Below are 60948 nucleotides of genomic sequence, written 5' to 3'. Positions count from 1 at the left end.
GCTGATTGACTGGTCACTTTATACCTCAGAGTGGCACATGTTGAATTAGCAGGGCATGTTATAAAAGCATTGGATTTCAGGCTCCCAGTTGTCTGACTAAGAAGTGATAATAGATCTGGTCTCTGTCTCTCCTGCTTCTTTCACTCTGGAACCAGAGCTCCAGGAAAGGGAATATGTAATAATTAGACTTTACTTTCTAGAGCAGTTTTAGGTTCACAGCAAAACTAAGCAGAAAGTACAGAGAATTCCCACATACTCCTTCACACACAGGATCTCCCACTACCAACCTCACCCACCAGAATGGAACTATTGATATACCATCATCAACACATCATTATTAGCAAAAGACCACAGCATACTTTAGGGGTCACTTTTTGTGTTCTACACACTATGGGTCTTGAAAAATGTGCACTGACATGTATCCACCCTTATAGTATGATATAGAATAATTTCAATGCCTTAAAAATCATATCCCCTGTGCTCCACCTGTTCATTGACCCCTCCCTCAAATACTTGGCAACTGATGATCCTTTTACTATCTCCATAGTTTTGCCTTTAGATGAATGTCATATAGTTGGAATTATATAATATATACTCTTCTCAGATTAACTTCTTTCACTTAGTAACATGCATTAAAAGTTCCTCCATGTCTTTTCATGACTTGATAGTTCATTTCCTTTAAGCATTGTATAATATGCCATTGTATAGTTGTACCATGGTTTACTTATTCATTCACCTACTGAAGGATACCTTGGTTGCTTCCAAGCTTTGTCCATTATGGATGAAGCTGCAATAAAAATTCATGTGCAGATTTTTGTGTTTTTAACTCATTTTGGTAATACCGAGAAGTGTGATTGCTGGATCATATGGTAAGACTACATTTAATTTTTTAAGAAACTGCCAAACTGTTTTTCAAGCTGGCTGTACCATCTTGCATTCCCCCCAGCAATTCATGAGAGTTCTTGTTCCACATCTTGTCAACATTTGATGCTGTCAGTGTTTTAAATATTAGCAATTCTTGAGTTGTCTGTCAATATTTCACTGTTGATTAATTTTGAATTCTCTAATGATATATGAGGAATATCTGTTCACATGCATATTTTTCATCTGCATATCTTCTTTGATAAAGTGTCAGATTTTCTGCCCATTTTTCAATTGGGTTGTTCATTTTCTTACTGTTGAGTTTTAAAGTTTCTTTGTATAATTTTTATAACAGTCCTTTACCTAATATGATTTTCCAAATATTTTCTCCCAGTTTGTGGCTTGTCTTCTCATTTCTATTGACAGTTTCTTTCACAAAGCAGAAAATATTTAATTTTAATGACTTCCAATTTCTCAACTCTCTTTTTTTCATGGACTCTGATTTTTGTGTTGTATCTAAAAAGTTATCACCAGCCACCAGCAAGATGGTAGAATACAAGATTTCCCATTCATATTCCTGCAAAGAAGCAATAATTTGTCAGTAATCCATGGACAAAACTGCCTTTGTAGGAGCTTTGGATCCAGGAAGGAGGTTGCAAAACCCCAGTGTAACTGAAGACCAAAGAGGGCTATTTTGAGAAGGGACCTTGCAACCAGGAGGCAGGCTTGTTAACCATGGTCCTGACAACAGATCTTAAAATAACACCATTCCCCTGTGGACTCAGCTATAGCCCATTAGCATTGATCCTACCACCAGCATCATCCACCAAGGGACACAGAAGGAACCCTGCCGCCCCTCCTTTGGGTAACAGACCATCCAACATGGGTCTCAGCAGGTTATTATGCACCTCCAGCCCCTTTAAGTCATGGTCTGGAGCAGTCCTGCCTACCTAAGGTTCTAGCAAGACACACATGTGTATGTTACCCCAGAGGTTGGCCCACCAACCTCAGTCCAATGCCAGATCCTGAAGTGGCCCTGTAACTCGGTTCTAGTCCCTTTAAGCTACAGTTTGGGGAACAGTCCTGCCTGCTGAAGGATCCACCCAATAATTCAACAATACTCCGTCTAACAAACCAACAGGAGCCACACCTGTCCATGAATGTGGTAACAGACACAACATCTGCTAATGCAACTGTGAACCCTGAAGCTGAGCTTTGTCCCACCATCAGCCCTACTGACCAAGCTCTTGGAGGCAGTTTCATATGCTCAGGGATCAAGCAGGATGCATGTCCTCCTAAGTACCTGGTAACAAGCTTGACAACCACAGACCTTAGTGCAGACCCAGCAGTAACCATGACAAGTGGCTCCAACCCCACTCACCTGAGGCCATAGAAGCAATCCCATCAGCCTGAGACCAAATAGGAGAAGCTCTTTACCTGTTGAAACCAGTCTATGAAGACTAGAATAGATGTTTGTTACTTCAAATGCAAAGACACAAACACAAGGCTACACAGTTCCTAAAGAATCAGTCAAATTTAACACCATCAAAGGAAACTAATAAAGCCCCAATAACCATCAAACTAGAGATCTATGAATTGTCTGAAAAGGATTCAAAATAATCACCTTAATTGATCTAAATGAAATTCAATAGAACACAGACAACTAAACAAATCAAGAAAAGAATACATGAACAAAATGAGAAGTTTAATAAAGATATAGAATTCGTAAAGGAAAAAACCAAACAGAAGTCCTGGAACTGTAGAGTACAATGACTGAGCTGAAAATTTCAACAGATAATTTCAAGGCAGACTCTATCATGCAGAAAAGAGAATCAGCAAACTTGAAATGAGACACTTGAAATTAACTAGTTAGAAGAACAAAAACAAAAAAAGAATGATACACCCAACATAGGAGCACCTGAATATTTAAAGCAAATGTTAACATTTCTAAAGGGAGAAATAGACAGGATTACAATAATAGGAGAAGGCTTCAATACCTCATTTTCTTCAAAGGATATATTATCCAGACAAAAAAAAAACCAATAAAGAAACTTTGCACTTAAATGATGCATTAGACCAGAAGGACTTAAAACACATTTACAAAACGTTCCATCTAAAGCAGCAGAATACATATTCTTTTCAAGCACATATAGAACATTCTCCAGACTAGATCATATTTTAGGGCACAAAATAAGTCTTAATATATTTTAAAAGATTGAAGTAAAAGCAAGACAAATAGTATGAAACTAGAAATAACTTATTAGAAGAAAATTGGAAAATTCAAAAGTATGTGGAGATTAAAAAAACATGCTGCTCATACAGCATGGTGACTACAGTTAATAATACCATATTGCATACTGAAATGCTACGAGAGTAGATCTTAAAAATTCTCATCACAAGAAAAAGAATTTTTATGACTATGTATGGTGACAGTTGTTAACTAGACTTATTGTGATAATTTTGCAATATATACAAATATCAAATCACCATTTTTGTACATCTGAAACTAATATAATGTTATATGCCAACTATATCTCAATAAAAAATAAAAATTAAAAACTATAGTAAGGGAGCTCACTGAAGTAGTTGGTACTGAATTTTTATAAGAATTTTATAAAAGTAGGTACAACATAACATATCTATTGAGAAGACTCATTTTTCTTTTCTTTCTTTCTGCTCTGGGATCAATGCTTTCTGTGTATTGTTCAAGCAAAGTGGAACTTAAATTCATTTTTTACAGCAAATTTTCTTAGATTTCATCCAAAGATTAAAGCTAACCTACACAGATGTATACATCTGTAAAACAAAAATAAATGTAAAGAATCAATATTGAAATATTTCTATGTGGAATTTTTCTATGACTTTAACCAAACATGCAAATAGTTTCTTGACTTTTCTTTAATGTGAACAGAGACTTTTTGATGATTCTTCATTAACAAAGAATTCTCAGTTCTGCATGCTAGTACATTCTACTATTTTTATTTTCATTGAGGTACAAACAAAATGAAGGGAGCAAAATGTATAATTCAATGTTATGTAAAATCACTTCCTTCATTATTCCCAACATACTAGAAGGATCCATTGTGCCCCTTCCCTGTCACAGGTTGCAGAGAAAACCACTATTTTGGACTTCTCTCACTATAGATTAGCTTAATCTCTTCTTTAATTTCTTATAAATGGAATTGTACAGATGCAGTCTTTGTGTTGGCTTCATTTGTTCATCATTATGACTATGGGTTTCATCCATATATGCATGTAGCAACAATTGCAATTTTTTGTTGGTGCATAATCAATTGTACAAATGTACCACGATTTATGTATCCTTTCTCCTGTTCATGGGCAACTGGGTTGTTTTCAATCTGGACAATGAAGGAAAATGCTGCTATAAGCATTCTTGGACATATCTATTAGTAGAAACATACATTCAATTCTCTTGAGTGTTTAACTAGCAGTGGAATTGCCAAGCCACTGGATAGAAACATATTTTTAGTAGACAATGTTAAAAAATTATCCAAACTGGTTGCAATTTCTTGCTATTTTTAAAATTAAGTAGTTTCCCAGGATGATTGTCTCTAAGACAGGGGAACAAAAACACAATTCCCAACATACAAAAATCTTCGACCAAATGGCTTCACTAGTAAATTCTACCAAATATTTAATGAAGAATTAATACCAATCCTTCTCAAACACTTCCAAAAAATAGAAGAGGCGGGAACACTTCCAAACTCATTTTGCAAGCCCAGCATTATTTTGATACCAAAACCAGACAAGGACATTACAAGAAAAGAAAGTCACAGGCCAATATCCTTGATAAACAAAGATGCAAAAACCCTCAACAAAATATTATCCAACTGAGTTCAACAATAACTGAAAAGGATCATACACCATGATCAAGTCAGATTTACTCCAGGGATGCAAGGGTGGTTCAACATCTGCAAATCAATCAAAATATGATACTTTCAAAAGACACAGGAAAATCATTTGACAAGATTAAAATTTGCATTCATAATAAAATTCTCAACAAAGTGGCTGCAGAAGGAATGTATCTGAACATAACAAAGGCTGTATAAAACAAGCCCACCTCTAACATTGTGTTCAACAGTGAAACACTGAAAACATTTCCCCTAAGATCAAGAATAAGACAAGGTTGCCACCCTCATCACTTTTATTCAATATGGTACTGAAAGTTCTAGTGAGAATAATTTGGCAAGAAAAACAAATGAAAGGCATCCAAACAGGAAAGGAAGAAGCCAAACTCTCTCTCTTTGCAAATGACATGACATTATATCGAGAACATCCTAAAAACTCCCCCCAAAAATTGTCAGAACAAATAAATGATTCAGTAAAGATGCAGGATAAAAAATGAGTATTAAAAAAATTAATTGTGTTTCTACACACCACTAATGAGTTAATGGTAAAAGAAATTAAGAAAACAATTCCATTTGCAATTTCACCAAAAAGAATAAAAAACTAGGAATAAATTTAACCAAGTTGGTGAAAGACGTATATCCTGAAAACTATGAGACAAACTGAAGAAGACAAAAATAAATGGAATGACTTTTCTGGTTCATGGATTGGAAGAATTATTATTGTTAAAATGTCCATTCTACCCAAAGCAATCCACAAATTCAATGTAATTCCTATGAGAATTCTAATGGCATTTTTCACAGAAATAGAACAAACAATCCTAAAACTTGTAGGGAACCGCTATGACCCCAAATCGCCAAAGCAATTGAGAAAGAAGAACAAAGATGGAGGCATAATAATTCCTAATTTCAAACTGTATTACAAAGCTATTTAATCAAAACAGCATGCTATTGACATAAAAACAGATATAAATCAATGGAACAGAATAGAGAGCCCAGCAATATACCTACACATATATAGTCAATAATTCACTATGAGGGAGCCAAGAATATGAAATGTGAAAAAATAGTCTCTTCAATAAATGGTGTTTGGAAAACTGGACAGCCACATGCAAAAGAGTGAAACTGGATCACTATCTTACACAACACACAAAAATCAACTCAAAATTGATTAAATACTGGAAGGTAGGAACCAGGAGATAGGGGATAAGCTCATTGACATTGGTGTTGGAAATTATTTTTTTGGATTTGACACCAAAATAAAAGGCAACTGAAGGCAATACAAATAAATGGGACTACATTGAACTAAAAAGCTTCTCTTCAACAAAAGAAACCATTATCAAAATGAAAACGCAATCTACAGAATAGGAGAAAATATTTGCAATCATATATCTGATAAAAGGTTAAATCTCAAATATATAAAAAAACTTGTACAACTAATAGGAAAAAAAGCAATCCAATTTTAAAATGGGCAGATAATCTGAATAAACGTTTTTCCAAAGAAGACATTCAAATGGCCAACAGGTGTATGAAAAGATGTTCAACATCACTAATCATCAGGAAAATGCAAATCAAAACCATAATCAGATCTCACACACCTGTTATGATGACTGTTATCAAAAGGTCAAAAGATAAGTGCTGACAAGACAGTGGAGAAAAGGAAACATGTACAGTTGGTGGGAATGCAAGTTGTTACAATTATGAGGAAATATAGTATGAAGGCTACTCAAAAAATTAAAAACATTAACAATAAAAGACCCTGAATAGCCAAAGGAATCCTGAGGAAAAAGAACAAAGCAGAAGGTCTCACACTCCCTGATTTCAAACTATACTACAAAGCTATAGTAACCAAAACAGCATGACACTGGCACAAAAACAGACACACAGATTAATGGAAGAGAATCGAGATCCCAGAAATAAACCCACACGTATATATGGAGAATTAATTTTCAACAAGGGAACCAAGAGCATACAATGGAGAAAGGAGAGTGTCTTCAATAAATGGTGTTGGGAAAACTGGACAGCTCCATGCAAAAGAATGAAAGTAGACCATTATCTTATACCATGCACAAAAATCAACTCAAAATAGATTAAAGATTTGAATGTAAGACCTGAAACCGTGAAACTTCTAGAAAAAAACACGGAACACGGACAGTATGCTCTTTGACATCGGTCTTAGCAGCATATTTTCAAGTACCATGTCTGACTGGGCAAGGGAAACAAAAGAAAAAATGAACAAATGGGACTACATCAAACTAAAAAGCTTCTGCACAGAAAAGGAAACCATCAACAAAATGAAAAGACAACCCAACAATTGGGAGAAGATATTTGCAAAAGATATACCACATAAGGGCTTAACATCCAAAATATACGAAGAACTCATATGTCTCAACAACAAAAAAAAACAATAACCCAATTAAAAAATGGGCAGATGATCTGAACAGAGATTTCTCCAAAGAAGATAATGGATGGACAACAGGCACATGAAAAGATATTTAACGTCATTAGCTATCAGGGAAATTCAAATCAAAACTACAATGAGATATCACTTCACTCCAGTCAGAATGGCTATAATTAACAAGACAGGAAACAGCAAGTGTTGGAGAGGATATGGAGAGAAGGGAACACTTGTACACTGCTGATGGGAGTGCAAACTGGTGCAGCCACTATAGAAAGCAGTATGCAGTTTCCTCAGAAAATTAAGAATCGATCTGCCATATGATCCAGCCATTCCACTGGTGGATATTTATGCAAAGAACTTGAAAACATAAATGCATAAAGATACATGCACCCCTATGTTCATCGCAGTCTTACTCACAATAGCCAAGACTTGGAAGCAACCTAGGTGCCCATCAAGGGACAAATGGATAAATAAGATGTGGTATATGTACACAATGGAATACTACTCAGCCATAGGAAATGATGAAATCCGGCCATTTATGACCACATGGATGGACCTTGAGGGTATTATGCTAAGTGAAATAAGTCAGAGGGAGAAAGTCAAATATCATATGATTTTACTCATAAGTAGAGGATAAAAACAATGACAAACTAACACATAGCAACAGAGATTGGATTGGTGGTTACCAGAGGGGAAGTGGGGGGGAGGAGGGCAAAAGAAGTGATTAGGCACACTTGTGTGGAGATGGATTATAATTAGCCTTTTGGGTGGTGAACATGATGTAGTCTACACAGAATTCAAAATATATTACAATGTACATGAAAAAATTAATTAATGAGTTAATTAAAATAATAATAAAATTAAAAATAGAACTACCATATAGTCCATCAATCCCACCTCTGAGTATATATCCAAAGAAAATGAAATCAATGTCTCAAACAGATATTTACATTCCCATATTCATTGAAGCATTATTCACACTAGCCAAGATATGGAAGCAACCTAAATCTACTGATGAATGAAAGGATAAAGAAAATATAATATAATATATAGTGTAATATTATTTAGCCATAAGGAAGGAAATCCTGCCATTTGTGATGATGTGGATGAAACTGGAGGGATTATACTGAATTAAATAACCCAGAAAGGGAAATAGCAATACAATGTGATATCATTTCTATGTGGAATATTAAAAGAAAAAGTTGAAATCACAGACTCACAAAATAGAATGTTGGCTGCCAGGGGTTGGGGGTGGGGGAAATGAGGAGATATTAGTCAAAGGGTACAAACTTTGCATTATAACGTAAATGACTGCTAGAGATCTAGATGTACAGAATGGTGACTATAGTTAATAATACTTTATTGTATACTTGAAATTTCCTGAGAGTAGATCTTAAGTGTTCTTTCCAGGACCAAAAAAAAAAAGGTAACTATGAGATGATGGATGTGTTAATTAACTTGATTGTGGTAATCGTTCACAATGTATATCAATCCATCACATTGTACCTTACATGTATTTTTTACATACATATTACATACAATTTTTATTGGTCAATTATACCTCAATAAAGCCAGAATAACAATATGAAACTTCTATTTAATATTTTTTAACATTTTCTGTTTTTTATGCTGGAATTCTTCATCTTTCCATTTATATTTCTATAAAAATTTTCACCATACTTGCTATATTGCCACTTTCAGATAATTCTAAGACTTAGACTTAACAGATTTTTCTTTCTATGGTCTACTCTTTATTCTCATACCTTTGTAAGTATCTTGTTTTCTGTAGGTTTGTTTATTTGATTTATCTTTTGCTCTGTTGAAATATAAAATCCATCCAGTAAACTGCACTGATTTTATGTATACATTTTGGTATTTTTTACGTATGTATACACCTTCATAATGTATACGTATGTATACACCTTGTAGACATACGCCATCTATGTCCAGATCTAGAACATTTTCCACCACCCCAGGAGGCTCTCTCATGGCCTTTTCCAGTCCATTCACCCTAAGGAATAAACCATTATTCTGAATTCTGTCAACCATAGTTAGTTCTGCCTATTCTAGAAATGTACAAAAATAGAATCTTACAGAACATATTTTTTGATGTCTGCTCTCTCATTCAATCTTATATCTACGAGATTCATCCGTGTTTCCACTGGTAGCAGTGGTGTGTTCTTTTTTACTGATAGTAGTATTCCATTGTATGAATATGACATGATACGTTTATCTGCTGTAGTGTTAATAAACATTAGATTGGTTCCAGTTTGGGGCTACTATGAAGAAAGCTATTGTGAACACTCTTGTTCGGGTATTTTCTTTGATGTATGCACAAATTTCTCCAGGGTATGCAACTAATAGTAAAGTCCCTGGACTTTAGGGGTAGGCACATGTCTAGATTTAGAACATACGGTCAAAGGTTTCAGAGTTTTGAAACAAGTTATGCCCCCACCAGCAATATACAAGAGTTCTAGTGGTAGCACATTCTCACAAACACTTGGGATTTTCAGGATTTTTTTTTCCATTTTAGTAGGTATGCATTAGTAATTCATTTGTGGTTTTAATTTTTATTTCCCATATAACTAATAAAGTTGAGTACCTTTTCTCATGACCATATGGATAGCCCCTTCTGTGAAGTGATTGTTCAAACATTTTGCCCAATAAAAAATATTTGGGGCCAGCCCCATGGCCAAGTGTTTGAGTTCGCATCTTCCGCTGTGGTGGCCCAGGTTTTCACCGGTTCAGATCCTGGGCGCCGACATGGTACCACTCCATCAGACCATGCTGAGGGAGCATCCCACATGCCACAACTAGAAGGACCCACAACTAAAAATGTACAACTATGTACCAAGGGGCTTTGGGGAAAAAAAGGAAAAAAAATAAAATCTTTTAAAAAAATATTGGGGGTGTTATTTTTTTTTCAGTCTTTATGTAATCTAGATATAGGTCCTTTCCTGGATATATCTATTGCACATATTTCTCCCAGCCTGTAGCTTGCCTTTTGAGTACCTTAAATGATACATTTTGATGAAAAGGAGTTTAAATATTAATTTAAATAAAGACCTATTTATTCATCTCCTACAATTAGTTATTTTTGTGGCATATTTTAAAAAATTGTTTGCAGAGTTCAAGGTCATAAAGACTTGCTCTTATGTTTTACACTAGAGGCTTTATAGTTTTATTTTTCACACTTCTGTCTATGATCCATCTCAAATTACTGTTTGTAAACAACTTGTAGGGAACAAATTGAGTTTTCTTCTGACTGAATACCCATTTTGTCTAGCATCAATTATTGAGAGTATCCTTTTCCTACTAAATTAAGTGGTACTCTCATTTGATTATATATGTGTTAGTCTGTTTCTAAATTCTACTCTATTCCATTCCAATTTGCTATCCATGTGCCAATACTACATGGTCCTAAATAGCATAGCTTTAAAATAAGTCTTTACACCTGATGTGTGAGTCCTCTGCCCTTCTTCTTCAATATTGTCTTGAGCATAATCACTTCTTTGCATTCCACACAGATTTTAGAATCAATTGACCAATTCCCACAGAAATTCTGGTAAGACTTTAATTGAGAATTCGTGAACTTTATAGTATGCATTGAGAACTGACACCTTAACAATATTAATTTTAATTTCTTTCAATTTACGAACATGGTATAACTCTCCATGTATTTGAGTATTCTTAAATTTCTCCCAGAAGTATTATGTAGTTTGCAGTGTTGAGGTGTTACACATTATACAATAGACATATTTGCAGGAATTTGAGAGGGTTTTAGGTTATTTTAGATGGTTATTTTAATAATATCATCATCTAATTATTTGTTGTTAATATAAAGAAATTTATTTTTGTATTAATCTTGTATCCAGGTCCTATAGCAACACTTCTTTACCACCAGCTGTTTATTTCTTCTATTCAGCTACACATTTACACCCTCAAGACCTATAACATTCTTTGCAGTTTACTTTGTTTATTTTTCTTTCATGACTACTCTGAATTAATTTTGTAAAGTTTCTATTCTTTGTCATGTGCACCCACTAAAGCTGCTGCTCAGTTAGCTTAGTGGTCATCTAATACCTGGACAGATATTTCCTTAGTAGTCTAGACCAATAAATCTCTTTGTCTTTACAAGATGCTCAGTGTGTTTGTCGGAACATGCCTTCAACACTCATCCAGGCAGTTTAGAATTCTGCCTTAGCCTTCACTCCCTCCTTGCACAGAGCCTCAAAGTTAACCAGAGATGAGAGCTTAGAGTCTTCTCAGGTCTTTCTGAGAATGTATGGACTTGTAACGTCTCAGTAATATGTCAGAGTTTTTCAAAGCCTCTTATCAACATCTCATTTCCCAGCTTTTCCTTGTAAGTTTTTTGGTTAATCTATTGATTTCCCCAACTGCTATCCACAGCTTCAGGCACCCACCCTCTTCAAAAATTGCCTCAAGTTGTTTTCAACAAAGTCCTCTGCGGAAAAGGCTGTTTGTAATGGGCAAGCTCATAGTCAGATAAAATAAAGACAACCCTGCATGTGGGGTGTTCCAAGGAACCATACGATAGGTCAAATAATGACAATTCTCTCGTTAGAGGGCTTTGAAATAGCTCTAACCCCATTCTGCCACCTCCAGCGGCTGTTAGGCTGCTTCTTTTCACCATGATTATGGGCTATAGCTTTTCAAGTTACCTCAAGGCAGGAGACGTAATGGAAGGGAACGAGGCAAGTTAAAAGACCACAAAGGTCACTGTTCTTACTGAGATTTATTCATTTCATTTCAATAAACATTCTGCAGATTGTTGTAGGCCTTTGGCTAATTTTCAGAGTTCTGAAAAAGTTGATCTGTGCTTTCATTGTTTTTTACTGGAGAGAATTTTCAGAAGTCATTACTTCACAGCATTTTGCTGACATCTTTCAGTCTAATATTGAGTAGAAGAAATGAGAGTGGACATCCTTACTATTTTCAAACTTATGGGGACAGGATTGAATATTTCACTATTATGTAAACATTGTCTAGGATTTTGGAGATATCCTTTTTGAGATTTAGGAAATTTCATATTTTTCTCAATTTTCTAGAGTGTTTATCATAAACAAATGTTGAACTTTATCAAATTTTGGACATTTATTGAGAAGATTACATGTTTTGTCAGCTAGGTTTTCCTTTTTATTGTGCACTACACATTGTATATCAGATAATGCAATGACAATTTGAGACTCTGGGTGACCTTACCTTTCTCCAGCCAAAAATATGCTCTCAGCAAGCAGAAAACATTTAGGGGTGGAACAATGTAATGCAATCAGTGATTGAAATTATTTAAAGCAGGGCTCTAGTCTTATGAGGAGTCTTCAGCTTCAGGCTGATTCTTAATCTTTGGTTGCAAACCTTCATTCTCACCTTCAGGCTTCAACTGAAGGCAAAATGTTTACTTGGTCTTTCCTACTGGGCTACCTCTGGGCTCCATTTTTTTTCCTACTATCCCTGGGGATGTGCCAAAAACTCTTTTCAGGTTCTAAAGCTCCTAAGTGACATTTTATAATCAGCCTTTCAGCCTCTCAGCTCTTGATTTCAAATGAGCCATCACCTTAAGGGTAAAATCACATCAAAAATCATTCTTCCCAATGTGGATTTTGCAAATGCTATATTACCTTGTCCCCACAAATCCTCACAACTTTCATCACTTTCCCATACTTACAAATATTTATATAAATATATGTGTGCATATGCATGTGAGATGTCAGACAGAAGGAGATACAGACAAAGGTATAGATGTTATTTACAAAAATTTCTGGTCATTGCAATGAAATATTATTTGCAGATAGTAGGATTTCCTACTTGAAAAATCCATGATGGTAATGAAAGTTACTAAATTTAACAAAAAATTCAATTGTCAGTATAAGAGTTTGGTCAAATAGTGTCTCTATTACATTTATGATAGAAAAGTAAACATATATAATTTTTAGTGCATTATGGTTCAGTATCTATGAAAAATAAATGTGCACCTATATGTGCAGCCACATCACATCTAGGAAACTATCATGAAGAAATAGTACAGGAATAGTACTATTCATACTAATACTAGTAGGAATAGTTAGTAATAATAATTAGTAGTAATACTAGTACTACTAATAGTACTAATAGTACTTAAAAGATAAATGCACATAGTAGCACATAACAAAAGTTTGAAAGTTGCAAAAAGTCCAAAATAATCTAAATAACCTAGAATAATGGGCTAATTTTAAAATTATTATATATTATAAAATTATTATAGGCACTCAAAAGGGTTTTATGAGATAGTTATTTATACTGCTTGTAAAACTATCCATATGTTACTATATAAATGTCACCATCAAATCACAGATATATATAAATATATATGTATATATACATATTTATATTACATATATACGTGTGTATATATGTATATATGCACAAACATAGACATAAAAACACACATGTATTTCAGTATGTGTGTGTTCAAATATAAGCATTCATACATATTATATTCTGCTCTTTGCCTTAATATGGCTGTGTGCATGTGTCTTTAACTGCTAGGGAAGAAGAGGAGAGATACCTTGGACAGATCAACAAATTCATGCTATTTCCTCTGGACGGAATGATCTTCCCTTGTTTTCTCCCCACATGTGTGTACGTATACATACATACACCTATACAAACATACATATGCAAATATACAAAGCACATGCATAATTATATTTTTAAAACCATAGGGAAAATATAGAAATTGTACACGCCAAACTGTCAAGAAATCGTTCCCCTGGAGAGCTAGGTAGGAATAAGAAATGAGTGAATTTCATATTTTATTGTTTTTAAAATATTTTACCTCATGGAATAATTTTCCATTTTTAATTTTTAATAAAACAAAATGTGCTATTTATACAGAGCCTTCCATTTTGTGTATACTGCAGATGAGATATAGCTTGAGATCTCAAAATTGTATTACAACAAGAAGTTTATTGGAGACAAAACAGTGAGCTTTACTTCATGCAGAGAAATTTGAACTGAATCTTAACGGATGGGGAAAATTAGAAGAGACAGGGCTCAGGAACGTCATTTCTGCTGTTAAGGGAGAGTGGATAATGGCTAACAAACAGGACAGAAGGCATCTGGCTTGTTTAAATAAGGCTAGAGAGGCTGGCTCTGTGATCCGGCAGCCTGCCCTTTCTTCAGACTGGAATGAAACAGAGCTCATAGAAGGGTGGTACAGAGGTTATCCCACTGGCAGGTGGGGTAGTGTCAATGTCCTTTGGGTCAACCAGAGGTTTCAAGGTAAAATGCTGTAAAATATTGGTCAGGAGTAGAAACAGCTCCATGCGGGCCAGGCCTTCTCCAACGCAAACTCTTTTTCCTAAAAAGTGACATATAAAGTAAATGTTCATTTAATTCTATTTCCGAGTTAGCACACAGGGAGGCTTAAATAAATGGAATTAATCAATTAATTAATTAAGGACTAATTAACTGATGGCTTCTTCCATCTACACTCAAACCTGGCTTCCTTCATTTCCTCAGCATGTATTTCTGTGCACATGCTCTATAAAAAAGTCTTTTCCATACCCCCACATTGAAATTGTTTTGCTGAGGCTTGCCAGTGACATCTTTCTATACACACACACAAACACAAATAGACACTTACCTATCTCAATTGGAATGAGACACACACTATACATCTACCTCCCAAGACCCAACAATAGATTTATTTCTCTTTATCTGGATTCTAAAGGATAATCTGAATCTTGTCATGTCCCTACTTTAAAAAATTTCCAGAGCTTATCATTGCCAAGTATAAAAATAATACAGTAAACTAGCCAAAAGCATTACTAAGTCTTCACAAATCTCCAAACAGACTGGTAATTTCAAATATTATCTGAGATTCCAGTCATTCCTCAACTGAAATAGTCTTCCTCTCCACTCTGCCTGATGATCTTCTCCACACGCTTCTAGAATGAGCTCAGATGTCGTTTATTCTATGCAAACTTCCTTCACCTGCTCAGGGTATACAATTCACTCCCTTATCTGTTCTCCACAACACTCATTAGTGCTTTTAATACAATACATTTCACATGAAATTATGATTATTCATCTGTATCACAGACTGCAGTATAAACTCTTAAGGTAAGGCCTTAGATCTTGTCATGATTGCCACAATGTCAGGACAAAAGCAGGCCTGCGAGCCCTGTGAAATGAATAGAAATCTTGAGCAGGCTCGTTCTGCAATGTGGGCCCAAAATACAAGAACAAAGTCCAGGAGTAGTACAGCAGTATCTTGCTTTGAGATCATCTCTAGACACTGCAAATGATCCTGGGACCACAATACCAAGAGTTCCAGATACCCATTTCCTTACATATGGGTATTTTCAACAAAGAGCAAATCTCCTATTTTTGTCCCAGTCTCAGTTACTTGAGTAAGAGAGGCCCGTCAATCTATACTCTTCCCCACGCTTCTCCTTTGGACTGCGCTGAATATTCTTCATTTTCCTTCCTTCCAGATCCATTCTGTGTTCGTTTGTCTTCCATGCGTAATGCCTACTCTGTGTTCAGGAAGACGATTCTATGAACTGCACAAACCCAGAAGTTAGTTCCCTTTCAGGATCTGAAAACATTCAGAGGATTAGATATTGAAAGGGTCAGAGTATGTATTCTCTCAATCCCTCCCTGCCAGGACACAGTTTAGGCACTGGCTCTAATCCTCTACTTATAGATGCACCTGCTGTTGAGAGATCCACTCTCTCCTTGCTAAAGGTCTCTTTGTGTTCCAGTCATTCCAGTAAAAAGCTCCTTCCCTGGATCCTTCTGACCTAGGATGGCAACATCTTCCTGCTGATGTTTGTCCCTGAGTACTTCACCATACTTTGTTACTTCCCTTAATCCTGCCCACATCTCTGAAAACAGTCTGTTCGTTAAAATCTCTTTAATTAAACTTTTTCAAGGGTGTACCCGTTTCCTTCCAGGCCACTGACAAATTGAAGGAAGATATTCAAATGCTACTTCCTGCAAGAAAATTTGCCTTACCCTCCAACTACTCTACCTTCTGCCCCTGCCCTGCAAAAGGCAGGAGTCAGGAGCTCCTCTCTCTGGGCTCCCACAGCTGCCCCTCAAAGAGCATTTGTCACTCAGGAGTCTCATTGCCTGTCAATTTGCTCTCCCCTCTCCTAGAGAGAGGATCTGTTGCTGATTCACATTTGTGTCCCAGGATCTGAACATGCAGCTGTTACATATAAGGGTCTCAGTGAAGTTTACTGAGTGAACTGACTTCTTAGGGCCGGTGAAAAAAGTCTTAGCAGAATTGGACTTCTAGGAGAAACTCTTAAAACTCTCAGTGGTGGGTTATGAGGCAAATATAGTGAATGAAGCCTCCAATCCAATGAGAAATAACCTGGGCTTTGCGAGCAGTGTCTCTGGCCTCATACAAATGACAATTCATCCAGCCCAGAGTAGCCTTCATGTACAGCTCTTCCTCTTCTCACTTGACCCCTGTTGACAGATAAAAATGAAGTTTGCTTGCCTGCTGAAAAAGCCATGAAGTAGTCACTCTTCTTAAAGTTACCACTTGCATCAAGGAAGTGACCAGGGTCAAACTGCTCTGGGTTGGGAAACTCTTTGTCATCGTGCAGGACAGAAGTCAGAGATAGTAATATCGCTGTGCCCTGATACAAAGAGAAACAGATAAACTGGATTATAAAGAAGGTCATGCAGCTTGAAAACAAAAAAGCCCCTCATCTAATCCTGTTGCTTTATGGAAGAGGAGATTGAGGCACAGAAAGGAGAATTTATTTGTTTCATGTCACACAACAAATTAATGATCAAGCCTAATAGGTCTTATATCATATAATTTCAGTCCAGGTACTGTTCCGGGACTCCATCCTCTTCGGTTTGTAGCTGGACACCAGCACTTCCATTTCAGAAACCACAGAGCTCTCTGGAGTGCATTGTTCTTGACCAATAAATTGCAGTATTGTCTAAAAGGGCTGATGTCACTGAAAATCTAGTTCATTTATTTAGAATCAAGTATTCAGTCTTCTTCAAAATTCTGCTTCAGCGGCCATATTCTTGAAAACCCTTCACTTTCCTATCAAGATGAGACCCTTGGTAAGTAAGGATCCCCCTCCTTCTACGATGTTCTTTCAACTGAATTGTTGCATATTCTTGTGGAAATGAGAGAGCATTTCTGGTTTCTAGTAGAGTTTTCCAAAACCCAAACATACAGTATAACATAATGATTTTGAGTTAATTTTCAGAATCAATCGAATCTTTCTCTCGATAACCATAAGTAAGTTGTTTAAAATTCCCATGCCTCATTTTCATCACTAGTAAAATGTAAACAACATTTTACTGGATCAATTTATTGAAAACATAAAATGAGGTAATATATTAAATACACCTTACACAAATATTACTACACTCTAAAATGCTCAATAAAGAGAAATTTTGTTAGTTATGGTGATAATGATTTCACTTACGATATCTTGGGATCTTTTAATAAAGTCATACATTTCTTACATAGCAGAGACAAAATTAAAATCCACGTCTGTCTGAATGCATTCTAGTATACTGTATGGCCTTTCCAAATATATGATGCAGTTCTCATTCCAGAAAGGTCATGGATAGACTGCACAGACTGTCATTTCCATGTGGACAAATGAAACAGAAACTGAAGTTTCAGTCTGTCCTAAACCTCTTCCCTATAACACAGCTACTCTTGTGATTCATTTTCTGTCCTCGGTGGACTAAGAGAAATGCCCTGAATATGAAATATAGGTATGATAGTACGGTCAGTCCTAGAACAGGCTTCCTCATAAACTTAATTTGGGACAAAACACTTCTCCTAGTTGATGGGACCATCGACTTCAGGCTATAATACGGTAACTGCTTTGGAGTTGCTCTCACAACTAAAATGGATGTAAATTCAGGAAAAAAAAAACATATGAAATAAGAGTTTTCCAGCATTGAACAAGAGGCAATCCAGTACTGTGATGCTTTACTGAAGAAAATTAGGCAGGTAATACAATCGTTCTAAGTTTCTATGTGAGAACACTTTCCTCATAGAGTGCAGGGAGGTAAGGGCCAAGTAAAGTGGTGCTTTTTTAAGCTAAAGAGACAGAAATCAAAATGTGGGACCTAGAATTCATGACAGGAGCAATCTAAAAACAGGGAGGATGTCAAAATTGAAACTATTCTCTGCAAGTCTGTGGCTTTGTGTTTGGCGGCACATATGCAGGAGGAAATCCATGAAGCCTGTCAGAGTATGACTGCTGGAGAGTTGAGAACTGAATATGGATACTAGATGTTGTGCAGTGATAGAGATGATGGAGTTCCAACCCAGCTAGTGTGGAGAGAATGTTCTTGACACCTCAGAATTTCTGTGGTGACTCCAAAAATTCTAAGATGTTGGATTGAAGAACCCACTCTGGAATAAGGGCAATGCCCAAAGACTAAATTCAAATTTGAAATTACTCCATCATAACAAAGAATTATAGGAAGTCTAACAGACTGGAAAACATCTGTGGGTCATTTACCTGCCTGTGAAAATAAAAGTCAACATTCTTTAAATCCAGAATCCTCACAAGGCATCACTTCAAAAGTTCAGCAGCCAATAGGTGCACTGTTTGATTGTTTATTTGAAGTTTTTCTTGTTTCTTAAGGCAGGCTTGTATTGCTATAAACTTCTTAGTATTTCTTTTGCCCTATCCCATAAATTTTGGCATAACATATTCTCATTTTCATTTGTTTTGAGGTATTTTTGTATTTCTCCTTTGATTTCTTCATTGACCTAATAGTTCTTCATTAGCATTTTGTTTCACCTCCACATATTTATGGCTTTTCAAGCTTTCTTCTTGTAGCTGACTTCTAGTTTCCTACTGTTCAGCTCAGAAATGAAACTTGGTATTATTTCAATCTTCTTAAATTTATTGAGACTTGTTTTGTGGCCTCATGTGTGATCTATCCTGAAAAGCATTCCACGTGCATGCAAAAAGAATGTGTATTCTGCAGTTTGGGGATGGAATGTACTGCATATATCTACTAAGACAGTCTGATCTAATGTTTCATTTAAGGCCAATCTTTCCTTATTGAGCTTCCGTTTGGGCCATCTATCCATTTATGTAAGTGGAGGCTTAATGTCCCCTACTATTATTGTGTTACTATCAATTTCTTCTTTTATATCTGTGAATAATTGCTTTATATGTTTAGGTGCTCCTATGTTGGGTCCATAAATATTTACAAGTGTTATTCCTCTTGTTGGATGTTCCCTTTATCATTATCTAGTACCCTTCTTTGTCTTTTGTTACAGTTTTTGTTTTAAAGTCTATTTTTTCTTTAAAAAGTATTGCTACTAGCTTTTTTTCATTGCTATTTGCATGAAGTATCTTTTGTATCCCTTCACTTTCAGTTTGTGAGTGTCTTTACATCTAAAGTGTGTCTCTTGTAAACAGCAAATACATGGGTCTTGTTTTTTTATCCATTCAGCCACCCTATCTCTTTTGATTGGAGCATTTAGTCCATTGACATTTAAAGTAGCTATTGATAATAATGTACTTATTAACATAGGCTTACTTTTATTCTGGGTGTTTTAGTAATTCTTTTTTCCTTTCTTCTTCTCTTGCTGCCTCCTCTTGTGATTTAATGGCTTTCTTTTATATTGAACTTGGGTTCCTTTCTCTTTGTTTTTTGTGTATTTATTATAGGTTTCTGGTTTGTGATTACCATTTGGTTCACATGTCAGAACCTACGTAAATAAAAGTCTATATTAAGTTGATTGTCTCTTAAGTTTGACCTCTCACTAAAAGACCTACAATTTTACTCTCCTCCCCACATTTTATGTTTTTCATGGCATATTTAACCTCTTCTGTGTGTGTGTGTATATGTGCGTGTGTATTCCTTAACCTCTTATCATAGAGATAGATATTTTTAGTACTTTTGTCTTTTGACCTTCATACTGGCTTCATATGTGGTTGATCCACTACCTTTAATGTGTATTTGCCTTTACCAATGATAATTTTTTCTTTGACAATTTCCTTAATACTATTTGTTGTCTTTCCTTTCCCACTTAAATAAGTCACTTTAACATTTCTTATAAGGACAGTTTACTGGTGATAAATTCCTTTAGTTTTTGCGTATCTGGAAAACTCTTTATTTCTCCTTCCATTCTGAATGATAATCTTGCCGGGTAGAGCATTCTTGGCTTGTTTTGTTGCCTTTCAGCTCTTTGAATATATCACGCCACTCCCCTATACCCTGTGAGGTTTCTTCTGAGAAGTCAGCTGATAGCCTTATGGATTTTCCTTTGTATGTAACTTGTTGCCTTTCTCTTGCAGATTTTAAGATTCTCTCTTTATCTTTAATTCTTGACATTTTCATTATAATGTGTCTTGTGGGTGCCTCTTTGAGTTCATCTTGTGTGGTGCTCTCTGTGCTTCCTGTAACTGGACACCTGTTTCTTTCCTTAGGTTAAGGATATTTTCAGTTATTATTTCTTCAAATAGGTTTTCTTCCCCTTGTCTCTCTCTTCTCCTTCTGAGATATCTATAATACAGATGTTACTATGCCACTGTTGTCCCAGAGGTCCCTTACTTTGTCTTCTTTCCTTTTAATTATTTTCTGATTTCTGTTCAACTTGGGTGATGTCTTCTAATCTTTCATCTAGATAACTCATCCATTCATTTGTGATGTTTAGTCTTCTGTTGCTTACCTCAAGCGAATTTTTCTTTTCCATTATTGTATTCTTCAGTTCTGATTCGTTCTTTCTTATATTCTCCAATTCTTTCTTGAAGTTCCGACTGTGTTCATCTATTCTTCTCCCACAAGCACTGAGCACCCTTATGAGACACTTCATACTCTTTAACAAATACATTGTTTATCTCTGTTTTGTTTAGTTCTTTTTCTGAGGATTTGTCTTGTTCCCTTATTTGGAATATATTCCTTTGTGTCCACACTTGGCCTAATTCTCTTTGCTAATATTTATGTATTATGTATATTGGCTATGTCTCCTGATCTTGGAAATTTTGCCTTATGTAAGACTAGCCTTATGGGGCCCATCAATATGCTTCCCTCATGTCACCTGTTCAAATATTCCAGGAGTTTCCCCAGTGTTTGTTACATGAGCCCTTCTGTTGTGGTGGGTTTTTTTTTTTTCTTCTTTTTTGCTTCAGGTACATGCATAGGCTAGGCTGGCCCCAGGCCAACTCGTTTTAAGGCTCAGATATGTGTAGCTGCTATGGTCACCTTATTGGATGAGGCCTGCCCCAGCATGGCTGCCTACAATGTCAAATATCACACAACTACTGCTGTTTTGCTTTTAAGTGAGTCAAGCACCCAGCATGGCTGGTTGCTAGGCTCAAGGACTCACAATTGCTGCAGGCCCCCAGAGTAGCTCTCTTTAGCATGAAGTTGTTTTCAGCTCTCTTAGGAGCAACTATGGGAAGGGCCAGCCACAAGCACAGCAGCACAGAATCTTCTCAGCTTTGGATGTGGAGCAGGTCCCCTGTGTGTCTGTTTGACCAAAACTCAATGTTCGTGAAAGGAATATAACTGAATCAAGAGTTGCTACAACAAATCATTCAAAATATCTAGGATAAAATCCAAAATTATTAAACACACACACACACCAGGAAATTGTGACCCATACTCAAGAGAAAATGGAGAATAACACTAACAGTAAAATAACATTGAGAATAGAATGGACAGTAAAAAAATTTTGAATGCTCTATTATAACTATAATCAAGGAAATAAAGAAAAATTGTCTCATAATCCATTAAAATACTAATTGCTATCATCAAAATATGTTACAAAAAGAACAAAATGTAAATTCTCAAACTGAAATTTACAATTCATTATATTAATTAGTAGATGTGCTTTACAGCAGTTTCAATATGACAAAAGAAAGAATTCGTGAATTTGAAGACAGATCAATAGAAATTTCCTGCTCTAAAGAATAGAAAAAATTGAAAAGAATACACAAAGTCTCAGAGACCTGTGCAAAAATATCATAAGGTGAATGGAGTGCCAAAAACAAAGGAGTGGGCAGAAAATATTTGAGGTAATAATGGAAAAAAGTTCTTCAAGTTTAGATGAAGACAAGCAGAATAAATAAAAACAAAACCACATAAACATATTGTAGTTAAAAGTCAGTCAAAGATACAGAGACAATTTTAAAGCAGTCAGATAAAAATGGCACATTACCTACAGAGGAATAATTACTCAAATGGCTGCTGACACCTCTTCAGAAACAGTGGAAACCAGACAACACTAAAATTAAATATTTAAAGAGATGAAAAGAATTTTAACTCTGTCAATCCATTATTCTATATCCAGACTTCCACCTGTTTATGTAAATAAAGATTTATCGGAAAACATCCATGCCAGTTTGTTTATATATTTTCAGTGGTTTCTTTCATACTACAGTGGCTGAGGTGAGTAGTCACAACAGAGAGCATATGGCCCACAAACTCTAAATATTTATTATCTGAACTCTTTATGGAAAAGTTTACCAACACTCGTTTAAAGCAAAAACTATACTATTGATGGTAGGTTTATAATATACATAGATGTTACCTATGTGATAATTATAGCATAAAAGAAAGTGAGAGGGTTAAATAGTTATCTGTGATTGCAATGTTCTTGTATTTTTAATTGAGATATATTTGACATAAAATCATGTTAATTTCATGTGTACAACATAACGATTCAATATTTGTATGCACTGTGATGTTTCTTGTATTTTCAAAATATTTTATAGTATTGATTTCATGAAGGCTATGTAAAATGAAGGCTGCATATTGTAATCTCTGGAGAAATCAGTAAAAAGAATAGTTAGGTGTCAATGGAAATTTACAATTCTAAATACAGGAATTCAGAAGAAAGCAGGAAAGGACAAACAGGAATATAAAACAGAGGAATTAAAAGAGAGCAGTCCTTTAAAAATGCAACTATTCCAGAAGAAAAGGAAAGGAGTAGTAATGGAATATAAACTGAGCAGATGAACAGGAAAAAAATGATAGAATTGTTGACATAAAACCACCGTATCAATAATTACATTCCATTTTAATGAACTAAACATTCCAATTTAAAAAGTGGAAAGCACTTAACAGAGATAGAGAGCATTCAATTCAAAAGCAACAGAGTACACATTCTTCTCAAGCATGCGGGGAACAATCACCTGGATAGGTCATATGTTAGGGAAAAAGACAAGTATTAATAAATTTAAGAAGATTGAAGTCATTTCAAGCATCTTTTCTGACCACAATGGTATGAATCTATAAATCAATTACAAGAAAAAAAACAAAAATTTTTTGATTCTCCAACTAACATGCCACTGAAAAACCAATGGGTCAAAGAAGAAATCAAAAGACAAAGTGAAAAATACTTCAAGAAAGTTGAAAATGGAAACACCTCATACCAAAGCTTATGGGATGCAGGGAAAGCAGTCTAAGAAGGAAGCTCATAGTTATGAATGCCTACATCAAGAAACAAGAAAATTCTCAAATTAACAACATAATGTTACACCTCAAGAACCTAGAAAAAGAACAAGTGAAGCCCAAACTTAGTTTGTTGTTAGTGCATCAAGTCAATTCCATCTCCTAGCAACCCTGTGTACACCAGAGAAGAACCCTGCCAAGTCTTTTTGTGCCATCCTCTCACCTTCTGGCACTGTATCTGACACTACTCAACTGGTATTCAAAGAGTGTCCATGGCCGATATTTTTGGTAGTTGGTGTCCAGGTCCTTCTTCCTGGTATGTGTTAGTCTGGAAGCTCCATGAAAGCTGTCCATTACTGGTGACCATGCTGTTATTTGAAATACTGGTGGCATAGCTTTCAGGATCACAGCCACAACATGACAACTGACACACAGGTGGTATAGTTCCCTGACCAGGAAACAAACCCAGGCCATGATGGTGAGAGTGCTGAATCTTAACTGCTAAATCACTAGGACTGGCTCCAAAGTTAGTAGAATGAGTGAAATAACAAAGATCAGAGTAGAAATAAATGAAATTGAGACTAAAGGACATTTTAAAATATTTATGAAACCAAGAATGGATTTTTTAAGAAAGGTAAACAAAATTGGCAAACCTTTAAATACAGTCACTAGCAAAAAAAGAGAAGACCCTAATAGAAAAATCAAAAATAAAAGAGGAGACATTACAACTGAGACAACAGAAATACTAAGGATCCTGAGAGACTACTATGAACAACTATACAACAAAAGTTTGAACGCCTTAAAGAAGTGAATAAATGCCTAGAAACATACAACTTACCAAGACTGAATCATGAAGAAATGGAAAGTCTGAACAAACTGATTACTAAGAAGGAAATTGAATCAGCAACCAAAATTCTCCCAAAAAACAAAGTCTAGGACAAGATGGCTTCTCTGGTGAATTCTAACAAACATTCAAAAGAGATTTAATACCTATCCTTCTCAAGCTATTCTGAAATATTGAAGAAGATGCAGGCTTCCTAACTCATTCTACGAGGCCAACATTACCCTGATACCAAAACCAGACAAGGACAGCACAAGAAAGGAAAGTTACAGTCCAATACCACTGGTGAGCATACATGCAAAAATCCTCAAGAAAACATGAGCAAATTGAATGCAACAATACATTAGAAGAATCATACATCATGATCAAGTGGGATTTATCCCAGGGATTCAGGGATGGTTCAATAGCTGCAAATCAATCAATGTGATACACCACATTAACAAAATGAAGGATAAAATCATGTGATCACTTCAATAGATGATAAAATATAAAAAAAGTTTGACAAAAATTATCATTTATTCGTGATAAAAATTCTGAAAAACGTTGGTAGAGAGGAAACGTACCTCAGCATAATAAAGGCCATATATGAAAAGTCCATAGCTTATGGCATACTCAACAATGAAATGCTGAAAGCTTTTCCTTTAAGATCAGAAACAAGAAAACTATGCTCATTCTTGCCGCTATTATTCACCATAGAACTAGAAGTCTTAGCCAGAGAAATTTGGCAAGAAAAAGAAGTAAAGGGCATTCACATCAGTAAAGAAGAAACGAAACAGTCACTACTTGCAGATAGCATATTAGAGATGGAAAACTCTAAAGACTCCACCAATACTGTCAGAACTAATAAATGAATTCAGCCAAGTGCCATGATACAAAAATAAGTGTGCAAAAATCTGTCATTTTTCTACACACTAACAAGGAACTATCAGAAATAGAAATTAAGAAAATAGCATCAAAAAGAATGCTTTACCTAGGAATAAATTTAACTAAAGAGGTGAAAGACCTGCACATTGAAAACTATGAGACACTGATGAAGAAATTGAGGAAGGCACAACAAAGAGAAAGATAGTCTGAGCTAAGGACAGGAAGAAATAATATTATTAAAATAGCCATAACAGTCAAAGTCAACTACAGATTCAATGCAATCCCTATCAGGATTCCAATGACATTTTTCAGAGAAATAGAACAAACAATCCTAAAATTTGTGTGGGACCAAAAAATAATCTGAAAATTCAAAGTGATCTTAAGAAAGAAGAGCAAAGCTGGAAACATCATGCTTCCTGATTTCAAACTATATTACAAAGTTACAGTCATTAAAATAGTGTGGTACTGCCATAAAAACAGACACATAGACCAATGGAATAGAACAGACAGCCCAGAAATAAACTCAAGCATGAATGGTAAATTAGTTTAAAACAAGGGAGCCAAGGATTTGAAACAGGGAAAGGACAATCTCTTCAATAAATGGTGATGGGAAAACTGGACAGCCACACAGAAAAGAACAAAACTGGACCACTACCTTATCCCAAGCTCAAAAATCAATTCAAAATGGAGTAAAGACTTGAAGGTAAGAGCTATAAGATAGGGGATAAGCTCAGTTTTGGCCATGATATTTTTTGGATTTGACACCAAAATAGGAGGCAACAAAAGAAAAAAGAAAAGTAAGTGCAAATACGTCAAACGGAAGAACTCCTGGACACCAAAGGAAACTATCAACTGAACGAAAAGGCAACCTACTGAATGGGAGAAAATATTTGCAAATCATTTATCTGATAAGCAGGGAATATCCAAAATCTATAAAGAACTCATACAACTCAATAGAAGTAAAAACATCCAATTAAAAAATGAGTAGAGGAGGATGGCAAGGGAGCTGGCCCAGTATTGTAGTGGTGAAGTTCAGTACACTCTGCTTCAGTGGCCCAGGTTTGTAGGTTCAGATCCCTGGCACAGACTTACACCGTTCATCAAGCCATGCTGTAGCAGAGTGCCATATATGAAATAGAGGAAGGTTGGCACTGATATTAGCTCAGCGCCACTCTTCCTCAAGCAAGAAGAGGAAGATTGGCAACAGGTGTTAGCTTAGGGCTATCCTTCCTTAAAAAAAAAAAAAAAGAGAAAACAACACTGGAAAGCAGGGAAGTGAAGAGCAGATTGGTTTAATGGACAGGCAGAGTGTGGAGCTATCAATGTCCAATATTGCGGTGGTCTAAGCACTATCATATTTACAAACTTTTATCAACAAACTGGAAGGGAAGGAGCATGTGGTCAAAGGGTGAAATGCCTGAGTTATGATTGTGCAAGATCTGTAGAAGGTTAGGCAATCTGTAATTGTACAACCGTGATTGTTGTTATTCTAAGACCCCTAAGGTAGAGTTTAAATGAAATATCTCTTACCTTGGGAATTAGGTATTCTCTGAACTTAACGTCCCGAGTTGTTGCATGGGGCACATTGTTGGGGACGAGGTCGATGTATCTCTGGATCTCATGCACCACAGCATCCGTGTAGGGCATGCGGCTCCTGTCCTGCATGCATGGGCTCCGGTGTCGGCCAATCACACGGTCAATCTCTTCCTGGACTTTACCTGGCAAGGTAGGAATCAGAATTCATGTGAAATAGAAAAGATTTTTATCTGATCTTCTTAAGCAGGGTTACATTTAGGTGGGAGGTAGGGAGAAGGGATAGTTATGTATGGCTACCACCACAAGAAAAAAATAGAAACAAAATTTAAGTTTCCTGAGCAAACTGGAATCTCATTAGAGACTTAAACAAATGTACGTGTAAAACACAATTGTACCATGAAATTCATTTCTCAACTCTGAATTCTATTTTGTATACTTTAGTCTGATAGACTCAGGGATCTATGATCTTCAAGGTTCACTATAGACCCTGTAGTTCAATCAGTTCATGTATGCCGGTTTTTGATTTAAAAATGTAAGTTCCAAGAAAGAAGGAACTACACAGTCCAGTAAATGCTTCAGAAATACATCAATTGAATAAGATGCTTAGTAGACTCAGTACATAGGAACAAGACAAAAGTTGACATTTATTTAGAATGAAGACTATGACAGGCATGCTGCACTATTTGTTATTATACTTTATAATTCCTCAAAATAGTTCTGCAAGTTGGGTATTACGTTGTGCATCTTAAAAATGACCAAAAAGATAACCCACCAACTGGGAGAAAACATTTGAAAATCGTACATCCGACAAGGTGTTCATCTCCACAACATATAAAGAACTCACAAAACTGAATAACAATAAAACAAACAGCCCGATCAAAATCTGGGCAGAGGCTATGAGCAGACATTTTCCCAAAGAAGATATACAGACGGCCAATAAGCACATGAAAAGATGTTCAACATCACTAATCATCAGGGAAATGCAAATCAAAACTACACTAAGATACCACCTTATACAGGTTAAAATGGCTATAATCACTAAGACTAAAAATAACAAAGGTTGGAGAGTGTATGGAGAAAAGGGCACCCTCACACACTGCTGGTGGAAATGCAAAGTGGTACAGCTGCTATGGAAAACAGTATGGAGATCCCTCAAAAATCTAAAAATAGAAATGCTGTATGACCCAGCTATCCCAATACTGGATAGCTATCCAAACAACTTGAAATCAACAATCCGAAGTAAAATATGTGCCCCTACGTCCATTGCAGCTCTGTTCACAACAGCCAAGACATGGAAGCAATCCAAATGCCCATCGACCAATGATTGGATAAAGGAGATGTGGTATATATAAACAATGGAATATTACTCAGCCACAAAAAAAGATGAAATCATCCCATTTGCAACAACATGGATGGATCTGGAGGGTATTATGTTAAGCAAAATAAGCCAGGCTGAGGGAGACAAATACCATATGATTTCACTCATATGTGGAGGATAAACAAACACACATACAAAGACAACAGTCCACTGGTTACCAGAGGTAGGGGCTGAGGGGTGGGCACAAGGGGTGAAGGGGAGCACTTATATGGTGACGGACAAGAAATAATGTACAACTGAAATTCACAATGATGTAAACTATTATGAATTTGATTTAAAAATCGATAATAAAAAAATGAGGAAATATGCCTGGAAAACTATATGTATTTCTTAAGGAAATAGAGTTACTAGAGTTTTTAGAGTCTCTAACACATTTTCTTTAATATCAAGTTGCTAATTTGGTCAAATAGTATTTATCTACTACTTGAGAAATGTGTCTTTGTAATGGAGCATGTGAAAATTCTATGGTTTAGTAGCTACAAAGAAGAAAATTTTAGGGACTTCAGAGAAGTTTTAAACTTCACCTTCTCAGGTGAGAGGCTGGAGTTCTATCTAGAAGTCAGTGGTTATATAAAATGGTTAGGAACTGCTTATAATCAGAAATCTCAGTAGAATAGTACAGTAAAAGATGAAGATGAGAAGAAAGAAAAGGAAAATATGAATGGATATAGGGAAAGAATAAATCCAAATGGAAAATGAAAAGGGAAGCATGGGGAAATATTACACAAGAAGGGCTCTTGCAATGTATACAAGATTTAAAGGTTTGGAGAAAAATTTCATATACTATTTATAATCATAATCAACATAGGTCTCATAAGGGTGAAATTATTTGGCTGAAACAGTCTGTTACATCAAAGAAACACAGCATTGTCATATCCCACAATGTGTGTGAGCAAAAGAATTTGGAGGCTATGCTTCTAAATTGTACCATTTGGAAAGCATCTCCTATCTATAATGGAATGGCAGAAGGAACTTCAGCAAAGTAGAAAAACCTGGTGCTGATGTCAGGGAGATAAGCTTATGAGGTTTAATTTTCCTAAAAGTGGCTTTACGTGCCAGAGCACAAAACCTGATATAGGAGTGAAGGAAGCGTCCTCTTATATGAGGACTCAAAGAAAATAAAAAGAGGAAGAAAAATGTATATAATGTGTATAATTTTAATTAGAGAGTGAGTCTCTTTGATAGAGAAATATTGTAATTTTCTTGAGTTCATCTTTGCATTAGAAATGCGTTTGAGTGGAAATATCTTTTAACAGAAATATATTTATCTGCACATGGAAAGTACATCAAGTGATATCTTTTTAGAGAAAGGTTAGTTCTTTCCAGATCCTAAGACAAATGAGATTACTACATCTGTCCCAACCCATATCAAGGAGACCTCACCATGGCAGTGTGAACAGTGACGTCTGCCCTTCAAATCTCCACTGCTGTTTAAATACCTCATTCTCTTTTTGTACTATAATCTAATTTGAATTTAATTCATCCAATAAGAAGATGTACTACTTGCAGGAAATTTTCTTGTACATTGTCTAGACAGGTAAAGAGTGGAATAATTATCAGTCTTGCCTGCCAGTTTCCACCTGGAATTTCAACCTACCCATCATCTGTGATCGTACCTGTGACCTCTGGATGCTTCAGCAGGAGCAGGAGTCCATATCTCAGGGTGGTGCTCGTTGTCTCTGTTCCCGTGCTAAACAAATCCCATATGGTAGTGATCAAGTTGTCCATGGTAAATTCAGACTGTTTGTTGTGTTTTTCCTAGCAATGATGTGTTAGAATTAATTGAGAAATAAAAAACTTTAGAGGTAACATAAAATACCTCAATATAACATCATTATTTGCTCAATTTGCTTATATGGCAAATTAAAGCCAGACATTAGAGACTGCTGTAGCTGAAAGCAAAGGTACATGAGTTGTTAGGCTTCCTTCTATCAGTTAGAGTATAATCAGTTACAAACTTTCAACAAGTCCTTTCTGATTCCTCACTTTTTCACCCACTAGCCAATCAGTTTCTCTACAATTTCTTTCAACATAATTTTTATCAAGTCATCACTGCTACTCACTGTCAAATCTAGCATCTATTGTCTACTTTATCATGTTTAAATTTCACGTTCAAGCCTCCAGACCCAGTCACCCTCAAACTGCAACACTAGTCCCAACCTCATCAGTCACTACACCGATGACAGTTCCTCCATTACAATCAAGATAATCTCTTTGAAAATTCTACACACTTGATCACTGCACTTATCATTCCCTGGACATATTTTGTCATCTCTGTTCATCTAAGCCAGAGTTTCCTCAAAACCTACCTCACCTGGGACGATTTCCTAGTATGTGTCCAAGGGCAAGCCTTTCTAGTTTCCTGTCCATTCTTGTGTTCCCCCTTGTGTTACATCTTCCATTCATGGAACTTATTTTATAAATGATAATATGTTCTCTATCATTAACCTTGGATGTTTGTGTGTATGTGTATTTTAATCTACCTCTAAATAAAGAACAAGCTTTAACATGGTAAATATAAAGGCTTCTAAGTTATTTTCAGACAGAATTTAGAAATATCTCAAGACATCCAATACGGTTTTCACAAGCAATAGATTGCACAAGGAATTAATACCTCTTTAGGAAGGAGTATTTGTTTTAAAGTCCCAATTTCACTGGGAAGAGCAAAGCTAATCTAGGAGTCACATCTCATACAAAGATGAAGTAGCAAATCAGAGTCACATGATACCTTTTCCATTTTAATCAGGAAGTAGTCAATAAAGTCTCGAGGGTTATTGAGGTCCAGGGATTCTTGGTGTTCTTTTATTTTCTCCAAAATAAACTTTTGTTGGCCAGCAATGTTGTTAAATAATGCATTATGACTTCCTGGGAGATAATGTATTAAAAAGGGGAGAGCGTTGTAGAGCTGAAAGAGGAAAGAGTTATTTTTTAATTCACTCGGCAAACTCTTACAGGCCCATATTACATCTCAGACCGTTTGCAATACGCTGAGTAGATAAGAATAATAAAATATGCTTCCTGCACTAGAACATACTTGGAGTTTGAAGGAAAAGGAACTAATAAAACGGCCATACTTGCAGTATGCACAAGTTACAAAGCAATTTCAAAAACATTTAAATGCATTTCATAACCGTAATTCTCTGAAGGAATTCAGCAGCATGCCACCTCTTTCCAAATGAGGAGACTGACGCTCAGAAAGCTTAGTCAACCTGTCTAAAACCCTAAACTATGATAGAGCTAGAACCCAGTGTTCATCCCATTTACCTTACACATATTTCTACAAAGAGTCACCTGAAAAGCTTGGAGGGCTCATATCCTTTCATTATAATGAAGAAACTACATCAGAAAGATTAAGGAAATACCGAAATTACTTAGCCTACTTTTATTTAGGCATTTTACATCCTCAGGAATGTGCACATTGCCCATATTCACCTGGCCATTCCCAATCCTAGAGTTTACTGACTCTGCTTTAGACAGCACCTTCATGACTTAAAACCCTTGGTAGACACTGAAGCAATTTAGTCAGGCTGGTAGCTTCTATCAATCTAGAGAACTGAGAAATCTAACTTCTAGGTCTAGCTCATTTCATGTCTTTGCTACACTACTTTGCAAAATATGCTTAACATCTCTGGGTGAGAGTTTCGTGTTTGAAAGGAATGAGAAATAGGCTATTTGTTCTCTAGGATCCTTCCCAGGTGGAACACATCATAACCTTGTGATCCATACAGGATTTTAGTTGTTAGTGATTGCACAATTAGGTTACTACCTTTCTCTGACAGTGTACTGTAGTAAGAAATACATTTTACATCACCACCCTCTTCATCTCTAGATATAAAAATCAAAAAGTTTATCAGAAAAATACCTTGCTATAATGGATGATTGATGATATTATAGTTTTCTTTCTATCACTATATGGCATGCTTTAAATTTCATTTTAAGACATTAAATTGATTTGATAACTCACTAATTGATTACAAGTGCTAGTTTGATAAACATTACTTTAGCCATTTGGAAACAGGGCAAATGGACGGGGTAGGCATGAACAATAGATTACCTAGAAAATTAATTTTGACTTAAAGAGAAACTTGACGCTACCGCTATCCAGGCAGTGCTTGCAATTTTCATGTTTTCATCAAGATAATTTAACAAGGTTAGCAATTTCTCATCACTGTACTCAAAGCAACAGTGGAAAACAACGGAGCAGATCACATTGCAGGGAGCACAGCCCAGTAGTAAAGTAGGATCACAGGGAGATGCTGAAAACAACGTAAGTTAGAAGTTAGAACACAATTTTCACGTAAATCATAAGCTAACTGTTTTAAATAATTGAAAAGGGTTGACTTCTAAGATTTTTTTAAGCATAGGAACTACCTGGACCTGCCATCATCAGTATAAACTCAAAATGCTTAAAATAAAATTCATTGTGTTTCCCCAAACACAGCTGTTTAATCCAGTGCAATTTCCTTATTAATTTCCCCAAAGTATTCTTGTATTTACGTCATTCTCCAAATAAGAGCCACAAGGTAATTCACAATAAGGAGGTTATTTAAAAATGACTTTAAATTTTAAAATTTAGCTCTCATCGTGGATACTTCATTATGCCCAAGAGGAAGTGAGCAACATAATAAGAAAATCAGGAGACTGAGGGAACTTGAAATCATATTTTCCAAAACATAGTGGAAAAAAGTTGGGTGTATTTTACTTGCAGAAGAGAAGAATAATGAGAGAAATCAGAGTTACATTCAGAGATATTCAAATATCCAGAGATATTTGAAAGAAATATGTTATAATATTGGAAACAGGCTTTCTCTATGTAACAAAGAATGTGTTCCAAATTTAGGTGTTTGGCTGCTGACAGCTTTTAAGCCTCACATTTTCTTCTTTTCTACTCACATCTAGATAAGCTGATAAGAAAGCTCAAGTGCTCCCTCCTTTAGCACAAGCAGGAAGTTTGAACCACAAAACCCTGGCTTCACACAGGAACACCTATCCCCTCCCCACCACCTAACCACCATGAAAACCTCAAGCCAGTATCCTTTTATTGATCTTTCTAGCTGTTTTTGGATCTGCTTAGGAGCCACTCTATCCTCCACAGAAAGATTCATCTTGTAAGTAATAAACTTTTTCATATCAAATTGGGGTGTGTGTGTTACCATCCTCCTCTGTGAGGGGACAACCACAACACAACAATTTAAAAAATAATAAACATAGAAGGGATCAAAAAAGTAAAAATTACAAAGAAAAAAGGTTCTGCTCAACACGTGAAAGAAACTTCCAACAGTTAGAGTTATCCAGTGATGGAATGGGCCAAGAGTTTGGGGTCCCCATAGCCAGGTGTATTCTAGCAGAGTCTCGGTGATCATAGGTCTGGAAGCTGACAAAAGGTCATATTCACTATGGAAAAAGCTGAACCAGTTAACAGAAAATTGTGCTTGAAATATAACTCAAGTACACAAAATTTTTATGTTACTAGCAACATAGAACAGAAAACAGTCTATCTGGCAAAAAATAAAAGACTGGTGAAATAAACGATGGTACATTCAAAATAACGTAATACTGTACTACTTCAGTACTAATGCACTTAATAAACATTTAAAAGCTACACATGTGGAAATATTTATTTAACATATTAAGTTTAAGCATAAGGTTATGACACAAACTACGCAGAATAAGCCTCATGTGCCTATCCCTTCTTCGGCCAGGTCTCCCACCCATTCCTAAGTAATATGCATCAAAAGTCCAAACGATGTTCATTGACACTCTGCTGCCATTCCCAGAAATTTAGTCTAAGGAAAAATCAGAATCATGCAAATATTTGTAATAATTGCATCTTTTAATATTAATATCAGAAAAAAGCGAATCAACTATGTGGACAATAACATAGCAGTTAAAGAACACAATGGCAATTCACCACACACAATACAGTAGTACCAAGTCAATAATGTTCTTCAAAAAATTTTCAAGTATTGAGGTTTAAAAAACCACATATATCTTATGATTCTGATATTACTCCTACCTGCCAAGTCTTCTGCCCTCCCCTTTCTCCTCTACCCCCTGCCAGTTCTGCATGTGCATATACACATACACACGCTGAGCAGATTTGCACTACTGCAGCTCCCTCTCTCCCTCTCTCACATCCACTCTCCTCCAGGCAAGCTGTAATGCATCCCCACGATGACAAGGATTTGGTGTGAATTCCTCCACTGAATCACCAATGCTTTCTTTTTCAATTTTATTGAGATATAATTGATATACAAGACTGTATAGTTTCAGGGGCACAGCATAATGATCTGGCATACGTATATTAAGAAATACTTGCAATTTTTCTCAAGAAGTTACTAGAAAAATTGCTTACTTTTTCAAAATACCGTGGCCAAAACTACTAGCTGATTACTAAAGTCCATGTTCTCCTCTTCTTCCTGTGCACACAGATAGCCACATTTCCCAGCCCCTCTCACAGTTAGTTGTGGCCCTGTGATTGAATTGCAGCTCAGGGAAAGTGAAAGAAGTTTTGTGTGCCACTGCATTGCCTGGCCTATTAAAAGCATTATTTGCTCTTTTCCTCATTCTTTTCTCCTCCACTAGATGCAGAGAGATGCATCCTGGGTGACACTGGAAGCCACATGTTGAAAATCTCAAAACCCTTATCAACCTGGTGCCTGAAAAGACTGTTAGGCCAACCACTTCACCTCTCCCTACTGTTATCTAAGCAAAAGTAAATTTCTGTTGTACTTGAGCCATCATATCTCTCGGTAGTATAACTGTAATAGCATTTACTCTGCCCAAATTACCACTGTTAATGACACGAAGAAATACACACCATTGGTTTTTCTTAATGCTTCCACCAGACACAAGGCTTCCTCTTGAATTCTGTCTTCGATAGTGTTCTTCCCCATCCCCATATTCCGCAAAACTGTGAGGGAGAAACGCTGGGTTTGCTTCCACCTTTCTCCATTACTGAAAACAATTCCTGTGATGACAGAAAAATAGAGAAAGATCACTTCCATTGTCATGAATTCTAGCTAAGAGTCTTTATCTTAGGAAATAATGACACTTAAGCAGGGAGTCTTAAGCAACATCAAGAATTTCCATCCATCCCTACTTCACCTCCCTCCTCTCTTGATCAAGCCTACTATCTTACTGTCAGGACTCTTGGTTTTACATATTACTAAACTCTTCATCCATTAGCTCCTGTAAAGCTCAGAATAACTCTGTGAACCAAGCGTTCTGTCCCCATTTTACTGATGAGGATGCCAAAGATCATGGAGGCAATATGCTTGCTCTGTGATCAAACAGCTATTAAACCATGATGAGTACAAATCATAGGTTAAATTTTCAGGAATGACTTTAATGCATTGTAAGGGAAGTGTGGGAGAAGGAACAAAAGGAGTCAATTCTCAAGGAAAAGAGAAAGCGCTTGTGCATTGGAAGGAAGTGCAAGAAAATCCATTCCTCAGAGAAAGGAAACAGCCACAGCCCCTCTCATTTAACATTCTCCCCCATTTGTTAAATCTCGTCCATGAAATGTGGTCATAACAGCAAAGAAGTTCAATATCAGACATCCAGAGCTAAGACAAGATCGGGGAAAAAACAATGCTCATAAGAAAATTGTCCAGAAAGATCTTAAAGAACAACGTAGAGGAGGAAAGGACCCCATTCAAGCTTTATCTCTTTTTGAAGGAACCCAGTGACACACCGAGGGTGAGACAGCTTAAGTTCAGCTCCAACAACAAATGGAAGATAGTTCAAGTACTTAACTGAAAAAGCCTTACCTAACATCAATTCCAAACCATACTCACCGTGTGTTTCTCCATGATCCTCCTTTCAGGGCATATTTGTGCTTTATGCTCTATTTTGTACAGGACTCAAATATTTCCTATGCTTTTTTAGAAGAATAGAAGATTGAAGGCAAGAGCGGAAATATTCAAAACCCAGGTTGGTTCCAAGCATACTATGTATGCAAACTTCCTAAATTAGTATCTTGGCAACCATGACTCAGGCCAGAAAGCAAAATGTTTGGAGACTAAGCTAATTTAATCATTTCCTCCCTTCTCTTTTCTCTGTCTCTTTTTCATTATCTTAACTGGCCATAATTTAAAATGAACATGGTTTAGTCACAAATTCTTAGAAGATTAATTTGCTTTCATAGAAGATAGTTTGCTTTCATTGCTTTTAATGTTTCATAGGGACATTACGCCACCTTTATATTTTTAAATATGGATTAATGATCCTCTAAGATAAATTTGAAATTAGGTTGCTTTCATTAATTCCTCTAAAATACTTACAATTTCTCAATTCTTTAGCCTAGTTGGAGTCTTTGCAACTTACAAATCCACACACATTCCCCAAATGGAAGCATACCTAATCCCTGGGAGACTTTGTCGAACACTGGCATACTGCCTCTGCCAGAAAACTCCTCACTCTGATCAACCAGGGCTTCCTTCACTGCTTCATATCCATGCAAGACCACCGTGGGCTTCATGCCAAAATACACAGTGAACACAGGGCCATAATCTTCTGCTAGCTGGAAAGGAACAGGAGATGCAAGAATAGTGAGAATTTCAAAACTAAACATGTAGATAAGTAAGGGAAATATCTTTAGTATTACCGAACAGATTTTTTAATACTCATTCACCTATTGTAAAAGATTTCCACTCCTAGAAGCAGTAATTTAATAAGAAATCACATTTATTAAATGGTAATTATCATTATATTTTAATAATATTGCTATTATTTTTATCATCGTCACTAGCTATCCTTTCTTCAGCTCCTACTATGTGACAGGCGATATCATGGGTTTTAAGCATTGTTTAATTGAGTTTTTTTTGCCAAGCTTACACTCACAACAAATTTTCCTTCTTTCCTATAGTTACTATTAATGAAGTGTTTCTCCTCCTGTTTAAAGGAAGTTCATCCATTCTCCATTGTCCTCCGTGTGTAGACTAATAGTCATCCCTCATTGACCACTATACACATCTTTTTAGCATCAGAGACCTCTAAGTTTTATATGGCAACATAGTCACAGATATTTCCCAGCTTCCCTGTGCTGTGATGTGACTACGTTTCCATGAACTGATGTTAGGAGAAGTGATGTGTGCTAATCCTAGACTTGCATAAAAGGTAATTGCACAGCTTCCATTTCTCCCTGTACCGGTGGGTTGAAATGACAGCCTGGAGAGGGCCCCACTGTGACTATACAAATAAGCACAAGAGCCTAGGGGCTTTTAGGGGCAAATGATGATAAACTACAAGAATGAGAAAAACCGGGTCTCAGAATGACCTCACGGAAGAGAGGCAGCCCACCAGCACCCACCTCTATATCATTATGTGAGATAAAAATAAGCTCTTGTCTTGTTTAAGCCATTGTACTAACGGGATCTTTCAGTTATGGCAGCTTTTTCAGCATACGAAATGGTGCAGGACTTATACTCTTTTGACTTGTCCAATGTTTGAGTCCTTCTGTCACCTTACAATTCATTCTTGTAAAGCAATCAGACTGATCTTTCCACAAAGCAAAAGTTAACTCGACAGTTTTTTTGGCACATTAATAGCATCACATTGATCTTATACTAAAGACTAATTTTCTTAAAATCCTTTTAAGACCTGCATGCTCTGGCTCTTGCTTCCCTCTCCAATCTCACGTTTTTACTTATTCTTAGGGCTACAACCAAGTCGGTCTTCTTTCAGAGATTCTAAGAAGCAATGCTCCTCCAGATTGAAAAACCTGAAATCTACTTTTACCTGTATCTTGTCTGGTTAAAGCATATCGTTCTTTAGATCTCAGCTCCGACCTTATTTCCTCAGAGAAACCTTTGCTGACTGTTCTTCTCTCCCCTAGTCCTCCAAGCTACATAACCTCTTTCTACCATGTCTCTGTTACAAGGTTTGCAATCATATGCTTATTCACACGATTGTTTCATAAACATGTGCCTTCTCTTTAGACTGGAAATTCCATAATGCTAAGGTCTTTTTTCTCAATCACCATTGAAACTCTGCAGCATCTAGTATAGTGCCTAATGCGAAAGAGGCAGAATAGGGAGGGACTCTACCCCTCACCCTTCCCCACCAGATCTGGCACCTCCCAGCCTAGCTGTTTTTCGAGTCAAGGTAAGCTACCTTCCAACAGCAAAACTTCTTCCAAGCAGTCGACCCCAACTCCTGCATGTGTGCATAGCCTGGAGATGACCACTATACGACCTTCCTGGGGTGGCAGTAGTGAGCAACTGAGCCTGAGCCACCTGAATAGACATCTGAGTGATTGATTGAAAAGGAGGGCTCCCTTGGCCTGATCAACCCAGTGCACCATAGGCCAGTTGCATCTCCCCATTGGCCCTTTGTAGACTTGGTGGCCCTTCAGGTGGTGGACAGCTTGCACCTCTCCATTGACCTTGGTACTCAGGTGGTGGATGGGTTACACTGACCTCAGTATTCTGGGATAGGAACTCTTCCTTGGTACTCTGGCCAATGAATGTCTTGTCACTTTATTTGATACTCCCCTGTATTTTTCTATCTTATGCTCGCACACTGAGGGAGAAAAATTTTCTCATTGCTTCTGTCACCTTTCTGTCAACTCCTGTAGACCACAAGGATCCCATTGCTGCCCATGTGAACGATGGTTGAATAATAACCAAATTCCCGCCCTCTACAGCCTGAAATGCCAGTCTTCTCACTCCTTGACTTGTAAAACACCTTGTCTCTTGTTTCTCAGTTGAGAAGGAATTCAGTCTTGATGTAAGTAAGACCTGGACTTGGTGTGAGGTAGAGGAAATCAGAAGGACTATGGAGGTTCAGTCCCAGTGGTCCTTGAGTCTGCTTCCCATCTCTGCCCTTGTCTGCCTTTCTTTCCTCTGTTGTCTCTATGTACAGGCCATTTGGGATTGAGAATGGACTTATATTCATATAGATGCTTGGTCCCAAGATTTACATCCAGCCCCAGCATCCCTGCTGATAGGACATAGATTTATCGCTGACCTAAACATGGGAAATGAAATTTCTGGGGTCCCAAAGAACTCTCCCTTGGGATGTATCATTTCTAATTTATACCAAGTCAAATTAGATAGGATTAAAAAGAAAAAACTGATATTCTTTTGCTGAGGCAGCAAGAACTTTGGCCTGAAAATGGTTCCCTCAGCTACAATACCATCCCTCAGTTCAACCTGTTTTGAAAGGGTAAGGGATATGGGAGGAGATGCCCTATGTGAAGACCATTATGAAACTATACCAAGATCCAAAGCTAAGAGATTCTTGCTGGATGTGTGTGGCCTCCATTTCTAGACCTCAGCCCCAAGGAATCTGAACCAGACTTGCTAACAGACTCCCTTTTTCAGGCCCCAGCTAAATTACACCAGTGCAGCCCAACCCCCATATCTCCCTCTGCCCCGGGGCCCCCACCTTATCCCAGCCAAGCCCCAGAGGGAATGGTGCCCCCAGCATCGTCTCCAATGGGGTTACCATCAGGTGCCAAGCTGGCAACCTCCTTTGCTTCACACACAGTCCACAGTTGTTTTCCTCTCTGGGAAGTGGCAGATGGGAATGAGAGAATTACCAAGGTGCATGTTCTTTTCTCCATAGAGAATATGGGGCTGTGCAAATAAAATTTTGTAGATTTTCAGAAGATCCAGAAAAATTCTGGGACTAATTTGTTAGACTGACTCTGGCATTCTCACTAACCTTGTGGGACATTACTGTCATTCTGGCCCACTGTTGTACCTCAGAAGAGAAGGACCACAGGCTAAGGAAGGATAGAGAATATGCTGACAGTTTAATGGCCACAAGCCCCTGCCACAATGTTTGTTGGGCAGTGAGGATGTGGTCCCTGGGCAAGAAACCTGTTGGGATTATGAAGATGCTGTTGTCAGGGCTAGGATGGGACACTATGTTACCTGCCCACCAGGAGGGATGAAAAGTGTATAATAAAGCCTGTAAATTATGACAACATGAGGGAAGTTACTCTAGAAAGACAGGAGACCCAGCAGTTTTCCTGAGTTGGATGACGGAGGCTTTTAGAAAATATACTAACACTGACCCAGAGTTGGCAGAGGGAAGAGCTTTGCTTTCCATGCACTTCATTACTCATTCCATCCCAAACTTTAGAAGGAAGTTACAAAACCTGGAGGCAGGACCCCAGACCCCACTGTTCACCTTGATGGAGGAGGCCTTCAAGCTCTATAACAATAGGGACAGGGGAGAGGAGGATAATAAAGAAGGATATGGCTAAAAACACACTACTTTTGGCTGCTTTGATTCATCCACCACCTCAGGGTGACCCCAGGAGGCCCAGAAGACTGGACAATTGAAAGGAGAGATCAAGCCTAGGGTGGAACCAATGTGCACACTGCAGGAGGTAGAGACACTGGGAAAAGGAATATCCTGATCATCCTCAAGCACGGCGACCACGGGACAACCTTGGGCAACCTCCCCTCCTTACCAGCCTCTCAAACAAGAGGCAAGCCCTCAAGGACTGACGAGTGGGAAAAGCCCTCCTGGCTCCGACATTGACTTGCTCCATCACCACGACTCTAGTAGAAACTCGGGTCACTCTTGATGTAGCAGATGGGATGATTGAGTTCTTTGTGGACAGCAGAGCCACCTACTCTGTCCTGACCCAGCCTGTAGGCCCCATCTCCAATCGTGACTGCATGGTAACCAGGACAGACAGACGGCCAAAGGTAAGACTATTTCCTTTCCCTGTTACTTGCACTGCCAGGTCAACTACCATCACCTACTCAATCCTCTATGTCCCAGAATGCCCTATTCCTTTGCTAGGTAGAGACTTATTAAGCAAATTAGGAGCCACTGTTTCTCTAGAGACAGACAGAATTCAGGTTCCACCCATTTCCCTCATCTCAAAGAGATTGCAAGCCCTCTGGGGACTATCTAGCCCATCACTAATTCCTAGGACTGAAGGGAAAAAAAGGAAAAAGAAAGGAAAATTGGCCATAAGAGCACCCTCACCAAAAATCTAGCAACTTGAGTGTCTTCTCCACAAATACTAGTAAAAAGGCTTAAAACAAAATTCAAATTCATAACTAGGGAGCCCTGTATTACTCTACCTGATTCATGACAGTAATTTGAAAACAAGAGCTGTGGAGTCTCTGGGTGTGTCTGTCAATATGTATGCCATATGTGTCTATATGTTAAAATATTATACATGTGATATTTTACCTCCAGAAGGTATAATTTCTGAAGAGCTCTATTCAACTGGCTTAATCACTTATATACATTATTTCCAAATGTATTAGAAATTAACCCAAATGTCTTTCATGTTAACATGATATAAATTAATCTCTGTAACTGAAAGCTTATTTAAGATTGTTAGTTTGATTAAAATGAACATGTCTTCTGAGTCATCAGCATTGGATATGTTGCAGACATGAAGCCTTTATCGTACATTTATTGGTCAAATAAGCTGATGTTATCTCTATTATGAAACAGGTTAGCAAAAATAACTTAAAATGATAGCTAATTTTGACTAACATCTCATGATGTTTTGTAGGCAAACTAAATAAGTATTGGGAAAGAGTAAACTAAATAGATGTGAAAAAGATAAAAGTATTGGGTGAACTTTTTATGTGTTGAGGCATGTATATTTAATATAACTTCCAAAATTTCTTGAACTTGAAAATTTGAAGTTTTGCTAGGTGAAACTAAATGATAAAAATTCAGTGAGTATCTGGGTCGTTTTTCACATAATATAAAGTACTGAAACATTATCGCTAAACATATCCAAGTTTATCTACTTTTATTTCTTCTTACAAAGACATTAAAAGATCTTTGGGGGGCTGGCCCTGTGGCCGAGCGGTTAAGTTCACGCGCTCCACTGCAGGCGGCCCAGTGTTTCGTTGGTTCGAATCCTGGGCACGGACATGGCACTGCTCATCAGACCACGCTGAGGCAGCGTCCCACATGCCACAACTAGAAGGACCCACAACGAAGAATATACAACTATGTACTGGGGGACTTTGGGGAGAAAAAGGAAAAAAATAAAATCTTAAAAAAAAAAGATCTTTGGGTCTGTTAGTAAAAGTCTTGTATTTTATGAAAAGGTTGGACTGGGAAGTAATATATTTCTAGAAATTATGAGAAGTGTTTGGAATGCTAATGTAAAAGATAGTTCATAGTTGCCTACTTCTTAGTTTTCACTGAAAACCAAGATCTATCAGGGTTAAGATTTCTAATTGATATATGTGCTTAAAGCTATTAAAAACTAATAAGAAAAACATCTTTGTATTCAAGGAAAGTAAGAGGTATGTTTTCAATGAAGAAGGTAAAAAGAGTGGAAATATTCTTGTTTGTTTTGTTAAGAAAGATAAATTTGGCCTAAGGTAATAGAAGGGATAAAAGAAGGCCTGGGACAAATTCTAAATGTGAAAAGAAAGTCATACAAGGTTTTTGGATGAGGAACCCTAAAAAGGGCTTTATGCATGGTCAAGTTGGTTAAGATTGAAGTAAATCTAGTTAAGTGAATGAGTTTTAATGTCAAAAGTAACCTGGCACAAAATTATAATTTGATTTTCTCTCTCTTAAAAGGATAATTTTCTTGAACTTTTAGTCTTCTCTTGATAAACAGATTTTGAAAGATTTTTGTCTTTGAGTAACCCACCAGAAGGGTAGGGATTTTAGGTTTCATCAAAATTAATTTCCTGTATTGCTTTTATCATGTCGTTAATCACAGGTGCTAAGGTTTTTGTTACTGCTATTTAAATTTCGGCAATGGTCTGAAAATCTTTAATTGTCACCATGGTTAAAAGGATAACTGAGCATTGTTTCATAAGGACCTACAATATTATGTAAGTAAATGTTATTGATATGTCGGGGTTTTAAAAAGAGTTATAAACATTCCTAAAATTCTGATCTGTCCTGCTTGTCACCCATATTTCCATTATCTTCTTGAAGTGTTGCGTTTCACAGAAATAGCCAAGTTTCTTTGTCAATTGCCCTTTTGGGTCTTTTGTTGCTGTTTTACTCTGAAGCTTTCCCAATATTTTTCATCTTCAGAGAGATGCGTGGAAAGGTATGTGACACTTACTATAGAATATAGGCTTCTCATAAACTTTCAGATCATAAAACTGAACTGGGTAAGAAACTACAGAACTCTAACAAAGAAACTGATGACTTCATAAAACTGCCAACAGAAGATTAAGATGAAGAATCAATTACACAGGATTGAAGTAATTGGTGAAGATGGTTATAATTTCTATGAATTTCTGTTTGAAATAGTGATGATTTTCTGACTTTTTGTTTTCTAAGGATTTAAGGAAATCTTCTCTTTTCCTAAAGCTAATTATGACTTATAGCAATTTGGTAAAATTATAGCTTTGTAAGCAGATTTGAAATATTTATCTTTTTTCTCCCTACCAGATCCCTCCAGAATTTGGAATCTTTTAATGAATGAGTATTGTTTTCATGCCAATACACTTATTTGCGTAAGTTCAAAAAGAATCTCTTCTTCTTAAGACAGGGCCCAATTGGAAACATTGCCTATATTACCAAAGCTTTGAATGTAACATCATATATGAGAGAAACATGCAGACTCAGAAATGACAAAATAGTTTTTGAGGAATAAAGGTTGACCTTATGGAAAAGAAACACCTGGAAACATTGGCCTGGTATCTTGCTCACAGGATTCCCAGAAACATTACCGCATGAGTAAACAAGGTTACTTACTGCCAGGTACAAGAATTCTAAGGATATTGGGGAGTACCTCAAGAAAAGAGAGTAATCCACCCAAACGTATAGGTATAGGAGGCAGACTCTGATGACAAGACATTGGCTTGGTTTTCCTGGCCTCCAGAGGCTTTTAAAGTTCAAATCTGAGATTCCTTATAAAAAGTTGAAGCAAAGCAGATTTCAAAGAGCCTATATAATCAATTGTTATTTTTGCTGAACTTATGTAAATAATAGGGCCAGTTTGATTGAAACTAAACCAGTTTGGCCAACCAATGAGTCTTAATTGGCTATCTTTGGTAAAAATGAGGGTGATTTTAGAGAGAAAAATTATGTTGCAGTAGAAACTATAATACATCCTTGGAAATTAGTCTCTATTTCTGATAATTGTCCTTGAGATTGTTGTTTTGTATCTATTAACTGGACAGGATCCTGAGTTCTAGTCTCCTGAAATATCTGGCAACAAATCTCCAAAATAATGTTTTCAATTTTCTCCATCTTCAATTGGAATAACTGAGAACTGATCCTCCCCTTTTTCCTGAGGACTTGCAAATGGAACCTAGACAATTTGTTATAAACTTAAGAGAGATTCATGTCTGTTCCTGTGTAAGCCACTCAGAAAGATACCTGAATACCTGATGACATCATCAGAGACATTTCAAACAGAAAAAGATTCTTCAAGCCCGACGTCTAGAAACCCTTTGACTGGCTGCTCTCTGGGCTCAGAAACGGGTCTATAATTTTCTACAACTATTAACCTGTTTTCTTATTAAATATCTGGTTCTTGCTTACACAATATAGGCCTAACTTTGGAATCCCACCTGCATCTACAACTGACTAAGAGACTGCTCCAAGGAGATGGAACAACTGATGCCCCTACTCAGCAAGAAGTAGCTCCAGAAGACAAGACCACCAGTCTCGTTACCCTAGAGATAAAGAGAGAGTGGGGCCGGCCTGGTGGTACAGTGGTTAAGTTTGAAAATACTGCTTCCATGGCCCGGGGTTCACTGGTTCAGATCCTGGGAACATGGCTACGCACCACTTATCAAGCCATGCTGTGGCAGGAATCTCACATATAAAGTAGAGGATAATGGGCACCGATGTTAGCTCAGGGACAATCTTCCTCAAGAAAAAAGAAGAGAATTGGCAGTGGATGTTAGCTCAGGAATAAGCTTCCTCAAAAATAAAAAAAGAAGAAGGAGAGTAAAACTTCTCAGGAGGGGGATGAGACAGAATAATGATGGGACACTGCCTCTCACTCTTTGCCACCAGATCTGGCACCTCCCAGCCCAGCTATTTCTGGAGTCGAGATAAGCTACTTTCCAACGGCAAAACTTTGCCCAAGCAGTCAACCCTGACTCCTGCATGTACATATGTACAGCGCATCGAGAAGAGAGCTATATAACCTTCCTGCGGTAGCAATAGTGAGCAGCTCCACCTTGTTAGACCTACTGGGCAGGTGCAGGGACTGAAACCCCAAGGGGGCATGTGCAGCAGAAGCCACGAGAAAGAGGGAAGAAGAATGTCTCTGGAGGCAGAGAATCATGACACCAGTCTTCTCCCCTCACCCCTGAAAGACTCAGGATGGCTCCTGTCAGAGAGACAGCCAGAAAGCCTCTTCCCTGTGCTGTCTCCCTTGTGCTTAAGCATAAGCCCCAACAAAACCTCCTCTGAGACTTTGGTTGTGCCTCTTGCCAATCTCTATTACACAGAGAGCCTTAGACCCTAGGGTCATTACCTCAAAGTAGGGATTCGATAACTTGTTGAGTATATTGTATACTCAAGTAACCTATGCAAAATTATTATTATTCACATTTTTAAGAAATATGAATTAAAGCTCAAAGAGATTTTAAAACTACCCAAGGCTCTGTGTTAACAAGAGGATGAGCTGGGATGCTGATATAATCTCTTCAACTGCCAAGCCCAAACCACAGGAAGGATCTTCCAGGGACAGTGCTCTGGTAACTAGCTGTCTCAGGGAAGATAGAGTTTAGATAATTCCTTCAAGAGTTAGAGAGCCATTGCTATAAAAACGGCTAGGAGTAGAGCAGTTCACTCATTCATGGAGCAATTATAATGGAAACTGTGAAATTTCTTGAACCTTTACTTGTTTCCTCAACTTCAAATCAACATGTGTTTTTAGAACAATTTTAGTGTTGTGACTCTGAGAATTAGTAGATTTCTTTAATTGAAAGCTGTTTCATTAGCATTAGAGTTCACCAAGGAATAATTACTGGGAAAGGAACCCAGGTCACAATACAGACAGGGAATTCTTACTTTTGGCAATGGCAACAACCATTTCATAGATCTCATTCCATCTGGCAGCCTTCTAGCTGGATACTTTTAAAAATCATGTCTGGGTTTCCAGTGGACATTTCCCTTTAAAACCACTTCTTTAAAACATGGTACCTGGGACCATATAATACTTAGATATAAAGCTGTCTTCTTTACTTTTTTGGAGCAATTGGAAGAAAATTAATCATACTTACCTTGCTTCGAGATTTGCTGATGTTCTTGGTATTTATCTGTAAAATGTTTCCAACAATTGGCAGAGGAGTGGGGCCAGGTGGCAGCTTCCCTTTCACATAGCTTTGATTCCACAGAAAAAGAAGAATCAAACAAGAAAGACAAATCACCAGGACTATGAAGGGATCCATTGATGTGCTTTGCATAAATGCAATGGAAAGCTTGGAATCCACAGATTTTATAAATGCCACATGCAAGCTGATTACAAAACTTCACTAAGTCTTTGAAGTTTGAATAAATATTGTCTTATCTTTAGAGGACTTTGGCCTACAGGTGCATTAAACAGATAGTCACCATAGTATTGATAAACTTCTAAGTTTTCAGTGAAATAACCAACTGAAAAATAACTCTCACTTCTTCAGAGTTGGCCTTGCTTTAATAGTGTTCATGAAAGATGTCAGATTTTCAAAAAGATGGAATTCATGATCCTGACAAATGATGAAAGAGAATGTCTCTTGTATCAGAATTCATCATCATATGTGCAGATGAAAGAAGCTCTCTCTTAGTGACTTTTCCCAGAAAATCCAGGGAAAGATCAGAATCAGAGGCAGTAAGGAGGAGGCAGGGTAAACAGAGGAGTATATGGCACCGGTTTGCTGTTACAGGGGAGTGGATATATCCCAACTCTCTTGGCAGAACCCTTTTCTATATGTCAGGAGTTCTGACACCACTTACTCCCAAAGGGTGTGCAGGGTCAACACGCAGTAGACAGTAGACAAGAACCTACCAAGTCAAGGAAAGAAGTCACTCAAACACAACAGTGGAAAGTCACTTGGTCCAATCACTCATCCTTCTCCTTGCACATCCATTTCCACTGAGGGTCCTATAACCAGACCCTACACTGCCTGTTCTTACTTGAGTGAGGAAAGATGCTTGAGCATTCAATGCTATAAATATGTAAAAGTGTCTACAAACTCACAGACATCAACAAAACTCAAAAAATATTTGAGGAAATTCAACAACATAACAAATATAAAAATTAGAAATCAGAAAACTGGGGACAGCACCATGGCCAAGTGGTCAAGTTCACATGCTCTGCTTCGGTGGCCTAGGGTTTCACCAGTTTAGATCCTGAGTGTGGACGTGACCCCACTCATCAGGCCATGCTGAGGTGGCATACCACATAGCACAACCAGAGGCACTCACAACTAGAATATACAACTATGTACTGGGGAGCTTTGGGGAGAAGAAGAAGGGGGAAAAAAGAAGAGGTTTGGCAACAGTTGATAGCTCAGTTTCCAATTAAAAAAGAAAAACCAGAAAACTAATCCATGGAGAAGATAACTTAGAGAAAACAGAAAAATGTTCAGGTAAGTACAGTATCATCAGATACATTTAGCCACATAAGAATAAATTATTAGAAAAAAGAACCCTTGCCAATTAAGAATATGATCGCAAAAATATTTTCTAAAATAAACAGATATGCTTAGTAACAACATGTATTTAGCAGCAGTTTGACTTAGTTAGCAAGAAGCTATTGGGAAAACAAGAGTTTCCTCAAGAATAGAGTACAAAATAATAACGATGAAAACCATAAACAAAGCTAAGCGGGATGCAAAATAGTTCCATAGTTCTAGTGATTTATTATAGGACTTTCTAGAAGAGAGTAAAAAATAATCAAATGTAAAAAGAAGCAAAGGAAATTGAAGAAAATTTTCCTAAACAGATGAAAAATCTGAAGGATCCACCACGTTCTAAGTAAAATTAAAATTAAATAACAAAAAAAAACCCCATAATCTTGTGAAACCAGAGAACACCAAGAAAAACAAAAACAAAACACTAAGAAGTTTTAGAGAAGAAAAGGAATTTATGAAGAATGAGACTCGGTTTAGAATCAAGCTTCCCATAAACAATGCTTATAAATGATAAACCTTAGTGGAGTAAAATCTTCAAATGTTCGACAGGAAATGATTTTCAAAATTATTATTCTATGCAAGATACACTAGAGTTCAAGAATAAGGTCAAAGTACAGACATTTTTGCACCTGTAAACAGTCACACATTTTATAATCTTGAAGCCATTTTGGAAATAATTACTTGAGAAAATTTCAACAAAATAAATCTATATCCAGGAGAAGGGAGAATGTGGGATACCAAAAGAATAATGGGCAAAAGACAAGTGAAACATTTGGAGTCTAAATAATGATGGAAAATGTGGGAGTAAAGCTTAAAGAAATTGTTGTTACTTTTAAAAGGAAAAGGGACTAAAATTCCAGAAGTTTTCAAAAAATATGTAAAACATAGAATAAAGGGGTTTGTTGGCAGTCTGAGAACTGTGTGTGTTATATTATAGTAAGGCTGCTGATATTAATTATCATCTTTGTATAGATAGATACAAAACAATTAAAATACAAAATTTGTTAACTAAAAGTTTAAAGTACGCCACCTGGAACAAAATACACCTTTCATTTTAGTAGGGCAAAATCAAAATGAAACGAAGAAATCTTGATCAATGCAGCTAAAGGCATATAAAAGTATGAGGTCTATTAAGCATGTCATAAAAATCATCAGGTGAGGGACTATGATTTCTCACTTCCTGCAAAGATTGGATGGGTATTTGAAAGAAGCACCTCCTGAATATATTGCCCAATAACCACTATGAACCATAAATATGAAGGCTAAAAACAAATTCTGGGTTTCCAAAGTGCAAAATAACAATGATGAAAACGACAAAGTTAAGTGGTATGGACAACAGTTCTAGAAGGTTCTTCATTGCTACCAAGTACATCAATAACAGTTATTTTGGATGAGTGTTATCCAAACTTATCCAAAATAAGTGTGTTTTGAATATTTCAGTATCCTAATTTCATAATATTGCTACATCAATATTCAACAAACATATAACCAACACCACAAGAATGAATGAAGAAATACTTTAGAGGCTCTTCTATACCAGATATTTTCCACCCTGTTGGCTCACTGAATCTTCAAAAGATGCTTTGTAATAGAAATTTTTAGGCTGAGTTACCTTGATAGATTCAGATATCCCCCTGGCCAGTTAATAAAGAGTAGGGCTGGAATCTAGGATATCTGACACATCACATATGCCAATTATCATTTCAGAAAAGAAGGAATGAGTTCCCATACAACAGCAGCATGGAGGGAAAGAAGTCCCCATCTTAGCAGCCATGCCATATATACAGCCCAGCACAGGACTCCCAAATGTTGCTTAATCTGCTACACCGCCAGGGATGAACAGTGCTCAGTCGCACAGCAGGAAGAGTTAATCTAGAGGAAGTCAACAAAGAGGTCCTGAGAGACAAGGGCTTCCCTCCATAGCTTCTGTAGCAGCAGAGAAGCAAGGCTAATGAGAAGTCAACAGGTGTGAGAGCTGAGGGTGGAGAATAGGTAACTAACCACATCAAAAATACTTCAGTCTGCAAAGATCACCATGTGTAGATTCCACAGACAAGAATGTAACAGATTTAGACCAGCACTAAAGGTAATAAAATCAAAATGCCACTTTATACCACATAAAAGAATCTAATTGAAGAAGTCTTCTGTAAAACCACTATTAGAATCTTAGATGAAGTGTCTAGAATTGTAAAGTGCTTTGTAAAAGGAAAGAAATTGCTTTCCTTAATTCAAAAGGAATAATTCCTTTTATGTGTGAAGTTTGTGGAGCACTTTGTGAATATCTTATTGTTTGAATCTCATAATGAGCCCATGAGATGGACATTTTTTGTCCATTTTACAGATGAGGAAAATGAGAATCAGAACTGAAAGGATTCACCCGAATCTCCACAAGTCTCCACTTCTAAGATGGGATGAAGACTTCAACTCTGATTTTATAACTTGTGAACTCTGCACTGGAAAGTAATTCAATTCAATGACATGTCACAAACATGTGTTGGGTAATTATTATCTATCTTGCAGTCTCACTATGGCAATAAACAATTTCTTCAAAATTAAACAGTTACAGAGTCAACAATTTCACCATGGGTAAATAAAAATGAGAGTTCAGAAAAGTTTGTCCCTTTGTGATCTGTAAAACTTCAGGAAGCCAGGATTCAAAGACTCAAAGAACTTGATTTCAGAGAAATGCAGCTATTAGCTGTCCAATCCCATATCTGATGTACACTGCCTCCTGACATTTCTGGTCTTGGAAGAAGAGCAGATATTGAAACAATATATATTTTCTCTCCCTCTCTCTCTCTCTCTCTCTCTCTCACTGTCTTCAGAGCAGTCCCTTTGCCTGAGGAACTTGCGTCTTAGCTCTGTTTATGCAACATTTCTGGGGGTTCATATGCTGAGCCATGTTACTCTTCATAGAAGAAAGAAAACACAGAAATAATTGAGCTAGAATGGATCTTAGAAATCATCTAACAAAATTCCTTACTTCTTTCTTTTAAGAGCAATGTATTAATGGCTAAGAGAGGCAAAACTCTGCCTATAGTCACACAGTGGATTAATATCAGAACTGCTAGTTGAAGGGTCTTTGTGTCCTCAAATATAAGATTTTTTAAATCATCCACATCTAAAGAAATTTTAAACCTAATGTTGAATGTAGGAAACATTTCCTTTTAAATTTAACACTTTCTTATACACACACATGAGATAGTTGAAAGGTCGTGAAAGTTTGTAATGACCTGTCTTACCCCAGATGGTACAGACATCAAAGTTTAGGGAGCAGCATTCTTTTACCTGAAACTCTCAATCAGAGCTCAAAAAGAAACTGAGGTATTCATCCAAGATATATTCTCTTGCCTCCTGCTCTTGGTGACCATCAAAATGTTTAACAAAAATACCTAGGAATATTTGAGTACAGAATCTACCTTCTAAATACCCTGCCAAGGATTCTAATTTGTGGGTGGGTAGGGGATAGGCATAAGTTCATCTTAAAAATGATCCCACCCCTCAAGCCAGGATCGTTCAGTACAAAGAGGGAACTTCCCTGCTAGAAAGAGTTCTCCTACCAGGAAAGGAAGAGCAAGTGAGCAACGAGCTTCTCCAGTTTTTCAGGTCACTGCGCAAATGTCCAGCTTCAGTCTCGCCCCACCCAGACTGGCAAAGCTGAGGTGTATAGGGATGGCTAAGAACAAGGAATAAAAGTAGGGACCACTAATAGCAGCCACACAGCAGGAGTGATTATAATCCACAGTAACCTGCTCAGGAGACAAACCCAGCAGATTTCTCCATTGATGAAACCAACAGCCAGCACAGCCACCTTGGACCCCCTGCAGCTTACCCCAGCTTTTGCCCCAAGGTATTCACATTCACTGATGCCAGCTACTGGAGTCCCTCCACACTCTCTGACCCATGCCATCTAGAGTTTGAGAACCACTCCAGAAGCCAGTTCAGGCTTCCGATGCCATGGGAGTGCAAGACACTGATATAGACCCCCCGGGTGACACCCATGCTAGGTGCACACTTGGACCTAACCCTCCAGTTGAGCACCTGCAAGTCCCCAGCCCAAATCCCATTGCCAGAATTCACTGCTGTGCACACACTTGGTGGGAGAGTGTGGAGCCACAAGAGAGCATGCTGGCAGTCAGAGTCTGCAACCATTTGTGGGTCCAAATCAGGCCCTGTCTTCTGCCACTGGCCTACATCACCATACACACCTATAGCTAGCCCCTCTAGCTGTGCACCTGCACACCCTTAGCCTAATCCCCATCCCCAACCTTCACCACACTGCACACACCTGGGAGTGGGGAGAGTGAGCAGCCATGGGAGGGCATGCGAACATTCAGGGCCCTACAACTTCCAGTGAGCCCTTAGTTGGCCTGACCCTTGCTGCCTACCCTCGTCGCTACAGACTATATGAGTGTCTGCACTTGGCCATGACACACATAGGAACTGCAACTCAGTTTGTGCATGCTGCTGGCTCTGGCCACCACTGAGGCTTGCACAGGTCCCTGGCCTCTAGTGCAGCCACTGCAGACTTCCATCTTTGACCACCAAGGTCCATACAGCTGTCAATGCTGTGGACTAATACAGCCTGAGCCAGAAAGACATCACGCCCCTGTGCCCTCACTGCTGCCACATGCTCCCACACTTTGCATACAGCACCGCTTGACCTGGGGTCACAGCATTTTCCAGCATGCCCCACCCACAGGTGAAACTCCTCTCTTACCAAAGTCAGTCCATAAACAACAGAAAAGGTGACTGCTTTTTCAAATGTTCACACTCCTATGCAAGCATCCAGGGATCAAGAATCAGGGAAAAATGACTCCACTAAAGGACTACAGTAAGTCTTCAGTAACTGGCTTCAAAGAAATAGAGTTCCAGGAACTGCCAAACAAAGATTATAAATAGTTGTTCTATTGATGCTCAGAGAGCTACAAGAGAACATAGATAAACAATTTAATGATATGTGGAAACAATAAAAGAACAAAATGAGATGTTCAAGACAGAGATAGAAAACATAAAAAAGAATCAAAGAAATTTCAGAGCTGAAGAATACAACGACTGAATTGAAGAATTCAAAAGAGAGTTTCAAGAGTAACGTTAAAATTTATATAATGTATAAACCAATGTTAACTCAATGAGAACATTAAGTATTTTAAAAAATGATTTTCTTAAGATACACAAATGAGCAGTATATTTGTGGATCATTTACAGAAACTTGAGATTTGTTGGAACATTTGATTATTACTTATAGTTGAATTCTTTTCAAAACACGCTTACATTAACCTCATTTTTGTTTACGCTACATTAAACATGAGAAAATTAGTTACAAGAATGTACTTTAAATCTGTCTTCAGAAAAGGACACACATATCGGCTTTGTATTCAGTGCTGATGTCTCATTAATGGATCTATATTGTTTTAAGAAATATAGAGATTCAAAAAACTTTTTAAAATAGAAAACTTTGAAAATAAACAAACCAATTTTGAAGCTGAAAGATACAATGACTGAACTTAAGAATTCAAGAGAGAGTTTCAACAGCAGACTGAAACAAGTAGAGGAAAGAATCAGAGAGAATCAGAGTAAAAAGAAAAGACAATAAAAAGAAATGAAGAAAGCTTATGGGACATGTGGGACACCACAAAACAGAAAAAATGTATGTATTATTGGGTCCAAGAAGGAAAAGAGAAGGGAAAAGGGGTAGAAGGCTTATTTAAAGAAATACTGACTGACAAGTTCTCAAATCTGGGAAGAGATGTGGGCATCAAATTTCATAAAGCTAATAGGTCACCCCAAAATTTCAATCCAAAATTATTTCCTCCAAAACACATATAATAAAACTGTTTAAAATCAAAGACAAAGAGAGAATTGTAAAAGCAGAAAGAGAAAATATATTTCTCTCATGGAAATAACCCCTTCTTGCAGAAGGTTATCAGACATCTTTGAGACCGGGGAAAATGGGAAAGAAAGAATCAGCCAAGAAAGAATACTTTACCCAGCAAAGTTATCCTTCAGAAATGAAGGCAAGATAAAGACTTTCCCAAATAAACAAAGGCTCAGGCAATTCATCCTCAATAAATCTGCAGTAAAAGAAATGCTGAAAAGAGTTCTTCAAGTGGAAACAAAAGGATGCTAATAAATGACATGAGAAAACATGAACTTATAGAATGCACCAGTAAAGTTCACTATATCCTCAGAATCTGAGTACCCTAATGCTGTAATATGGTGATTTGTTAACTACTTAACTCCAATAAGGTTAGACTTAATCATATTTTAGACCAAAGGGACCTAACGGTCATGTACAGAACATTCCTTGCAACAGCAGCAGAACAGATGTTCTTCTCAAGCACACACAGAATATTCTCCAGGATAGATCACATGATAGATCACAAATCAAGTCTTAGCAAATTTAAGACAATTGAAATCTTACAAAATATCTTTTCCAAACACGATGGTATGAACTAGAAATCAACCACAGGAGGAGCTGGGTATTTCACAAACATGTGAAAATTAAACCACAAAGTCCTAAACAAACAAGGGTAACTCAAAAAATACCTAAAAACAGGAGCCAGGCCACTAGTGTAGTGGTTAAATTTGAACACTCTGTTCAGCGGCCTAGGGTCCCTGGGTTGGATCCCAGGTTGAGACCTTCACACCACTCATGAAATCATGCTGTGATAGCATCTCACATACAAAATAGAGGAGGATTGGCACAGATTTTAGCTCAGAGACAATCTTCCTCAACCAAAAAGAGGAAGATTGGCAACAGATGTTAATTCAGGGCCAATCTGCCTCACAAAATAATAAAAAATAAAACAAGCAAAAATGGAAGCACAACATATCAAAAGTTATGGGTGTTGCAAAAGCACTTCTAAGAGGAAAGTTTATAGTGATAAAAACACCCACATTAGAAAATAAAAAGTTGTCAAATAAACAACCAACTTTACACTTCAAGGAACTAGGAAAAGGAGAACAAACAAATCGCAAACTATAAAGATTTGGGCAGAAATAAAGGAAATAGAGAATAGAAAAAGAATAGGAAAAAATCAATAAAACCAAGAGTTGGTTTTCATAAAAGATCAATAAAATTAAGAAACCTTTAGCTTCACTAACAAAAAAAGAGAAGACTCAAATGAATAATATAAGAAAAGCAAGAGGACCATTACAACTGAGGTCACAGAAATACATAGGATCGTAAGAGACTACTATAAACAATTATATGTCAACAAATTTGATAACCTAGAAGGAATAGACAAATTCCTAGAAACATACAACCTACCAAGACTGAATTATGCAGAAGTAAAAAATCTGAACAGAGTAATAACAAATAAGTAATCAAAAACATCCCAATGAAAGAAAGTCCAGAAGCAGATGGCTCACTGGTGAATTCTATCCATTATGTAAAAAGGAATTAACACCAATCCTTCTCAAACTTCCAAAAGAAAAAGGAATAGGAGGGAAAACTTCCAAATTCATTTATGAAGTCAGCATTACCCTGATACCAGAGCCAGAAAAGGACACTACAAGTAAAGAAAACTACAGGTTAATATTGCTAATGAATATACATGCAAAAACCTTCAACAAATTACTAGCAAACTGAATTCAACATCACATTAAAAGAATCAACACCATAACCAAGTGAGATTTATCCCAGGGATGCAAAGATGGTTTGATATCCACAAATCAAGTAATGTGACACACTGCATTAACGGACTGAAGGATAAAAGTCACATGATCATCTCAACACATGCAGAAAAAGCCTTTCACCCATCAACACCCCCTTCTTGATAAAAAATCCAAACAAATTGAGTATAGAAGGAATTTACCTAACAATCAAGGTCAAATATGAAAAGTCCGCAGCTAATATCAGGCTCAACAGGGAAAACTGAAAGTTCACCTGCTAAGATCAGAAACAAGGGCAAGCATGTCTACTCTCACCACTTCTATTCAACATAACACTAGAAGTCTGAGTCAGAGCAATTAGACAAGAAAAAATATAAAAGACATCCAAATCAGAAAGGAAGAGGTAAAATTATCTCTGTTTGCAAATGACATGAACTTATATGTAGAAAACCCTAGTGTTCAAAAAAAAAAAACACTATTAGAACTAAAATTCAGTAAAGTTATAGGATACGAATTCAACATGGAAAAATTAATTGCATTTCCACACAATAAAAATGAACAATTCAAAAAGAAATGTAAGAAAACAATCCCATTTACAGTAAAATCAAAATGAAAAAAATACTTAGGAATAAACTTAACCCAGGCAGTGAAACACTCATAAAATGAAAACTAAAAAACCTGATGAAACAAATTAAAGTAGATACAAATAAAGGAAAAGACATATCATGCTCATGGATTGGAAATCTTGATATTAATAAAATGACAGTACTACAAAAAGGCAACTTACAGATTAAAGGCCACATCTATCAAAATCTAAATGTTATTTTTTGCAGAAATAGGAAAAGGCATACTAGAATTCATATGGAACCACAAAAGGCTGGGTAGCCAAAACAATCTTGAGAAAGAACAAGTCTGGAGGCATCACACTTATTGACTTCAAAATATATTACTAAGCTACAGTAATCAAAACAGTGTGGTACTGCCATTAAGAAAAAGAGAGAAAAAGAGAGAGATACCATTTGAACAGAATAGAGGGCCCAGAAATAAACCCGTGAATAAACAGTCAACTTATCTTTGACAAAGGTGCCAAGAATACACAAGGGGGAAAGGATAGTCTCTTCAATAAATGGTGCTGAGAACACTGGATAGCCACATGCAAAAGAATAAAATCGGAGCCTTGTCTTACACCATATACAGAAATTAACTCATAATGGATTAAAGAATTAAACGTAAGTCCTGAAACCGTGAAATTCCTAGAAGAAAACATAGGAAAACTTCATGACATTAGTCTTGGCAATGATGTCTTGAATATGACACAAAAAGCACAGGCAACAGATGAAAAGTAGACAAGTGGGACTACATCAAACCAAAAAGCCTTTACACAGCAAAGGAAACAATTAACAGAGTGAGAAGTCAACCTACAGAATGGGAGGAAATGTAGACAAACCATATATTTGATAAGAGGTTAATATCCAAAATACATAAGAAACTCCTACAACTAACTAGCAAAAATAAAAATTTACCGGATTTAAAAACAAGCTAAGGGGGCCAGCCCATTGGCACAGCTGTTAAGTTCGCACATTCCACTTCGGCAGCACAAGGTTCGCCAGTTCGGATCCCAGGTGCAGACCTACCCACCACTTGTCAAGCCACGCTGTGGCAGGTGTCCCACATAAAACAGAGGAAGATGGGCACGGATATTAGCTCAGGGCCAGTCTTCCTCAGCAAAAAGGAAGATTGGCAGCAGATGTTAGCTCAGGGCTAATCTTCCTCCAAATATAAATGAGGGAAGGACTTGAACAGTCATTTCCCCAAAGAACCCATACAAATGGCCAATAGATGTATGAAAATATGTTCAACATCACTAAGTATCCGGCATATGTAACTCAAAACCACAATGAGATATCACCTCAACTTGTTAGGATGCCTATTATCAAACAGTCAGAAGATAACAAGTGTTGGCCAGGATGTGGAGAAAAGGAAATACTTGTACACTGTTGGTGTAAATATAAATTGGTGAGCCATTATGGAAAACAGTATGGAGGTTCCTCAAAAAGCTAAAAATAGAACTACCGCATGATCCAGTAATTCCACTGCTTGGTATATATCCTAAAGAATTGAAATCAGGATTTGAAGAGATATCTGCCTTCCCATGTTTATAGCAGAATTATTTACAATAACTAAGATAATGACACAACCTAAATGTTCATCGATGGATGAATGGATGAAGAAAATGTGGTGTGTGTGTGTGTATATATATATATATATATATATATATATATATATATATACACAAAGGAATATTATTTGGCCTTAAAGAAGAAGGAAATCCTGCCATCTGGGACAAAATGGATAAACCTGGAAGACACTATGATAAGTGAAATAAACCAGTCTCAGAATGACAAATACTGCATGATTTAATTTAAATGAAGTATCTAAAATAGTCAAACTCATAGAAACAGGAGAATGGTCTTTGCCAGGGCCTTGCGAGAGGAAGCTATATGGAGTTGCTGTTCAATGGGTGAACAGTTTCAGTCATGCAAGATGAAAATTCTACAGATGTGTTGTACAACATTGTGTCTGTAGTTAACAATACTGTATTGTGCACTTAAAAATTTAAGAGAGTGGTTCTCAATTGTTCTTACCACAATACAAATAAATGAAGATTAGCTACAATCAAAGAACCAGTTGCAGAAACAAGGACGATAGCTATAATGAATAACTACATTTATTCTTGTATTTACTATTTTATTATGAATATGTTTATATATGTGTGTGCATAGAACCTTTGTCTTCTTCTCTTCCTTAACTTGTTATATAACATGGGCTAATAATAGTTAACTTTACACAATGCCATCTGCCATGCAGCGAAATCGATGGGTGTGCTCAGCAGATGCAATGCTCCCCTCAAGCAGGTCCCCAAATCTAAAATATTAGGTGAGGAGACTGGCAATCCCTATCTTAGTCTTCAGTCTGTTTCCCATTTGGTTAGTAATAGGAGGAGAAACAAGTTTTATTAATATTACCCTCATGTTCCAAGATTAAAAAAGAAAATTCTTGGACTGGTTGTGTTTTTTTGCTGAAAATCCTTAAGACTTGAAGTCCTAACATTTGCATCTGATCTGTGACCATCAGGGCAAGCCCCATTACTTCCTGGTAAAGTCCTCAATTCCCTCTTCCGCTGAAGATGGTGATGGTAATTGGAACCTTACCAAGCTTACAACTCTTTCTCTCGTGGAAGTAGAATTTTTAGATACATTAATTTTTTACTTTATTAATAGTATGTGCTAGCTTCAAGTGGAATGGAGTAGCGTGTATCATACCAACGATAACGTCTGAATAAATATAGAAACCATGTGTTAGAAGGCGTTGGAAAGCTGCTAAGACAAAAATTTTTCTCAAAATTCCAGAGATGAGAGAATCTCCGAGAGGTCAGCTGACACCTACAATCAGTTTTAGACTGTCTTTATTTCCAATTCTCAAGCAGAGCAGGATGTGTTACATCATTCTGGCTGTCTACTGGAGGAGAGAAGAACTCTTTCTAGAAGAAGATAAACATCTCTGAAATGCTCCATTTGTTGATGTATTTAACGTATTTAAATATCTTGTACTTAACCAAAATTTATTAGGCATTCCAAAGACACAACTAAGTGGCCAGAAAAAGAAGAGTGGGAGCAGAAGGCAACAAAGATAGACCCAAACTAGGTAATATCTTATGAGGTTGGTGTTACCATGATATCAGAAACCTGACCAGAAAATTTTGAGAAATAAAAATCACAGGCCAATCTCTCCTGTGAATATAAGTATAAAATTCCATAACAAAATATAGCAAATCAAATTCAGCTATGTGCTTACACTTACAATATGCACTTTTAGTGGAGAAAGAGAGGCGAAAATATACAAATATATCAATACATGCAGGGAATCCATCTGACAGAATTGTACAAACATTCAGGAAGAATTATAATACAAAAATAAGACATAGTGAACTTCTGTTATGTATAAAGGATAACCACCAAAATGAATATAAAATATCATTATCAATAGTGCAATGTTAAACCTCCACCTCCTCCTGGAGACCAAACTTGAAACAAGGATGTATTGCATATTTGAAAGTTGCTAAGAGAGCAAATCTTAAAAGTTCTCATCACAAGAAAAAAGTATTTTGTTGACTTTGTATGGTGATGGAAAGTAACTAGACTTACTGTGGTGATCATTTTGCAGTGTATACAAATAGTGAATGACTATGTCGTATGCCTGAAACTAATATAATGTTGTATGTCAATCATAACTCAATTTAAAAAGAAAGAAAAAATATTAACCCATGCAGCAGGATTCTGTACATAGAAACTCCAGATGAATCCATACACATATTATTAGCAATGATTAGTAAATTTAGGAAGGTTGCTACCTAAAGGGTCATCAAAATAATACCATTAAGGGTCCAGCTTGTGGCGCAGCAGTTAAGTTCACACAATCCACTTCCGTGGCCCAGGGTTCGACACCGCAGATCCTGGGTGCAGACCTATGCACCACTTGTCAACCCATGCTGTAGTAGCTGTTCCGCATATAAAGTAGAGGAAGATGGGCATGGATGGGTAGGCTCAGGGCCAGTCTTCCTCGGCAAAAAGAGGAGGATAGGCGGCAGATGTTAGCTCAGGGCTAATCTTCCAAAAAGAAAAATAATACAGTTAATTACATTTCCATATACCAGATGCAAAGCAATGGAAAACGCATTTTTAAATTATACAATTTATAATAGCATCAAACATATTAATTTCTAGGAAAAACTAACAAAAGGTGTTCAAGACATTGAACTGAAAAGAAAACAGTACTGAAATAAAGAAAGCTCAAATAAATTGGAAGTGTATGCCATATTCATGAATTCAAGGACTCAATATGTCCATTCTTTTCAAGATGCCAGTTCTTTTCAAAATGATCTATAGATTTAATGTCACCCTGATAAAATCCCAGGAGAGCAATTTGGGAAATTAACAAACTAATACTAAAGTTTATTTGGAAATGTAAACAGCTAAGAGTAGCCAAAATAATCTAGAAGAAGCTGAACAAACTTGGAAGACCTACAATGCCAGCTATCAAGACCTGTTATAAAGCTTTGTAGCCCAAATTACATACAGTACAAATTCTTCCAGCTGCCAAATGTATAATTTCTGTGTTAGTCTCTTCTTGTATTGGCAGAAGAGTGGAACCATGCTGTGCAAACGGGAACTTCAAGAGCACTGAGGTCATTGTATGAGAAACAAATCTAACCTTAGGGATGAGGCAGTTTCTAAATATAAGACCACAGGTTACTGCACGAGGCAGAGAGGTGAGGATGAAGTCAATGCATCTCTGGATCTCATGCACCATGGCATCCATGTAGGGCATGTGGCTCCTGTCCTGTATGCAGGGGCTCTGGTGTCTCCCAATCACATGGTCAATCTCTTCCTGGACTTTAGCTGATAAGACACAGATAAGACTGATGGAAGAGAAGTAAAATGGCTCATTTGCCACAGGAATTCATGGTTACATTAAGAATTATGAAGGTGTCCCAATATCACTATAAACATAAGGTATATGATCGGAAGTACAACTAGACTTAAGAATTGCTATAA

The 60948-nt window shown here is 37.0% G+C and overlaps 1 protein-coding gene and 1 long non-coding RNA gene across 2 annotated transcripts; both read right to left on the bottom strand.

The window, feature by feature from the left end:
- Window positions 1-14074: 14074 nt before the first annotated feature.
- On the bottom strand, window positions 14075-46551 carry CYP2C108 (cytochrome P450 family 2 subfamily C member 108). The gene is made up of 9 exons (XM_014733425.3): window positions 46325-46551; window positions 36531-36693; window positions 34990-35139; window positions 32265-32425; window positions 30898-31074; window positions 29786-29927; window positions 26786-26973; window positions 16643-16784; window positions 14075-14488 (listed from the first exon to the last, which is right to left on the bottom strand). The coding sequence occupies exons 1-9, from the start codon at window positions 46505-46507 to the stop codon at window positions 14307-14309; spliced, it is 1488 nt and encodes a 495-aa protein (XP_014588911.1). The 5' UTR covers window positions 46508-46551; the 3' UTR covers window positions 14075-14306.
- A 12231-nt stretch (window positions 46552-58782) lies between these two features.
- On the bottom strand, window positions 58783-60792 carry LOC138915894 (uncharacterized). Its single transcript, XR_011422319.1, has 2 exons — window positions 60605-60792; window positions 58783-60000 (listed from the first exon to the last, which is right to left on the bottom strand). It is a non-coding gene; the product is annotated as an uncharacterized lncRNA (long non-coding RNA).
- Window positions 60793-60948: the final 156 nt, after the last annotated feature.

Source organism: Equus caballus, chromosome 1, assembly GCF_041296265.1.
Source record: "Equus caballus isolate H_3958 breed thoroughbred chromosome 1, TB-T2T, whole genome shotgun sequence".
NCBI classification, from domain to species: Eukaryota; Metazoa; Chordata; class Mammalia; order Perissodactyla; family Equidae; genus Equus; species Equus caballus.
This window is presented reverse-complemented; position numbering and strand designations above follow the sequence as displayed.

Bases quoted from the DNA above. Each gene is read 5' to 3' on its own strand.
- CYP2C108 (XM_014733425.3), bottom strand. From the start codon at position 46,507: ATGCAAAGCACATCAATGGATCCCTTCATAGTCCTGGTGATTTGTCTT. The intron at 31,075-32,264 runs GTAGCGTCAAGT...TTCCTCTTTCAG, and splicing joins CAAGCACTGCCTGGATAGCG to CTCTACAACGCTCTCCCCTT. The intron at 16,785-26,785 runs GTAAGAGATATT...TCTTTGTATCAG, and splicing joins GAGAATACCTAATTCCCAAG to GGCACAGCGATATTACTATC.